At 41.4% G+C, this 72,089-nt stretch overlaps 1 protein-coding gene across 1 annotated transcript; it reads left to right on the forward strand.

Moving 5' to 3' along the window:
- The first annotated feature begins 28,330 nt into the window (after positions 1-28,330).
- On the forward strand, positions 28,331-57,947 carry NAMPT (nicotinamide phosphoribosyltransferase). The gene is made up of 11 exons (XM_063396882.1): positions 28,331-28,488; positions 39,764-39,920; positions 41,206-41,309; positions 44,029-44,157; positions 44,622-44,780; positions 45,120-45,256; positions 47,064-47,289; positions 48,444-48,563; positions 53,757-53,897; positions 54,032-54,166; positions 55,855-57,947. The coding sequence occupies exons 1-11, from the start codon at positions 28,429-28,431 to the stop codon at positions 55,966-55,968; spliced, it is 1,482 nt and encodes a 493-aa protein (XP_063252952.1). The 5' UTR covers positions 28,331-28,428; the 3' UTR covers positions 55,969-57,947.
- The last annotated feature ends 14,142 nt before the right edge of the window (positions 57,948-72,089 follow it).

A 72,089-nucleotide genomic window follows, 5' to 3' on the forward strand; every position in this document is an offset into this window, starting at 1 on the left:
GTGTGGGTCTGTGTATGACTTCAGCTTCAGTCATTAAAAAAATAACACTGTGTCTAGAAGAAAACTTCTCTCAGCTAATCCTGCATTTCAGAGACAGACAAGTTGGGAGTTCTTTTTAAAAGATAAAACACACAGGTGGTCTGCCATTTGCTGTGGGTCCATAAAAGGAGTATTACACAGATAGCAGAAGAGAAATGGATGGCTCTGGCAGATGGCATCATGTACAGGGTTAGCCAAATCCCCTCTCAGGCACCGGAGCCCAGATGGCCAAGCAGAAACACTTTCTGCCACAAACCCTTTGCGTGCCTTTGAGACATCTCTGTGCTGGGAGGGGAAGTATGTCAATTCACAATCTTGCTGTGATAAAACAAAATTTGATGTATTTTGGGAAGTATGTTCATTCATAGGCCCCCCTTGGCCCCAAGGCTTTCCCTCCCTCATCTGAGCCTCTGCCTGGCTGGAGTGCTAATCACAGCTCCTGCCCATTCTAAAAGGTGGTTACCACTAATTTTGAAGCTGGGTTTGCAAAATGAGGCAAAAAGACCCTCTTGACAGGCTTCTGTCCATGTACCTCTGAAATCAGTAAGGTCTGTCTGAGAAGCTGGGAGAGCAAGGACTGGGTGCTTGCAGCTGCTAAAGGAACGCAGCAAGGGTGACTGACACTGGTGGAAGCGCTTTGTAAAGTGCTCAACACTTCCCATTTGTTTTGACACTACTCTTTGGCTTATGTGATTTCAAAAAATCTGCTTTGCTCAAACCCACTGGAGGTCTGCAGCACATGGTTACACAATGGATTTCCACCACTTCTCTCACAAATGACACCACAGGGCATCCCAAGTGCTGAGACCTTGCAGCTGACTCCTGCCCACTCCTTTTCATGCTCAGCCAAATTTGTCAAACACTTGAAGGCACTCTGGAAATCCCAGCTGGGATTGCAGAGGCACTGTGACCTTCCAATTCTGTGTATCCTCTTCCAGGGCACTGTTGTCATGCATGGCACACACACTGACCATGATTAGCCCAACAGTGAAATAAGGCTTGGGTAGGTTCTAGTGAAGGCTACAGACCCCACTCTTGCCACGGAATCCCCAGGCTGCCACTGCCTGGCACATTCAGCAAATGCTCAACAGAGACAGAGGCAGCACATAGGGACTGGATGAGGGGAGGAGGAAGATGAGGAAGAGCCAAAACCAGGAGAAGGCAGTAGGGCAGGACAGGGAGGGAAGAAGTAGGGCTTGACTTAGAGATAAGGAGCAGAAGCATCATATAGTTTTGTTGGGGAATGAATTAGTAATTACCTTTGATCTACCCTTCTCTTTTGCCTTTCCTGATACCTGACACTGCCTTATAACATTCTGTCTTGCTCCAGACTCCTTTACAGACCCCTTCAATACCTTTCACAATATGGTCCCTTGTACAGGCTTTCTTTTTCTCCTTCCTTCCTCCAACCACTGGAGTCAGTGGCTGCTCCCTCGGTGCCTGCTCTGCCCCAGTTGAAGGAGCATGTCATCACTTGAGCTGTGATACTGTCACCATGATACCCACATGTTCTCTTATGATTCCCTAAACTCCTGCAAAAATCTGAAAGTCTTTTTCAGAACAATTCTGCATTTATTGTGAAAGCTCTCAGCTCCAGCACATCCTTCCTCTTCCTCCCTGGAAAACCATTCCTAATATAAATCATTTTCGCTGTGCACACATATATGCCAGGAAACCTCTGCCATCCCTGCTGGGGTTTAGGGGCAGTGATGATGCTCCAGAGCCAGCTTTCCCCTGCCTGTCAGGCCAGCTGGGCATCAGGTGCCCTGCTGCAGCCAGCACAGCTGAGAACGGAGGGGGCAGCCCACCCCACGGCACCCCACCGCTCACACCACCTCCTTTTAAATCAGAGCAGCCTCTCCATGCAACACCTGGGGCTTTAGTCTAAAGCCCAGAGCAAAACAGAGCCAGAACTGAGGCCCGAGCACCAGCTCATGATCAGCAACTAAATCCTCAGAAGATCCCTGGCATGGGCGAGGTGTGGGAGCCTCTGCAGTGCCCAGCAAAGCACAGGCTGGCAAGAGCCTGCGTCCTTGCAGGCTGCTTGCATGCAGCCTCTGATTTGGCAAGTGAAGAGTTTGGCTGTATGGACAAGTTGAATTGTGCCAGGAGGGCTCCAGGCCGGAGAACAGGGGTTTGTTTACTAGCATACATGTAGCTCAACATGTAGCATGTTAAGTATTTTCATCAAACTCTCAGAAACAAGAAACACACAACAATATCTTCAGTAAAGTGCAGTGGATATGGCATGACTTTATTTTTTGCAACTTTATTGCAGGATTGAGTCAAGGTAGTCTAAATGCTCTCCCAAAAACTCAACAAGTAATGTTCCATACCCAGGTTTTACATTCAGGATTTCATTGCTCTGGGATAAGCACCTTCATTCCCATAGAAGAGCATCCTGCATACCCACAGGGCATCATATCATCTGTAAAATACTGCTGCTGCTCCTTCTTCTGCCATCTCTTCCTCTGCACCTTTTCCCATCTATCACACAATCCCAGATCCAACTGGCAGACTCTGGCAGATAGTAACAGATTCTGACTGTCAGACATGCCATGATTATACCTAACTTTAGGCTTTAGATCACTGAAACAGTAGAATGCTGAATGAGAAGTTTGTCTTTGAGAAGGTGTACTTTGAAAGGGCATTTCTCAGAACATGAAGTAAAAGTCAGCTGGATCCCTGGTGATGTGCTGAGCTTGGTATGGGGGGATTTATTGAATATGGGGAGGCACTAAGAAACTCCATGCATCTAAACCCAGTGCCTGTGCTTGAAACTGATCCCTGACAAGGAACTGGGATATATTAAGATTAAATAATTTTTTCCTGTATCATGAGGAGACAAATATTCATTCTCACTTAAAAGTTGTCTATCTACAGTGCAGGAAAAAAATCTAAAATTGTACTACAGCTGGTAAAATCCCTCCTTGCATTATATTTATTCTGCAGTAACAAGCATGTCTTACCCTCTTTGAGCACAGGTCGCTGTGTCTTGCTGTGACGTGGTGGAATGGTGGGAATGCTGCAACCTCTCTCGAAGCGTCTCCTTCAGAAGCTGCTTGGGTAGGCCACAGGAACAAACAATTCAGGTCCATGCACACACACACGCCACAGACATAGCTCAGCAAAAGCAAGGCAGGAAGGGCCTTCTCTTTGAAGAACTCCAGCAAGGGTTTATTACGTTCACCACACCAAAGTGATCAGGGACAAAGACCCAACCATGCGGTGTGCACAGGCCTAGGTAAAGGGGCCAGCGGCCAATGCCCTGAGGGGCATTGTACAGGGGTGGTACAAAGGGCAGCAACCTATAGAGGGGATCTGGGATGGACACTCGGGGTGGGCAGGGTCAGCTGGCCCATGGGGGAGGCCATCTAAGGTAGATTGGCAATAGAGCTGCAAAGCTCCATGGGCCTAGGCAGGGAAAACTCCATGGTAGATCTTTCCAGGGTAAAGCCTGGAGGTTTCCCTGGGGGTTTTAAGGATTCCCACAGTGTCTGAGCAAGGGTGCACATTAAAGAACACTCTTTTACTCTCCTCCACTGCCAGCTGAAACATGCATCATCCTCACCATTTCATCTTGGCTTGGTGAAGGATACCAGGAATGACAATGTGGGAAGGCCTGCGCTGGCTGGGAGCTCTGTGGGCACACGGCCCACGCAGCTGGGGCAGGCTCTAGCCAGCCAGAAGAACACGTGGAGATGGCAGCTCACATCCCACTGTTTCCTAGCTGCTGGCAGAAGCAGTATCAGCCTGCAGACAGATTCTGGGAGAGTCAGGGAACAAGGCTGGAGCTTGCTTTTGTGCAAGGACATGCATTAAGAAGAGATGCCCCATATTATGTTTGAACTACCTAAGTGAGCAGGTGGAGCATGAACCTCAACAGGTTACTGAGAAACCATGAGTTGCCATAGAAGAAAAGTATTATGTGTCTCTAGCTTGATGAATTAAAAAAATATTTAATTTGTTCCTATCTTTGGCACTCAAGGCCCAAAAATTTGTGTATAAACCTGTTGCCATGAGTTTTTCCCGGTTTTGCTGAGCGCTCATATTAAAGGAGAAGTTCGTACCTTCTCACGCTCTTTTAATGTAAACATCAGCTATGTTCTATAAACATAGCCATTGTTTTTACATTCCCTGCCGGGACAAACAAGACTGTGTGACAGTCCCCTTCACCAATGTGATGTGGAGGTGGGAATTCCTTCCTCCAATCCACAGGCCTCATAGTAAAAGTATAAAAGTAGGTTTTGGTAAATAAACCGGGTCTTCTGCCCTGCTGCTGTTGTTGCACCCAGATCTGTGTCTCCAGCCTGTTTTCCTGGTTAGGCCTCCACGGTGATATAAACCTTATGGACTCTTAACCGTGACTGATTTCCCAGGTCACCAGGAGAGGACACAGTACTACTGCTCAGTCTAACCAGCAGCCACAAAACACCATGGAATTCATGTGGTGCCCAGCTGCTTCCATGATCCTGCCTCCTGTCAGGGCAGGTCAGGCCATGCTGAGCTCATGCTGCCCATTCCCACTGACCACAAGCCCACGTCTCAACACCACACTGCCTCCACAGTTTGTGTCACTGCAGCATGGGCTGGCTCTGACTGCTGTTTACTTGGAAGCAGGAAGAAGGGAGGAAGAAGGAACATTTTCAAATGTTACTACATTTGAAAAACAAGAACTTGGTTCCTTCCATGCCATTTCATTGTTCCTGCTCCTGATTTGGTTCCACAGACTTGTCACCCCACAGCAGGCATGGCTGTGTGACAGAAACAAAGTCTCTTCGTTTGCTGTGGGTCCCTGGGCCTTCTGGGACCCATCTCCCACTGGACTGTCTCTAATGCTTTTTCCCACTGTAAGCTTTGAGGCTGTTCCATTTCATCCTGCTTCCTCAGGGAGTTATCCTGCATAAAAATGCTGTGGCTCTTTCCCTGACAGGTCCTTAAGACATAACTCTTTTTCATATAGGTGCAAAGAGGCTGGCAGCATTATGTTCAGATGGAGCCATTTGTCACTTGAGGTTAGCAAGGCCGAACATAATTTAATAGCATGACACAATTCTTGTTCTGTTTTTGCTGGAACACCAAAGCTGTGGGTGAGAACATTTCAGGCCTGAGATCCAGACCTTGTCACTCCTGAGTAATGGTGGGCACAGCTCTGGGGGCATTGGTGGAAGGGAAGACTGACATATGGTGCTAGCCTGACAATTCTGAGGGTAGCTGTTATTTTCTGAAACTTTTGCATTTATTTTATTTTATGCTGATCAGGAAGGCTCTGAGCTGAGAGCAGATGGTAGATTTGCTCAGGGTTATTGCTAGTCAAAACTAAATGGTGCTTCACCCCTTTTCTCACAGACAGTTATTAAACTGGAAATGGATATCATTTATCCATCAGTATTTCACTGGAGTTCAGTTGGGAGTGAAGCCACACTCAGCTGGGCACTATTCACTTACACACAGAGGGAGTTATGGTTCTTTGCTCCTAGAAACCCAAACCTGAAGTGAAAACCCCAGATGCTCTGACCTCAGGCTGTAACCAAACACTTCTCTTACTGTTTCAAAACCCTTTTCTCAGCAATATGGTTTCCTCTTTCTGCCTCTCAAACTTGAGAAGAGTAGATGTGGTATTACAGCAGCTGCTGACCCACTGGCTAGCAGGACAGCCCTTCATGGCATCTCTGAGCTGCTGCAGCTCCACTGTTGGGGTTGCTGGGAGTGGCTGTTTTTCTTCTTTCTGTATCAAAACATGCCCTGCCACATTATCATCCAATTCAGCCCTCCTGCATCAATTTGAGAGCTGTTTATTTGGTAAAACATAGGCTAAACTTGCTGTGAACACTGTCATGGAGATCCATCTCTTGAGCAGCCTTTTCTTCCTTATTGAGGGGAGATTGCACAAGGTAATGTTGATAACAGAAACATTTCGCTGAAGTAATTTTTGACAAATCCACTGTCTTTCTCAAAGTCTGTATTAAAACTACTTATTCTGAACACTATGGTCTAGCAGAGCTCAGAGGATCTCAGCAGCTGTGTGTCCCATGTAGCAGGTCTGGGGCAGACCTGCACAATTCTTGGGGATGGGGCAAAACAGCACTTAGGAAAGACAAAGCGTCTCCAGGAACATGGAGAGCAGAAGAAACAGTGCCCTGGGGCAATACCCGTTTACCTTTGCAAAAGAAATCAATAGATTGTGATCTCCAGAGGCTTTGTAAGGCCCCTTTGCTTTCCCTTTTAGCCTTGAGTGATTGACAAATATATCTATTTTGCTCCAGTGCATAAGAACATGCAAACAGTGAAATCTACTGTACTTAGATGAATTATTAGTAGAAAGTCTAAAGTTAATGTAATGGTTGCCACAGTAATTTACACCTAATTACAACTCATTACAAGGCTGTCTTGCTACAAATGTGACAGAGGCTAGTGATTCCCTTAAAATAATAGAACTGAGTCATAGGTTTGGATAAATAAAAGCTTAACTGCAAACACTGATTTATTATTTAGGATAACGTTACAATTTTTCAGGGGAAGTTGTATGACCTAGAATGAATTGGAAGTGTGTTCAATTTGAATAAATTCTTTCAGTTAGTAATCCAAGAACAGAGATTTCCAAATTCTACAACCAGGACAGTATCTTGAAGTGGCAGGAGCTGTCAGGCTAAGTTCTAAGTATGAAACTCAAGTCTGTCCCACAATTACAAGTATGGCAAAGGTGGGTATCAGGGCTGGGCCTCTGTGCACACTGTGTGCACTGAATTCATGAATTCCTGGGCGGTCCAGGAACATCCCAGTTTGTCATCAGCACAGATGAGGTAGTAAAGCTGGTTTGAGACAGCAGATTGCCTTGAAAGCAGGTCTGAATTCCTCAACATGTCCATAATTAGGTAATTGACACACAGGACTTCTCCAGATGGGAATTTTTGACAGTTCTACATATTCCTCCAGGTAGCTCCTGCTATAGCTCATCTCCTCTGTATATCTAAATGTGTATGTGATGATTAACATTGTGGGTGGATTGTCCCTGGCATTCTCCTGCGATTCTGCTGCTTTGGCAGTTGTGGAAGGGATCAAGTTGTACATAGTTATGACATTTGCGAGTAGTCAGTACAAAGTGTTCCTGCAGATGCAAAAAAATACTCATGTAGGACATTGTTTTGTACACAGTTAAGGTATTTAAACCAGTTTTGTGTTTAGTTGTCACAGACAAAACAGTCCAGAATTAGGAAATTTTACTGAATTTGTTGCCAGGCCAGACAAGCTTCTGATCCCTGATTCGGATATCAAGAGAAAAAGGAACACAAACATCTAGACACTTAACATGAAACTCCATCCTCCCTCCTTCCCAGAGTCAACTTCCTTTAATTTTATTGCAGTCACAATTGTTCCATGAAAACTTGCTGGCGATGGGATGGGTGGTGTGAGAAAGTGGAAGCAGAGCATGTGACGGCTTTTTGCTGCCCATGTAGCTGTTTCTGCTGTGCTGCTCTTTGGCATTCCCGACACTGAGCAATGGTTTCCACCACACTGCACATCATGTTGCACACTTCATTGCTCTCCTCCCCTGTTTCCCTGCCCTGGCACAGCTCACTCATGGGTGTGTTTTTTCACCACATGGTTTCCACGTACTTCAGGGCAGGCTGGAATAATTTTTGGCAGGCAGCAAGGCAGGAGCTCACTCCAGAAAGGCCAACACTGCAAGGGTGACACATGAAGCCTGGTGACACCTGCCCCGTGCAGCAATACAGTGACAAAGATGGATGGTCACACAGGACAGTGGCACAGCTTGCAGCCAAGCACTTGTACTGGCACTTCAGTGGAGACTCTTGTTGGCATAGTGTCTTGAGTTATGTAACCAAAAAAATGGGTATTCTATTTCACCTGTTGAAAGCAGTTGAGGAGATGTTTATCTCTTGTAACTCCAGGGGGAGGGGGATGGACGCCTTCTGATAATAGGCCAGCTGTTAAAACCAGGTGGGGCAGTGTATCTTATCTCTTTCACCACTGTCCACCCTCAGGGGGGATCTCTTCTCTTAATGGGCCATTAAGGCTCACCAGTGACATGACACATTACATCATCCCATTGTGAGATGCTCCACCCAGTGGGGGAGGAGCCTACCGTTCCTACCAAGATAAAAACTGGGACGTAGGACCACCAGGCAGCCTGTTTTCTACTGGATTCCTAGAGGAAAACCAGACCCATCTCACCACCACTGGACCCTTTTTCTACAAGATCATCTCTACTCCAATGGAACCAAATCTATTTCATCAGGAAGATTTATTTGGACTGCTTCCAACACCCTGACTAACAGGGTGTCTGGTCATGTTTCTGACTCTGACAGGGTTTCTAGGGGTTTTTTGTTTGTTGGATGGTTTGTTTGTTTTTGTACTACTACATTTGTATTTTTAACATTCCTAGTAAAGAACTGTTATTCCATTTCCCAAAACTTTGCCTGAAAACCTTTAACTGTAAAATTATAATAATTTGGAGGTAAGGGGGTTTACATTCTCTATTCCAAGGGAAACTCCAGTTTTCCCTGGCAGACACCTGTCTTCTCAAACCAAGACAGATTTTGGCATGGATAGCAGGCTTTACTTTAAACAAACATTCCCTCATTGAGTATCTCTGCAACATTGGCCTGCATGAGAAAAGTATACTTAAATACTTCTATAGCACTTCATCTGAAAGATGTACAGTTCAGCAGCTCAGTACATCCCCAAAAGCATGGACATGAGGGTTAACTGTCTATCAGCAGGAGGCTCACTTCAATTAGAAATTGTAGCAACCACCCTAGAAGTAGAGCCAAATATTATCAGAGATTAGTTTCCTGTTTATGCTGAGAAATGAAGGGGATCTGAAAAGAGGCTGTGTGTCTGTCCATCTCTCAGAGAGCATTGCAAGGGAGGAAACATGCCAGCCTGATGCCTGTTGAGGAACGCTGTTTAGGATGAGTTTCAGTCCTGGTGGTGCCATGCACGTGTGTGTGTATGTGTAACAGGAAATCTGCCCAGATTGCAGAATGGATATCAAAGCCCTGCCCACAGTCAGTCTGATGTAGCTACCACCCTCTTTGAACAGAAATCTGGAACCACTGAAGCTTACATAAAGTGTCTCAAGGAACTCCTCTGTGTAGTTATACTCTGAGCTGGGAAAACAGTCTCCTTGTATCATGTAAGAGCTGTTGAGGCCTGCACCAGTTGTCCATTTTGGGGAAGGATTGAGAGAGGTTTAAGTGGGGCAGCCTGTGAAGGTGAGACATTTGAGTGGATTCCGTCCTTCTTCCTTCTGCTGGCTGACTTGGGAGTTCTCACACCTGATTGTTTTTTGCACCAATGCTGCTGTATATGAAGGTACAATTACTGCTATAATTTAATCACTTCATTGATCTAGATAATTTCTGACAGCTTTTTTTGTACTTATCTAAATTTATAAAGAATGTTGTCAACTCTGATGGCAGTTATAAAGCCCTCAAATACCCTCAGATATTGCTGTCAGAATAAATGCACTGTGAAATCAAACCTTTTTTTTTCAGAATATGCTTTTAAATGAAGAAAACCATGGAAGTCTCTCAGAGAATGCTGTTTGCAGTAGCCAGGCAGGTATTTTTAATACTGATCTCTAATCCTACTTTGAGTAAATTAAAACTGGAAATAAAATTGTATTATTACACAATTGCTGAGGCAGTCAGTTCTGCTGTCAGCAGATGTGATGGCCAAAGATCCCCTTAATCACACACACAGGATGTCTGACTGATACATCTCTGGATAAAAGGATAAATGTCAATGTGAAAGTGAAAGATTGGCAAACATTTCACGTAAAATCTAAGTTATGCAGTGTGCCAGAGGGTTTGAGTCATAGATACACTCTGCTGTAACATTAGATGTTGCAGACTGTGAAAATGTCATCATTAGCACAAGCTGTGCCCCCTTATCAGGCAGAAATAATATACAGAGGTCAGTTAACCTGCCACATACTGCACTCTTTTTTTACTGTTATGGCAGTAGTAGTTCCACTGAATTCCTACATGTAATTTATTTCAGGTACAGATAGGTGTATCAATATATATTTATAAAAAAAAAATCTATAAAATATATTTTACATATATATGGTATATGGATCACACTATTCCAGATACATACAGACTTCTACAATCACATCACAAAGGTTTTTTAGAGGGACTCGCAGATTAGTGATGTTTACCTCACAGTTTAGTGTACCTTTTTTCTCAGATACGTTAAATTAAGATACAGTCTGCCAAATGATGAATGTGTGTTTTCTCAATTTTTTTTAAAGATGCTCAACTTTTAACTGTCCCTCTCAGACACCGGATGAAAGCAGCATTCAGACTTTACTGAATACAGATTTAACTACCAAGTTTTGCTGCACAACTTGTCCTAAGGCCAGGGTAATGGAGATTCCTTGAGGACCTATGAAGATGATCTCTGATAATACATTCTTTGCTGGCAGGTGTTTTGGCACATAATAAATACCTGGAACATATCCAACTATTTTGGGAGTAGTTGTATAAAATCTAATCTGATTCAGAATTCCTGTGCAAATGTTAATGGATAAAATGGCAGAAGTTAATTTTAAATACAGACTGTCTTCTTAATTCCCTGTGCACTCTCTTTCTTCTCTTATTTTCCTTAAACCTTCTTTTGGCTTTGAAGTCCCCAATCACATTTTCATTGCACATCATTATTTATGTAAAACCTGGAAATGGAAGGGTTGTTTAATTTCAGTGTATGCCTGCAGACTAGGCTGAAGTCCATGTGAGTTACTGTATTCTTCCAGAAAGCCTTGGAAGCAGCAAAGGGCAATATGTTAGTGCAACTTGTGAAGGGCTGCAGTTGTCTGTTTAATTAGTCTGAGACTGCATTTTTCCGGAGTGAGTTAAGAAGCTGTGAGCTGTGGACTGCTAGCTGACAACGCTGTCATACCACAGCTTCAAGGGTTCTGAACCTCTGCATTCACAGAGGAAACAAAGCATTTACATGGCTGCATGCAAGGAATACCCTGCTAGAAAAGAACACCTAACACTAGTGCAGATGGAGGCCTTATCTCAATCATCCCCCAAATCTTTAAGAGACTGAGTCTCCAACCTTATGTAAATACTTCTCTGTTTAGTACCTGAGGACTACAAAGGGCCCAGATTGATTGTACTCCTGTTACAAGGCAGGTGCTGAGAAAGGTCTGGTGCAGTTTTACCTATCATCTACTGAGGAGGAGATTCAGGATGATCAAGGAGCTGCTGTATGTGGTCCATTTAGAGAGGCTGAGATTCTACACCCCAGAGAAGGGTCTAAATGATCCATGGCAGAAGAGCAAAAGATAACGGGCACAGGCTGAAATTAAAAAAAGTGTACCAGTCTGAACACTGTTAAAAGTTTCTTCACCATGAAGAAATTCCCAACAATCAATCAGCATTAGAACAGACCGTTCAGAGAAGTTGTGGAGCCTCCATCCTCTCAGGATTTCAAGATCCAATTGGGACACAGGCCTGAGGGACACAATCTGATCCCACAGATAACTCTGAGACCTCCTGAGGTTCCTTCTAACTTGAGTTATTCTATAATTAAAAATTCCTTGGAGTTCTCATTGCTGTTGCAGTTTGTCTCTGTGCCCTGTTCACAGTGGGCCTAGTGACACAGCATGGATTCTGTGTTTAGGTAGGGAACAGTAAGTTCTAATGGCTTTTAGTGGAAGTTATCTCCAGCATACATTGGTCTCATGCTGACTTACAATTGTCTGTGCATGCTAAAACCCATTCATGTGAAGAATTAAGAGGCTCCTATCTTGCCTCATTTTACCTATTTCTTCCAGCCTTTCTCCCTTCTTTCAGCATGCCATTAGAAAGGTTCTGCTGATGACTGCTTGGACTCCTGAGAATGCCAGTGTGGCCTGGCAAGGTTAGTGGAAGACAAAGAAGGGACACTATATCCCAGAAGGTTCTGGAAAAGGAAAAAGGCGGGCATGTGGAAGACAGTACTGTACAGTTTTTTCCCATGTATGGAGAATAAACGCAGTGGCAATAACACTGGCAGTAACAACATGGTGCCATGTGGCATCACCAGTGGCAGGAAATTAAAGTGGATATGTTCAGAGCAAGCTTTTCCCTGCAGAACTGCAATCACAATGTACACAATCAATACAATATATGCAGTATGGTCTTAACCAGAACAACTGATAGGGTGTAGCTGGTTTCTGTGCAGGAGTCTTCTCCAACTGATGTCAAACAAGGGAAACACCTCTTTAACAAATCCAGCACACTCCACTGCCTGTAATTGGTCTACAGCAGGAGCAGTGGTTGGGACAGCTTTGGAAAATGCTTACATTCACAGTGTGTTGCACCCATGCCCCTTCTCCATTCTCCTAGGGTTGAAGCAAATATACAAAGCAAAATAGTCACCAGTGTTAGGCTTCTGAGTAGCCAAGGACTGTGTCATGAGGACTGAGGATGGTGGTGACAGGAAGAAATATGTTTCCTGATTCCATTGGATGGACTTCACCTAGAGCACTGTTCTTGACCTTGGATGGGAACCAAGCCTGAGTCCCAGGTTCCCTCTACCATGACAGGCCTTACCTGAAGGCCAGACTACCTGTGGCACCATGATGAACTCATGATCAAAGCTTTTATCTGGATTATTTTGAGTGAGATCATTTTTGAGGAGTCCTTAGCCATAGACTCAGTATCCTAAATCTTGAACAAACATCCTGCTAACAAGCACACACTTTGAGCACTACCACACTCCTGGGAGCAAAACCCAACCCTCCTCTTTCAGCACAGCCTCACACAAACCATGTCAATTCTAAATCCCACATCTTTCTTCTGTAGGAGGATGAAATCTGGGACTTCTGTCTTTGAGAATAAGGAAAAACAAAGAGTAATCCCCTAAACTTAAACTGGATTAAGAAGACAGGAATAAGGGTAGCAAAAACCCTCTGAAAAAATCATAGACAGTAGCAGCAAAATGCAGTGCCCGTGGTACTGGGCCCTGGCAGCAAACTGGTGAGTGGAGGCTTTGTCTAAGCCATGACACAGGTCAGGGAGAAACACGCAGCGACAAAGGCTCCACAAAAAAATGGTAACTCTTCCAGATGACTATATGGACTTGAAGATTCAAGGGCTAAATAAAATAAAAGACTATAAACTGTTCCAAATCCAGAGCCTTGGACAAAGCTGTTGACCAAAAAAACCCCAGAGGACATTTAAAACATGGTTACAATTTGTATGTCTTGATTTCCCAATTTATTAAATGAAAATCATGTTACCTACTGAATATATTTTATATGCTTCATTCCTTCCATGTTCAAAGGGCTCTATGATCTTAGGAGGGTAGGCAGATATGGAAGTACAAAACATATTCTCTTTGATTACCATCTTATTAATCAAAATTTCTCATATACTTGGAAACTCTGCCTGAATTGAAGTGACTTTTCAAAGCCATACAGCAGTGTTTGACTACATGTGGAAAATAATCTAAGGACCTTTATTCCAATTAAGATGAAGAGATGGGAAATTTTTTCAGAATGCTGAATTAATATTCTTACTTAAAAAAAAACCTAACCAACAAAAAATCAAACCAACAAAACTGTAAGGCTTTGTAAGATAGTAAAAACACACACAAAAAAAACCCCTTACAGAGTAAAAATTCTTCTCATCTCAAATCTCTTTGGACTTCTGATCTGGCTACAACAGAAGATATTAAAATGTAAAATCTCAGTTCTAGGAAAAATAACCTATTAAAAAAAATCTGTGTGAAATACATAAAAAGGCATTTACCAAGGAGTCTATGTAATCAACCTTAATCACAGAAAAGTATGCTTTCAAAACCTAATTACATTGATGGCTTTAGCAAAATCTTCTAACAATTTTGTGATGTCCCACCCTTAAGATTCATAAAAGATCCCAAGATCCATAAATGCTCGTGGTTGACAGGAACAACAGAAGGCAAAGGGTCTGCAAAATCTCACAAAGTTTTATTAGTAAATTACACATTTTGCATGGAAATTGCTGTGTTAGCCCCTGGGCTCTTACATAAGTACACAGCAGTGGGTTTTGCATAATGGCGTAAGATGAAAGGGAAGAGAGAAAGAAAGAGATGAATTAAAGAGGGAGAGAAAGAAAATAAAGAAATGAAGAAAGAGGTCACTAGTACTGGCTCCAGTATTGATGCAGTTGATGGGATGTCCACGGTCCTGGGAGAACTGTCTGGGCTTGGGGGGAGGTACCTTTTTATAGATAATTTCCCCATCCTGAAGACAGATTTCTGCTTTCTATGCAAATTAGTTGTTGTGTACAGCCCATTCTTTCAGACTTTTCTGGAAATGGGTCAGAGGATTTGGGGGTCTTATGTGGTCTTCTTCCTCTCACACCAGTCCATGCCCACTTCTTGATCTTATTCCTTTGCTTACACTGGACTGTGTTGTGCTTATCTCCAGGAACCAGAACGAGGACATTTCTCCCTCAAAGGAGCTGCTACCTTCTCATGGCCTCCTTCTCCAGCCATGTCCTGTTCTTTCTCACAGCATGCTATTATTGCCAACAAGTCTTGGTAATTTACCTGCAATCCTTGCTTGGCTCCATAGCCATCCAGCTATCAGTGTTTGAGACATCCATTTAGTCCCTTATCTTCTGGCCTTCTACAGATTTGTAAATACCAATAATAGTGATGTGCACACTTTTCATTTCGTAGTGCAAGACCTTCTGATAATGACATAAATAATCAGTGATTGATACTGGTAAAGTAAAAATACAGTCAATTGAATAACAGAATATACTTTTCATCTTGTCCACAGGCTAGTCCATAGAAGATAAGATTATACTGCTCCTCCTGATAGTGTTTTTAATAGTTAGAGACCCAGTCCTGGTGAGTTTAATCAGATTAAACACAACAGGCTTGATATTGATTTGATATTCCGTCACAATAATGTAACATGCAGCAGTTTTACTCATTATTTCAAAATCTGATTTTATCCAATGTTTTAAAAGAATTTTATTAATGGTACAGGTCTTTATTGATCTTTGAAGGATTTAATTCTTATTATTTGACTAACCTGGACATGGATCAGAAAAAAAAAGGCATTTTGAAGTTGTGCCAATGAAGTTTCTTGCTTCTGCTGAATCAGAGTTCACACTTGATTATCTATTTTACTTAAACCAGAAGGGAAGAAAATTTCAGCTTAAATTTGCCTGTTTCTCTAATCATTACACCTGTTTTACACTGCAGTAACCACCATTGATTTTGATATGTTTATGTCCATTTTATAACATAACAGAGAATGAAACAAAGCCCATATAATTTGGCTCTTCTTAACTTTCCCTATTCACACAGCTCAGTTGTAAATAATCAGCATGTACGAAGTGGATAAAAGCTTATACTCCAGCATAAAAATTAGGGCATCTTTACTTACATCAATGCCACTCGTTGCCAGGCAGGCATGCAGACTGGAGCAGTAGAAGATTAAAGAGCTTCAGTTGTGCTGCTTCTGCATTAACTGATAGGTGTTGCTCAGAAAATACTAAACGAAGTCTAGGTTTTAACTAGGCACTCATAATTAGGCATAGTAAATCTAAGCAGGAATTCACTGTGTTTTTCTAAATAACTCAATAACTGAAGACCAGAAATTTCACTGAATTCTTCTATACATTAATAAATCACAGCAGTATCTGCAGAAATATTCACAAGAATATTGGTACACCTTGCCTCCTTATGACAAATTTACAGACTCAAGAAGTACACAGGAATATCTATGGAGAGAGGGGGTGCAGCATGTGTTGCTTGTATAGACTTGTCCCACCATCACAAACTCATCTTCTGAACCAGAACTGTTCTGAATTTCTTTCACCTCAAGTCAACAATCAGAGGAAATAGTGACTGCAGAAATTGCTTAAAGGTATTTACATGGCTTGCAGTGCCCTTCAAGGGGGAGACCTGCAGTTGTGATCTGCATTTGCTCCTCTGATGGATCTTTCAATCAGCTCACTTGGAGAGTCACAAGTAAGAGTCATGAAGAGATTCTCTCTGTGCACAGTAAAAGTGGGACAAAGGATTCATGTACCACACTTTAGACACCTTGTTTCACTGTTGGCATAACATTCAGGATCTTCCATGATCTCTGGTTGTGATGGCAGGAGCCATTGTTCCCTGGGTTCTCAACAGCCTGCATTATCTGAGCAAAAATACTGCATCATCTGAGCAAGTGTTTGGGGAATTTTCTGTCTTAACAAGTAGGAAAGAGGGAGTAGCTAGAAACAAAAAAATCTCATGAATACATAGACTTTAAAGAGTTTCTTATCAGAAAGAGAAGCTAAATTAAAACCTTATCTTGTTTGTTTCCAACTCTTTTTTTTGGGCTAGAGCATGCTCAGGCTTCCAGACAACACCAAAGGTATGGATGACCCAACTTTATTTAGTGCTCTGACAGAGCGAGGAGCCCTAAAACCCTGCAACCATTGGCTCCAAAGATTCCAGATTCACCAGATTGGTCAGGCATGATTTGCCCTTAGTGAAGCCATGATGGCTGTCTCAGACCACCTCCTTCTCTTGTATGTGCCTGAACATTGCTTCCATGAGGATCTGCTCCAGGATCTTCCCAAGCACAAAGGTAAGAGTCACTAACCTATAGCTCCCTGGGTCTTGTTTTCTTCTCTTTTTAAAAATCAAGAGCAATGTTCCCCTTCTTCCAGTCACCAGGGAATTGGCCTGACCACCACAGCTTTTCAAACACAATTCCTTCGGCTCATTCTTCACCAACAAGATTTCCTGCGCTGTTGTGCTGAGAGAGGGAGCAAAGAAGAACTGTCTTCTCCTTGGAAGAGGATTGAGGCAAGTGCCTCCTGACAAATCTAGACTTATCCAGTATGATCAGATCACAGGCTACATGCCCTAGGTAGCTGAAGAAGGGTTTAGGGAGCTTCTAAAAGCAGCCTTCCAGTGCCTGAAGAAGGTTGCAGCTGAATATAAGGGTGGAGAGAAATCACTAGGAGGATAACTAAGCACAGGAGCAAATTCTCTAGAGACACTGGAGAACCTATGTTCTTGGAAATTTTCAAGACCTGAGACAACAAAGTCCTGAACAATACTGTCTGAAATCTTCATAGACCTGCTTTGAGCAGCAGGCTAGAGCTCAAGCTAGAGCTCTTTCAAGGGCTGTTCCAACCTGGACTGCACTATGAATTATCACATGGTTTAAGTGTCCTGAGTTCCAGCAGGAAATGGCTGAAAAAGAAATCAATTCAGGATTTGCCTAGACTGCAGCTAACTTTTTTCCCTTCCTGGTGCATGTCCTCTCTTGCCAGCTCAAAATAACATGTTTTTAGAGACCACCATTCTATCCAGGAATATCCTCTGATTCCCAGGTCTGAATCTGGAGTCACACCTCCTCCTGACTGCATCCAGAGCTCTCAGAGTGATATGGATATATGGAATTTCATAGCTGTCCTCCTTGCCCTGTGTCTTGCACACCATATTAAATAATCCCAGCTCTTGTGGAGCTGATATGATTGAAGAGCTGCTGAACGGGGTAAAACAGCCAGAACACCACTGTACCATGGTGTGACTCAACATGTAAATTAGCACACAATTCCTCTCTGGATTTCCTGGTCTAGTGGACCCCCATAAAACCTGCCGTGACTCATAGGAAGGGTACAGAAGGTGACTCCAGCATCATTTGCATAAACAAATATGTCTGACTATTTCTTCCACATATACATTCCCAGTGTTGTCTTCTGGACATTTTCAGTCTTTAGTTTCACTCCCACTCTTCTCCAATGCTCCATGCTACTTAGTTGACCCCCACTGTCCTCTGAATATTTCCCTCTGTGAGGAAAAGTTTTGGCTCTTTAGTATTTCAGCATCAAATAGAACACTGTTACTTTAACTACACACTTGGACATTTTCCCCTCAAATTTTCCAGAGCTGCATTTCCATTCTCTCTGTAAAAAAGACCTTTGAGATTAGCAAATATTGCACAATATTTATCAGTTAGTTGTTATTTAAATCTCAAAAGTCTTCTAAATTTAAATATTTTAATTGGAATAAAATAGCAGATTTTGTGAAAATATGGGTTAGGTGACTGGATAATACATAAATGCTAATAAAGGAACACAGAAATAAATCCTCTTAACAGGAATATGCATTAATTTTCACTACTGTGATCAGTTTATAAAGAGAGAAAACATTACTATGTAAAACATTGAAGGAGGTATCTGTAGAGAAAAAATAAACAGATACGTTCTGATTCCCCAGCAAGAAGAAAGAAACTCCTGCCAGCAGCAGTAAAATAGATGCATTTAACAGAAAGACAAAGAGAATGGAAAATGAAAACATAAGGAAAGCACTGGTTCAATATAGTAAAATTAACAAGGGCTGTGGAAAAGTTCATGTTTTATCTGACACCAAGGATTTGACACAAACTATTAATCTCAGTGAGATCACTAGCCCACAGATTTCCCCAAATATTTCTGGAATGATTATTAGTTGCTACCTGATAAGATAAATGTCAGCTCTTTTTTCCTTGAAGATTATATCATATTCCTCTTTAAGAAGTAATACTGAGATATGACTATTGTTTTGTCCTAATTTCAGTTGGGACAGCTGTTTTGATACAAAAATCATAGCTCTAAAAATTTGCCATCTAAAATCCTACTTCTGTTTCCACTGTCTTTGAGATCTCAGGATCAAATTTACAAAGGGAGAAAATACAAAAGATACCTTGCTAATATCCAGATAAAGGATATTGCTATAAATAATCCTTGCCAAAATCCAGAGAAAGGACAAAATATAAACAACTGTGAATTTCAGGGTTGTGTTCCAATTACTTGGTTCATTTCTTGAGAGCACTGAGGAAGAAATGAGATTACAGGCAGGAACTGAATTCAGAGAGCTTGGCAAATCAGTAGGGGAAAAGAGGAAATGCTGTGTGCAGGGGCCCACACTGTAATTCAGCTCATCACAACTTATCATATTGGCAAACTCTCCAAATGCTACCACAGCAAAAGGGCAAAGCCAGACCCTATAGGGATTTGTTAGGTGGGTACAATCCAAATCAAATAGCTCAGACTGGACCCCACATTGATTCCTGATGCAGCACAAGCTGTCACATACAATGCCTGCCCTCTCTCTCCCTAATAGGCACAGGCAGCTCTTCCTTCTACTCCTCAGCCTCATAATTTAGGATAATGTGGGGTTTTTTTTTTTAATTTATGCATCAGTCTGATCTGTATTGAAATTGAGGCATGAAGTTCATCCCTGTCTCATCCTGCCACAGTAGGCTCCAATCTACAGTTTCCATTTCACGTTTAATTACTAAGCACTAAATAAAAATCAGGGCAAATGTGAGTAAAGTAGAATTTAATAGAAAGAAGACCTAAATCCAAATGTACCATTCATAAAAAACTCTGTATAGCATAGCATGTGCCTATTTGTTTAGCCCAAAGACTCCTTGATGCCTCTCAGTTTGCTTTTGTGGGTGCCCTCAGCCCAAGGGCTCCAGTGCCTGCCTCTCCTCAGCCCACTCCTTTGCTTACATCCAGAGCTCATTTCTAGGCCATGCTCCTTGCACACTAATGGGATTAAGCTCTTCACAAAATGCAGCTGCAGTGTTTCCCGTGTGGCCAGCAGGAGCAGAGAGTTGCCCAGGGTTTGAGCAGAGAATTGCCCAGGGTTTGAGCAGAGAATTGCCCAGGGTTTGAGCAGAGAATTGCCCAGGGTTTGAGCAGAGATTTGCCCAGGGTTTGAGCAGCAGCCCCAGAGCCAAGGGCAGTGCAGGGGCTCCCACCCTGTGCCCCAGCCCTGCTACTGAGGCTGCTGCCAGCCCCTGGCTGTGCTCTGTGGAGAGCATTCAGGGTGGACTGGGGCTGCAGGAAGACCAAGAACAAACCTGTGTCTCATCTACACTGTCAGGATTGCAGAGCAGTGCTCCAGGAGCGTGCCCACTGCTCCAGTGACTCTGCATTTCATGTGAATCAGCCCACAGAGCTCTTGGGAACCACAGTAACCAGCACAGTGCAAATATTGTGCAAGATCACTTTAAAAAAAAAAGCAACTTTTTTTTCCAGAGGTCATTTATGTTTGAGACATCAAAGAGAAAGACCTGCAGCTCTGCAAATGAGTTTACTTAGACACAACTTCATTTTTGCAATTACTCACCAAACATGCCAATTTTAATCCTGCTTAATTCAACAGGCTGCTAACATCCTAAATTTCAGCACCCAAGGCAGTTTTTGCCTGTTATCAGCTTAGGTTAATATTCTAAAGACAAATCTTTTCCCTTCATTTTTACCTTAAGAAGCAACAAAATACAAACCTATAAATTTCCACAAGGATGTCCCTGTTTTTAAAGGTGTTCTCCTAGACAATTATATTCCAACCTCTGCACAGAAGGAGCAAGGAATGGCTCAGTCCAGCAGCAATTTGCATGCACCAGCTCTGAAGGAGCAGAAATGATCCTGCATCTGTGTGCTGGGATTCCTCACCTGCAGCTGGGATGACTCAGCAGAACAGCACCTCATCCTTATGCAGCACCACAGCCCCAGCCACGTTCAAACACCCTTGTTGGTGGAAATGGTCTTGATTTGTCTCTTAGTCAAACTGTAATCTGTGATGAGTTATGAGAATGGACAATCCTTGGGGCTCTGTCCAATCCCTATCAATTTATATTCACTCTTGTCAGGAAGAACAGGAGCAAGGTATTTCCCTGATAAACCTCACAGTTACCTTTCAGAAAGGATGCTGGGGGAAAAAAAATCCCATTACTTTAAACTTATAATGCAAAAAATTTTATAATATTATGATATTTTTCGGCCTGAACACTGTCTGTATAATAGAGCTTGCCATCCATACAATTCTTTTAGTGAGCATAAATAAATTATTCAGTTTCTTTTTCTCCTTCTCTTTAAAGACACCGTGCACAAGATCCTGTGTGTACTGAAGTCAGAAGCAGCTCACTGGAATACCACTGCATTTTGCGGGATCAGGCTGAACTAGAAAGTGTTTAAGCATGTTAACACAAGCCCAGAGGAAAAAAACAGTTCAAGGCTGAAGTTCATGTGAGGACAGTGGCTGATGTCATAAACTGGGAAACTGTAACTCCTCTAACTGATGGGTTGTAGCAAAATGCCCACTGTCTGTCCCTTTACTGCTTTTTATAAATGTCTTGATTTATCTTGGTTTGCTTCAGGTGTTCTCCTGCAAAGCCAGCATGAATATTACAGAAATTGAGCAATCAGTAAATATTTATTTTTTTCCATGCTGTCTACTCATAAAAAATCAAAACAAACCAAAACAAGCAAAACAAACAACAACAACAACAACAAAAAAAAAAACCCAAAAAAACAAAACAAAAAAAAAAAAAAAAAAAACCAACAAAAAAAAAACCACAAAAACAAAAACCTACCCAACCCCCCCCCAAAAAAAAAACAAAAAACCCAACACACAACAAAACCCACAACTCTGGATAATTGGTGTTTCTAGGGAGTTCTGGGGTGGTTTTTTGTTGTTGTTGTTGTTTTAGTTGTTTTTTTTTCTTCACAAAAGGCACAAATCAAATGAAGGAAATAAAACCTTCTGCTTGCTAGAATTAAAATGGAGACCTAAATCATTAGAAAGTCATCTTCTGTATTTCTAAACTGGACAGGTGGCATTTGATCCTCAGTCATAACTGTGGCAGCTTGATTGAACTTTACATGTGCTGCAAAAGTGTTATCAACCTTGTATTTTCACCTGGACACACAACTGTGTATGTGTCTCTCGTGTCTGAATACACACTGTGTATTGTGACATACAAAACAAAAGTCAATCAGTTTAGCTCCAGGTCTCTGATCCCTCCAACACACAAAGCTCAATTATGCCCTGCAGACACTGTGGTTGCTGTTGTAACTGTGTTAGTGCAGGGGCTCTGCTTGGAATCAGCCCACACATCAGGTGATAAATACATAACCAGATCCAGAATATACTCCAGAGCAGTAAACACTGCTTAAATTATAAACATAACTCTAGATAAACAGCAGTAAAATCTTTACACTCTGATAGAACATCACAAATTCTGCATTGGCCAAACACTGCTGAAGAAACAATTTAGAAGTATATCTGAATTCTGAAATAAATGTATTGGAAATATTTCATTCTTTTTCCTATCAAAGCCAGAGACATTTATTATGATGAACTCTATTTGACCAAGCTGATACTCATCACTGCAATGAAGTGGAGTTGGTTTGAGAGGCAGAGAAAATACTTTGTGCTGATTTGATTTGAAGGAAAAGAAACTCAGCTGTTTGAATGTTTGAGAATCTTGGTACAGGTGATTGACTCTGGTATTCCTGTCAGCTCCCTTCCTGCACTGCACCCCACACAGCCATCATTTGACCAGCTGCAGAGGCTTATTTTAGTTGCACATTAATTGTCCCAGGGACACAGTTTAGCTCAGAGGTTACTATTACAAAGTTTATTGGCTCAGGTACAGTGCTGCACAAACAACATTACACAGTGTTTGGTGTCACTTCAGGAAGCAGTTTTGCCATTTTTATATGACCTGGGACATAAAGAACCAGCTTTACTAACTCAAGCCAGCTCCATACAATTGTATATCTGAACCACAGTACAAACCCAAGAAAACCCAGAAATGCAAAACTTGCACCATTAACTTTATAAAGCCGCATTAGATTCAGCAAGCTCCTGCTCAGGGAGCTGTTTCTTGATCCAAGCTGATGCTAGACAGATGCACTCAAATACTCATGAGCAACATTTACTTGTCTCATAGCTCATGAGGAGATCCCAGCACAGAAAAAAGAGACAGCAAGTCCACCTGAGTGGCTCTTGGTAGAAGGTACCTCAGGACACAGCCAAAACTGGTAAACTGTGCTGGATCCACAATGCCAACTCAGAACCAGTAAGGCATATTAGTAATAGTAATTTTCAGGGTATCCTGTGTCATTTCACCCATCTGTGGGACAGCAATTTCAAGCTATCTCAGCTTTACAATACTCTGAGCAATGAAGTGACTGAGCTTCTGTTACTCTTTGAAGAACATGCAAACACCTCAGTAGTGGTTATGCAATGCATACCAAGAAATAACAATTTATATTATGTGATACATTGCCATCACCATAATCTGAAATTCACCTCTTCCAAAAGTCAAGGCAAGAAGTCTCACAGTGTGTCTGGAAGGCTACCAATCCAGGTGCCAGCAGAAACATAGGCACTGGCTTCCAAAGATAAGACCTAGAGGCCAGATGTAGCTCTTAAGAATGTATAAAGAAAAGCTGACTTGCTGTGAGTCACCCTCAGAAGTGTGACAAACATGTGAAGGCCAGAATTGTTTATTCACTTCTATGGAAAATAATCTACTTCTCTGTGATTCCTTGTGATTGGGATACCATTTACAGGACTACTGATGGATATGGTTTAGAAATTAAGAATTAAATTCTTTAGCACATTAAAATCTGCTTGGATAAAATCTGATTTATTCTGGAGTCCCAGCCAGGTATCCAAGGTGAAAGAACACTATGAGAACACAGCAGAGATGTCTCAGAATGGTGTAGGATAGAAAGCTTTAGGAAGGATAAAAGAGTTTAGCCTTGGGGGAAGGGTCTACAGGTTCAACTCTGTTTTCGTTACAGCTTCACAGCAAAGAAGTGTATGCAGCAAGGTGCCAAGTGACAGATACCTGATAAACTCCAGCTGCACCAGCCTGGCCATCAGGCATCAATGGACCTGGTGCAAAAATTGTAAGTTTAAACACCACCACAAGTACCTAAAGCACAAAGAAGCACATTTAAAATTCTGCCCTTTTGCCAGCATATCTGAAAAGAAAAACAACAGCATTAAGAAACAATGTTGACATTCAGTCTGTCAATATGCCTTGGATTTATCATCCAGATAAAGGGAGCACAGGGGATTTGTTCAGGCTCAGAAGTAACAACCAAAACAACCAGAAACACTAGAGAGTTCATGCCCTGTACATAACCATGTGTGTGCAGAAATTCCAGTCACAGCAGTCCTCTATGCAGTGGTCACAGGACTCTCACAGATAGATGAAATAAACATCAAATTTTGCAGCAGTGACTGAAGAAAAGATATAATGTGTCCTAGGGTGTCTTTATGATGCTTGTACCCCCAGTCATCTGTTCTGTTTATGCTGGATATTAAGTTCTGCACCTTTAAGTCTGGTTCCAAAAGTGAAGGGAGAGAGAAGGAGTGTGCAGTTTGTTTGCAGACACTGCCCTTGCTCCTGCACATTCCCTCTCACGGATTGTGCTGACTGCAGCACGGACAGCGGGAGAGAGCTCTGCTTTTAGTTAGGGGTTTTTTAGCTAGCTGAGGCAGAGAAGTTCCCCAGACTGTGGCTTTTCTTTTCCTAGGAACTGATCAGCTATTCTCTGGACTGAAAACACAGAAAAACCGGGAGCTCACACCTGTGGCCCACCAGGGCTCAGGACTGCTGTATTCCAGCGCCGGAGGGACTGATAAGAGACAGAGCAAGCCCAGCTACACCCACCACACAGACCCCCTCTGAATCTGCCACCTCTTCAGAACAGCGAGAGGTTTCATTGTTTAATATTAGTCACTTTTTATTGCTTGTGAATACTTTGCTTGTTAAATAAACAGGTTTTTTCCACTTTTCTCCAAGGAAATCTTTTCCCGAACCAGTAGGGAATGGCCCCTTAAATCCATTTTCTAGAGGAACCCCATTCAGAGGTTTCATCCCAAATCTGCCCTAAACCAGGACACAGTGTAATACCCATCTTAATTTGACTGTCCTTGCATACTTCCTAAGACATCAGCCTGAGGACATGTTTACAGGATAATTTTCCTCCAGATACAAGCAGGCCACATTATGGACTTTATATACATAAAACGTTGTCTGCACAATTCTGCTAGACAGAGTATCATTTATTATCAGGAATCCCCAGGGAACAAAATATGTCCCTGGATTAATATGAATTTATTAACGCTACCATTAGACCTTTGTTTATTGAAAATATCTAAACAAGTACCTCTAAAAATCTCTCACATGCCAAAGGAAAATGTTGGAAGATAACTATTGAAGAACCTCAGCTCTGTCTGCAGGCAAATGGTATCAGAAACAATTTAGCTGAGCTCGCATTTAAATTTTTGGTGTGGTATTTATATTTCTTGGTGTGGTTCTTTCTGGAGGGAGAAGTTGAGCCCCATATACATTACAAATCCTGATTTCAACAAGCCAGTAGAACAGTCCAAAATCAGTTTTACAGATAACAGAGGACAGATACAGCACAGAAATCAAGTATTTGAGTTTTCCAGGATTATTTCTCTTTCAACATTGTAACAGTGCTCCCACCATGCTGCAAGAATTCTATTTAATTTTTTCCAAACTTAAAATATGTTCTCCTCACCAGCCAATAGTGATTTAACATAGTTCTGTTTAGCATTTTCTATTAATACCCTGAAATACCCTAACTTTACAATATTTCATTATAGATATAGCTTAAGATATGTTCATATGAGCTAAATTAAACCATTATTCGAGCTGTGGCACAATATAAGATACCAGAAAGAGCCAGCAGGAGGGGGAACAAGATGCTGACAAAAATTCTGAGTAAATCATCATTAATTATTCTATTGAAGGCTTGAAGATATATCAGCAGAATTCTGTAGTGAGAAATGTCATTAAAAAAAACCCTATAGAATTTTTCTGACTTTTCCAATTTCTTGCTACAATTTAGATAAAAGACTGATCTGATAAAATAACTTTTTCTTTTTACTAATCAGCTTTATATGAAAGCAGAATTTTAAAAAATATATAAATTAAGCTTTGTCCCTTGCAGCAGAGAAATTCCACCATGAAAAAGATAAGGACAAATAACACAGATAAAGGATGTGTTAAGGAGCAAAATCCTGATGTGACACCACATAAAAAAGCTATGTGACAAAACAGAGGAGATTTGCATATAATTTCAAATCATCCCATGATCCCATCCCATCCCACATTGATGGGACATTCCACAAAAGGAATCCTCGGAAGAAACTAAGAAAGAGGTAACTCCAGACAATTTCAGAAAAATACTTTTTTTATTTAAGGGGAAAAAGTAGAGCAGCTTTCTAAACTAGCCAGCACTTTTAGATAAGTTTTCCCAGTGGAAGAGAGCAGATTGAGTTGTCTATGCAGCAACAAACAAGACAGAGATGAAGAAGGGAAGAGCTATAGAGAAACCTTAGAAAGAAAATGGAAAATTCGATTTTTTTTCTCCTATGGGGAAGCTAAGGTAAGAAGATAACTTTGTGTCCATGAGACTGAACAAAAGCAAGTGGAAGAGCTAAGACAAGAATTAGTTGCAAGTTCATGCTAATAGCAATAACAGCAATTACCATTGCTGTTTGCAGATTTTGTTGAAAAGCAGCACTCAGACAAGCTGGCAGAGGGAAGCATACAGGAAACTCCTGCTGTCTGGAGTCTCTTAATGTTTCCTTCTTCACAGACCTTTTCCTGTTCTAGGGAAACCCTTTCCTTCCTGAGAAAACTGAGAGTAGTTTCCCAGAATCACAGAATAGGTCAAGTTGGAAGGGACCACAGTGGGTATCTGGTCCAACCTCTCTGCTCAGGCAGGGTCAGCCTAGAGCACGTGGCACAGGATTTTGACTGCATGGTTCCTGAATATGCCCAGCAAGGGAAACCCCACAGCCTCTCTGGGCAAGGTATATATATATTTATTTATATACAACTGGTGCTTTTCTCTCATGGAATGGCATAAAACAAGAGTATGCAGAGGTCAACAGGGACTCACAAGGGTGATCAAATTAATATGGCTCACAGGGACATTATGGATGCACCAGGATCTATACAGAATGATGTCAGAAATTCAGAAATACCTAGGTCTCATTCCTAACCTTACTCTTTGCTTTTTTTTTTTTTTTTTTTTTTTTTTTTTTTTTTTTTGGACATCCTTATTTCTATCAGAATCTGTCTGGCGAAACCCCGTGTTTCTGACTCATACTGATAAACAGTAGTTATATAGTTTTTAGGTTTGTATAACATCAAACTACCTAAGTTTTAATTCACCAATGATTTTAGAGAAAAGGCTAACTGAGCAGCTATTTTTTAATGCAGTAGGGTAGCATTGTTATGATTATATGGCATATCCATATGCCTGATCAGCAGAGAGCAAGGCAAGCATCTTCCAGCTGTGGGTGAGCCACGGCTGTGACAGGAACTGTATTTGCTGCCTGCCCCAAAAGAGCGTTCTCTCCTCTCAGGGAATAATTCATGGTCACAGAATCCATTAGGATGGAAAAGACCCTTGAGACATCAAGGCCAACCTGTCACTGAACATAACCGTGTCACAGACCATGGCACTGAGTGCCACATCCAGATAATACCAGATAAATACAATCCGGAAACCTCAAGTATTTACTCAAATTAGAATACCAGTTAAAATTATAATAATAAAAGAGAGTTTTTGGAAAGCGAGTGTAACTTTTTGTGTAATTTATGATCAACAGCAACTTTTAAGAAGGCTCGGGAGTATTTTCTGTCAAAAAGTGTCATGCTCCTCCACTGAGGCAGCCGGTGCCGAACGCAGGCAGTGGAGGTGGGTGAGGATCTGGGTGCTCGGGGAGACCGGGAGGTGCTTTCCCATACGGGCATCAGCCCAAGCCCCGGTAAGAGGACCCGTACGGCGCAGCGGCTGCTCCGGAGCTCGGCCCGGCCGGGAGCAGGTGCGGGTGCGGGCGGAGATCCCCCCAGGGCCGCTCCCGGTGCCGGTGCCGCTCCCGCCCTTTCCCGGAGCCGCTCCCGGTGCCGGTGCCGGAGCCGCTCCCGGTGCCGGTGCCGGAGCCGCTCCCGCCCTTTCCCGGAGCCGCTCCCGGTGCCGGTGCCGGAGCCGCTCCCGCCCTTTCCCGGAGCCGCTCCCGGTGCCGGTGCCGGAGCCGCTCCCGCCCTTTCCCGGAGCCGCGGCTGCCAGAACCGAAAGCGGGCCCTCTCCCCGCGCAGGCGCAGGCGCCGCCGCCCCGCCCGCCCCGGGCCCTCCGCCCGCTCCGCCGAGCGCGCGCCGCCGGCCGCCGCCAGAGGGCGCTCGCTGGTCGCGCGGTGACGTCACCGGGCCGGCCCCGCCCAGACCCCAATGAAAGAGAACGTGCGGCGCGGGACGCTCCCCGCCCGCCCCTCCCCCTGCACGACCGGCGGCGGGACCAATCAGAGCCCCCTCGACCCTAGGCCCCGCCCTCCACGCGGTGACGTCACGGCACCGCCCTCGGCGGCAGAGCGGCACAGCCAATCAGCGCCCCCGCGCGCGCCCGCCCGGGCCGCGATCCCGTGTTTCCGCCCCGCCCCCTCTCTCCCGCTCCCCCCGCTCCGAGCGCCGGCGGTGGCGGCGCAGCCGGGTCCTGTCCGTGCGGCGGCGGCGCCTCCCGGGGCTCGGCGACATGGAGTGCGCTGCGGCCGGGGCCGAGTTCAACATCCTCCTCGCCACCGACTCCTACAAGGTGGGCACGGACAGTTGGGCGGGAGAGAGGGGGTCACCTCTGCGGGCACCGGACCTGCCGGGGCGCGCCATCCGCGGGGCACCGAGCCAGGCCGGCCCCGCCGCCACCGGCCCTCTGCCCGCCTGGGAGGGCTGGGAGACCCCTCGGGGCGCCAGTGAGGGTGCCCGGGCGGTACGGGGGGCATGGCGGAGGCCCGGCCGGGGCTGCCCCTTTCGCCCCCGGCAGCCCCGAGCCGCTCCCGGCGGGTGCCCGGGGCCGCGCAGCCGGGGGGCGGCGGCGGGGCCAGAAAAGAAAGTGAAAGCGGGCGGGGTGGGCGCCGCCATCCCGCCGCCGCTGCGCGCGGGGGGCGGCCATGGCGGGCACGCGGGAGGCGGGGGCGCCCGGCCCCGTCCGGCCCCGCCGCCCGCCCCCCGCCCCGGCCGGGGTCGGAGAGGGCGCGCAGGTCGCTGCCGCCGGGCAGGCGCTCCCGCGTCCCTCCCCCTTGGCTCCATTCGCCCGTCGCTGCCTGCGGTGGTGTGCCTGCGGTGATGCAGCGCGCTCCGGGAACCCCCTGGCGCAAAATCCGCGTTTTGTCGCCCTGTGCTTAGCTCCCGGCCACTGCGTGTCACATCGGCTGGGCAGGGTATCGGTTCGGAGGGGACAGTCGCACTGCACGGCTGTCCCTTCGTTTCTCGGAAATAGCGGTGCTGACAGCAGTGGCAAAGTGCAGGCGCCCTGTCCGCGCTCCGGGGCGGTGATTTCCGAGGCAGCCGCTCCTGGCGTGCCTCGCAGCGAGCGTGCCCGGGCCGGGGCCCTGCCCTGCCCTGCGCGGCGGGCGCGTCCCGAGCCTGGGCACAGCCAGCGTGCGACCCCCGCCCCGCCGGACACGCGTGCCCGGCCTCTCCTGGGCTGCGAGAATCACTTATTTCCTTCAGGAGCTGCACTGCAATGTCGGCGAGGTTGTCGGTGGCCTAAACAAAACTACGGCAACAGTCCTGGTTACCGGTGTAAAGCATTTTTTGTGGTTTAGCTCTTTGAACACTGGGCTGCTGGGATGAGTTTCAGGGATGAGGGCACTTCTGGATAGAGGAGTTCAAAAAGCAAAAGCTATGTTGTGACCAGGTCTTGTTACTGAGTAACTACCAAAGTACAGATCTCAGTATGTGCTCAAGTTGCTGACTTGAGGTGATATTATTATTATTACTACTATTATTATTTTCATTATTGATATTATTACTATACATTACATCAAGAAGTAAAGAAAGTTAACAGTTATTGTTGCTGTTTGTAGGAAGGAGTTTTGGAAGATGGGAAGATGCTGATAAATCTTGGAGCAGCTCAGTCAGGGCATCCTGACGCTGCAACTGAGGGCTTGCAAAGCTGCTTCCATTCAGGGTGTAATCTGGCTGCAGTGCTCTTTATGAACTAGGTTTAAATGTTTGTTATCTAACTTATTCAAATATGGAAGACACACTTTTTTCCATGTCTGAGACTAATCACATTAAATACTGCAGGCCTGGGTTTAAACAGTGTCTCCTTTAAATCTAATTTGCACACTGCTTTTTCCAAATTCTCTGGGTGTGCTCAAGAATTGGTGGTAGTGCGGTGCACTGGAGTGACATTAAACCAGTTTGCTTCTGTTTTCTTTGCTGTTTCATAGTATAGATGACTTGGAAACATTCCAGGAGTGGTAGAAATCTTAATGAGGTCAAATAAAGGCCTGAGGTGGTTTTTTTTTGGTTGTGGGGTTGTTTGGTTTTTTTTCCAGTTTAAAACTGAATTTGGATGAGGTTTTCTGTGGCAGCCATGAGCATTTTATGTTATATTTAGAACAGTTACCACCCTCAGTTGCTTTGTTAGGGCTATTCAAATTGTCTGTCTTTCCATATGTTTTTTTACAAATCTTAGGAACTCCAGTGTCTCTGAACAATGCTTAAACAAGGAGCTGCTTTTATCTTGTTAGGTAATATGAGCAAACATCACTTATCTTTTCCCTGGATGATACTGTTGTTTCCTAATCAATGAAACACACTTAGCAAGAGCACTTTCAGTAAAACTGCACTAAAATATCTGGTAGTTTGCAGTGTCAAGCTTTTTACAGGAGTTACCAAACACTCTTACTAGCAATTAAAACAAAAGTGAGAGTTGATAGGGGAATTTTTCTTTCTGTTTTTTTGTTCGTTTGGGTTTTTTTTAAGATAGTTCTGCTGTATCCACAGCTGCAGCATCTGCTTGTGTATGCAGAACTCTCTGTAGAGTTTAGACTGAGAAAAAACATGGGTCAGCTCAGAAGTTTGCATGATGATCCAATTGCAGTAGATGCCAGTCCACACGAGCTAATGTTGGTGACGAAAAATCGCATAGAAATAAGCAGCTGTGAAAGAAAAAATACATGCAGACCATACTGAGTGGTACAACCCTAGCTTAGGCACTTGTCCATCAGAAGAAAGTTGTGGTATCTCAGGGTCATATCTGTCACAACTTGTTAGTTTGAATACTAGCTCCAGTGTCCCAGTTCTCTGTTGCTGCAGTTGGAAATTTGGGGTGAAAAGACAACTCATTAATGGTTTAGTGCCTATAAATTTCAGAAAAAAGTAATTTGGTATGGCAAAGATTTGTCTGATGACAGCCAATACAGCCTCTCCTCCTTCTACACTATTTTCCTGTCTTCATGTGCATGATAGGACATTTCCTCTTAAATAACAGATTATGAAATACTCAGTTTCAAAATCGTAAATGTGTTTTTGAAAAACTGCTGAGTATCATGCTGACTGCTAGTAAAGTGAATATTTCTAGACAAGAGTAGTTCCCAGTAGGTGACTATGCACTGGTTCCAGTACCAAGTGTCCAGTATAGACTGAAGCTTACTCAATTGTACAAGTGCTCCAGGATTTTGAGACTGGGCTTCAAGTTATACATTTTATCTCTAAACCAAATTACAAGATAAATGTTTTTACATCACACAGATTCTTCATCCTGTGTACTTTGTTCCATCTTCTTAAGCTTTTACAAATCCCCCAAAAGTATAATTCCTTCTGTATGCTGGGAATTATATGCCATCCCCTCATAGGCATATGGTATGGTGTGTGTGCAACCTGCTGATAAGTAACAACAGTCTCTTTAATAAAATCTTCTGATCATGAACTTCTCAAGAGATTCATCAGTGCAATGTTATCTGGGGAACGTCTTTGTCTTTATGTGCAGTATAGCAGTGGCGTTTCTATCAGTGAAGTTTTCTGCTAGTGACATGGTATTACTGAAAAGGGGAAGTATTTGAGGTCAAAGTCTTTGTTGATAGAAAGCTGCAAGTGAGTGGGTATCAGCAGGCTCCTTGAACGTCACTGTTTGTGCTGTGTGATGTCTTAGTCTTGTGTTTATAGCAAGGCACAATTTATATAGCTAGCTATATATAGATTATACAATACCCTATAGCAATCCTGCCCCTCTGTGACAGTGGGGGCAAGTGAAGGGCTCCATGCCCCTCAGTGCCTCGTTGATGTGTCATTGACACACCTCCTCTGCATTTGCTTTCTCTTTGATTCCCAGTGCTCTGTTTAGCCTATACTTCTTTATTTCTGCACAGGAAAGAAATATTCCAGGGTGTCTGTAGTCTGAAACTGTATTGAGAGGAGGCAGAGCTGTGTTGTTCAGTGGGAAGGCAGCTGTGACTGGCACGGGCCTGGCCTGGCTTGGATGGACCGTGAGCTGCAAGGGGGAAAGGCTATGGACAGAACCTTGTTTGCTGGAGTAATAATAGCTTATTTTGCTTTTGCCAATAGATCTATTACTGTTGCTTGGCATGTTTCGTAATTAAGCTGATAGCTATAATAAGCTGCCATGCAATTACCTCTTAGGAGGAGCTGACTTGCTATCTAGACTGTAAATGAGATTTGTTTCAGAATTAATTTCTTACTAGATGCTTCAAGGAAACGCAAAATATATGTTTTAACTCTATATGCCTTACATGTTGAATTTTAAGTATTGTCACTTCAAATGACTTCTTTTAATCTGTGTGGATGTAGGAGAGCACTGACTTCTGAAGCACTTCACGTGAGTGTGTGTTTATTCTAGGCTCTGACAGCCTGTATATTCTTTATTTAGAAGGCTAGATGTATGTGAGGAAGAGACATGAGTACTTTTTATCCTACTGATTTTGACTAGTACTTAATGACTGCAAAATATTCTTTACAGCAGCCCATATATATTTTCTTTTCCTTAATTAAAATCTTGTGGTGGGAGTGTGAATGTGTTCTCTTATCTCCTGTAATTCTTCCAGCGGAAAAAGCATCTGAAACTTCTGGCTTGACACTCCTTGTAAGACTCAATCCTCACACTCTCTAGGTTCATTATCTTCCAGGTTTTGATTTGTAGTACCTGGTTCTGTTACAAACCCCAAGATACCATTGCTTGAAAGGAGCACTGCAACTGTACAGTATTCAGACAATTTTTAAATTAGTGGGAAGCAACCCCTCCTAGAAGCATTGCAGCTTTCATTGTTGAAAAGGTAAATGTTTTTTCTTTTCCATTAAGGAGCAGGAAACTTAAAGCAGCATGTGCAGTAGTACAGCTGACTAGTCACAAATGTGTAAACAGTAAACATAAGGCATTTTGTCACCACTTTTGTGATAATCTTGGATGTAAAACTGCTGGTTTTGACTGAGGTAGAGTTAATTTTCTTCTTAGTAGCTGGTATGAGGCTGTTTTGGATTTGTGCTGAAAACAATGCTGATAATTCAGTGGTATTTTTGATTTTGCTGAGCAATGCTTGCACAAATTCAAGGCCTTTTCTGCCCCACACACCATCCCACCAGCGAGGAGGCTGGGGGTGCACAGGGAGCTGGGAGGGGACACCAGGACAGCTGACCCCAGCTGACCCAAGGGATATTCCCTACCACATGACACCGTGCTTAGTGAATAAAGCCTGGGGAAGAAGGAGCAAAGAGGGGAACGTTTGGAGTGGTGGCATTTGCCTTTCCCAGTAACTGCTGTACGGGCTGGAGCCCTGCTTTTCTGGGAATGCCTGAACACCTGCCTGCCCATGGGAAGTGGTGGATGAATTCATCACTGTTCTGCTTTGCTTATGTGCAGAGTTTTGCTTTCCCTATTAAACTGTCGTTATCCCAACCCATGAGTTTTCCACTTTTACCCTTCTGATTCCCTCCCCTATCCCACCGGGAGGAGTGAGTGAGTGGCAGTCGGGGCTTGGTTGCGAGTTGGGGTTAAACCACAATAAAAACCATAAACATCTTTAGTGGTAAAATAATCTACTGCAAAATGTAGCTGATTTTAAGCATTGTATTTGCTCTGAGAAATTCTAGTTCTAGTGCTTACACTTGACCTTGTGTTTTAAATGAATGTGGACCTGGTCAAGTATAGCATCTCTGCTGATAATGTGCAGCTTCCATAAGAATTCAGTTGCTTGCATGTGCTTTCCTTATTTTTCATAATACTGACTGATCTCTTAAATTTTTTTTCTCACCTCTGATCCTCTTATTTTTTAAAATACATATAAAGAAATGGTGGATTGTTACATACAGGTAGAGATATTATAAAAGAAAGGCCTTATAAAATCAGACCTTGCTCTGATGAATTACTAGCTAGTCTGTAAGTTCCCAGAAGAAAGAATCAAAGGAATAAAAAGTCAGTTAACACAACAAACTATTCTAATAACAGAACCGTTTGCACTTGTAATAACAAAGATCTATCCCAGGAGACTCCACAAAGGAAAAATATAAACACCTGAGTAAGGAGAGAATCTTACCCCGTACACACAAAACACCTTTTAACCAATGAATTAAGTGGCAAGAAAACTACTAGCCAGTTAGAGATGGACATGAAGTCTGTGAAAACTGTATAAAAATGAGTTATGTGAATAAAGATTCAGCTTTTCCTGCATGAAGAAACTTGAGTCCCAGCTGCTTTATTGCAACGTTGGATGAACTCAAATACAGAGACATTAGCAGTGGTACAAGGTGATGATTCAGTCATAACCTCCATTAGCTTATCACTCTCATAAGAGCAGATATCTCCCAATATTCTCACTTTGATTCTTAAACATTGTCTCAATCTTTTGCATTCTAATAAGGGGCCTGGAGTCTCCCTAAGGCTTTTTTTCCCCATGTGAATATGAAGCTCATATAATCAAAATAGTAAGATTGTACTTGACTCTTAGATTTATTTTTTTTTAAACTCACTTAAAATTGTCTTGCACTTTACCTGCTGTTGTTGGATGCCCTTTTGCTTGAGTTATTAAAGATTGATTCTTCTGACATTTCCCCCTTGTTTAAATAAACTTATCATTTAACCATACTGGCTTTTGGTTTGGTTTTCATTTCCACTGTTGTGGTGTGCATTCCTTCTGTGATTGCTTTGAATGCTACCAAAGCATCTCTGTTGAATATAGTGAATATACTAGTCACAGTTGGATTGGGTTTTCTCTTGAAGAGAATCAAATGCCTTATAACTGCTGTTAGTTATCTCATCTCAGTGAGGTATATCTGATAGCTCCTAAGTCCTGGTTCACCTCCTTCTTGTTGCTAATAATGTTGTTTTCCATGTAGGTTGTTGGCAAACTTTGCTCTTAGTTGTTCTGTTGGCTAAATCTCCTAAAGGTTTAGGTAAAGCAGTATTTTATACCATGGCCTCTTTCCACAATGTTTGCAAATAATATGTAATATGACAATTCATGGAAGTCTTGGGGTGCTTTGCAGAAGTCTCCCCAGTGTAAATACCAGCAGTACCACTGCACTAAAATTGTCTAACTCAGTAAGATTACTGGGGATTGAGGATCCCCCAAATATCTCTTGCAGATCAAGGCTTGCAGTACAGTGACCAAACCTGTGCCTCAGGTTCTCGTGCAGACCTGCAGTGTCCAGGCCATGCTACTTCTGGCTTACCTGCCACCTGTCCCTCTGATTCTCCATGGTTGTGGCTGTGTGCCACCATGGGCTTGGTGACCAGATTGGTCTGTACCCATTTTGCAGTAAGGAGTTTTCAAAATAGCTCCAGAAAGTTCAAATACTGGTGTCATCTTCTCACATGAGAGTTAAAGACAAGATCCTGCTGGGCAAGTGTTTGGGGGTTTGATTTCTTCACTGAAGACAGGGCTTGTAAGTATCTTCCTGTTGGTTCATGTTGGCATCTAGGGGAGCATCAGGAATTGACACCAATGGAGATTTTGGTCATACCAGACTTCTCGCGTCCCATCTGTTTTTCCCATGTTTTCAAATGGTTGAATTATATAGGCCTAAATAACCTTTTAAAGTAAGTTCGTTGCAATATCTTGTGCAACAAAGTTTGTAGATGATAAGAATTTTTTTTTGTCGTAGATCTTCCTATCTAGCTTTGAAAAATGCAGCATTTACCTCAGTCATCCCTATTTTATGGTGAATACCTGTTAATTCCTTTTTCTTAAAATTTAACTCTTCATGTATGGGATGGGTTTTTTTGATACATGATCTAAATGCATTTCGTGCTTCATGTTTTTTTCCTCAAAAGTCTTGATTTACTTAAACAGATGTAGTCCTTGCGGAGGTATTCTTTGTTCAGAATATACCTTTATTTGCATTAAATTTAATAAGGAGCTATCACAACTGGAATAAAGGCACTCTATTTCAGTCATAGTACATAATCTTGTAGGTAGTAGTTCCAAGGCTATTTGTCATATGTTTAATAGACAAAACCTAAACCACAGCCTTTGAACTAAACATCAAAAGGCCTTTGAAGACACTGGGGAGAGTTGTTTTCTTGTAAGGGTCTCTTAATCCCAGTAGAGGCTTTTGTTTGCTTTTCTGTTTGTTGGTTAGGGGCTTTTTCTTCCTGAAGAGAAAGGGTTTCCTATTGACTTTATAGTCACTCCCACTTACCAAGAGCTGATCTTTACAAGTCCTGCTTCTGTCACCCCCTAACTGAAAGCATAGAGTGATCAATACTGTCTCAATCTCTAAGTCACATAAAATTTAATTTCAAATATTGTGTACAATATTGCCTCTGGTTGTTCTTTCTACTTTCCTTTAGGATACAGAAAGGTGCAAGTCTTCATCTGACTAGAAGAAAAAATCAACAAGAGGCATTTTCTGAAGCATAGTTTTCAGCATCCAAGTGCCTTATAGCATTATGTTGAGTTTTTCCTTGTTGGTTGGTTTTGGTGGCATTCTTTGTGTCTTCTGTGAACTGTTCCCACTCCTAGACCTTGATCTTTTTTCACATTTTTTTACCATCAGGCATTTCACTACATGCCAAACCTCCTGACCACCAGTATAGCAGATGGGTATTTTTTCCCTTGTCACAGAACCCCAGAAATGACAGCCAGTACAATCAGCTGCTGTGACAGTTTGTGGGCAGATATCCCTGATAAGTACAGTGTCCTGTCTGAGGGCTTGGGAGCAAAACAGATGGGCAGATAACTCAGCAGGGGTTGTAGGTCTCATGCTTAACTTCTCAACACCTCTACAACATAAAATCAAAGAATAGTTTGGATTGAAAGAGGCCTTGAAAGACCACCTAGTCCAGCCCCTCTGCAATGAGCAGGGGCATCTTCAGCTAGATCAGTTCCAAGCCCCATCCAACCTGACCTTGGGTGTTTCCAGGGATGGGTCACCTATAACCTCTCTGGGCAACCTACTCCAGTGTTTCACTACCTTCATCATAAAAAAATTACTATATCTAGTCTGAATCTACCCTCCTTTAGTTTTAAGCCATCATTCATTGTCCTATTGCTACAGGCCCTGCTATAAAGTGTGTCCACATCTTTTTTGTAAGCCCCCTTCAAGTAACCAGTGGTTGCTAAGTGTGGTACTTTTAAGATTGTGATTGTGCCTTTAAATATTGAGTAATATTTAAGGGTGTCTCAGCTTTGTAGGTAAAACGAACAGCTTTATGGAGTGTCAAAAGAAGTATCTTTAAAATTACAGCTGTAAGGTTTGCTCAGATGTAAATATTTTAATTGCCAGGGATGTGTATTTTCACTGCTTAAATAGATTTTAATGTGTGAAGAATATAATTGAATATTACACCTGTGACTTGCAAAATTAGTTCCTTATCTCCTAAGTACTTAAAGCAACTAAATGAATAGCATTATATTTCTGTCAAACGTAAAATTTTCATATAGGTTTGAATCCCTAGAAGTAACTATTTTCTGGACACTAGATACTATGTATTTTCAGTTTAGGATCTAATCTTAAGTCAGAAAAGATAGCTAAACCTGTGATGCAATATTTGACAAACTTGAGTGGAATTTTTTTTAAGTTGAAACTGTCAGCAAGGTAGTCAGGAGGAGCTGTGTCCCCAGGTATGCTATGTAAAGGATAAATTTGTTACATTTTAGCCTGATTTCTGTTCTCAAGTTCTGGTTTGCAGCCAGAGCACTGTGTTTTGTGATCCTGCTTCAAAGCAGAGCTACAATAGGAAGTCCATAAAAAAATGTACACAAACACAGTAAGAAAAGGTGACACCAACTCAGTGGGTGCACTGTGCATGCCCCCTAAGCTAATTTGGGCCTGTAACCATTTTGACATATGAGAAACATACAGTGGGAGGAGATGCCTTTGAACTGCCAAAGTCAAGTATATTTTCAAGATGTGAGCTGAAGATCACATGAATTTTCATTACAATGTAGGTGTTGGCTTCAGTAACTTGCCCATAGTTGGTAAGTTGTAGAATTAAAATTTTAAAGGAAACCTGAGTATCCTATCTCGTGCAGATACAGTTTTCATTGTTTGGTTTGAACAGTTGTGGTGAGAACAGCAGTATTGCCTTGGTTTGCTCTCAAGCTCACCACAAGGAATTGAGATACTCATTTGCAGAATTGGTCCTGGGACATCTCCTATGTACACTTGCAGCTGCTGGGCTCTGTGTTGTGCCTTTACTCTGAAATTACATACTGAAAAGTTCAGTCCCAGTTGTAAAACAAAGCAATTTTTTTCATGAAGGTGCTGTAACTTACCTTGGTGGCACCAGTGGACAGGAAGGAGTTGCCACTCTCCATGTCTTTATATAGTGCGTGAGCATTCTAAGGATTTGTTGCAGGATCTTTTTCTTAGAGTGCATTTAATACAATTTCTTGTAAAGGGCTTGTGTATATATATATATATATATGTGTGTGTGTTCATATACACACTAGTTAGAAAGACAGGTCAAATGGAGCCTATTTTTGTCTGCTCCATAGTAAAGAAGAGAGTATGGTGTGTGTGTTTTCTTTTGTACAGGGATTTTGTTTTCCTTTGAATGTGGTGATATCATGCAGAGACTTTTCAGTGAACTGGCAATGTGATGTACTTCTTGGAAGTTCTGCACTGAACTAGGAAAGGGCATGTTATAATTTGTGAAGCGAGACATTTATTAATAGCTAGAACTAAATCTAAAAGCCAGGTTTTGTCTTAGGGTCTAACATTGCTGCTCTTAAGCATTCTGCTTTTTGAGTGGCTGTGGAATTGTGGCAGAATAGGTCTGTGCTCCATTAAATGCCTGTGGTGCCATGCTTTGTTTGAAGTCAGGGCAGAAAACGTGCAATGACAAGCTTGGGGTTTATTTGATTTGCCTTGTAAACCTCATGCAAGCAAAGACAATAGAATGATCTTTAAATTGACCTTTCTTGAGTGTTTCCTTGCAGCATTGGAAACACAAATATAACAGCCTTGTGCTGGTAAAGGAGAAACAAAAAATTCAGTTGAGTAGTTCATTGTCCAAACTGAGTGAAATACTAAGTTAAAATGACATTTGAGAGGAGAAGGAAAACTGTCATTTTAAAATCCTTTAATGTACAGTTTTAGTAATACAGGTAAGGCAGCCTGTGAATATTTTTCTTTAAGAATGTTAGAGATCTATTTAAAAAATCAGGACAAGAAGGGAGAGGCAGTAAAACTATCCCTTTTCCAATTCCTTGTGGAATTAGTAACAGAATTTTTTAAGGTTATTTGCAATAAGTAACAGCAAGAAACCTATAATGAATTCATTCTCTAACCTGTAAATATGGGAGTTTGAAAAAGATTCAGACATGAGTTTCACACCATTTGAGGTTTTTTCTGATGTATGATGTTGCTTTCTCAACAGAGAGAAAGCAACAGAGTTCTCAACAGAGCTGTTCTTTATAGGAACAGCTTTTCCTTATGGAATGTATAGACTTGTTCACAGACTTCTCATCATAATTTAAGAAAACTCTTGTTACCTTCAGCTTTGGGGATGCCTTACCTTGATTTGTATATTCTGTAATTTAAACTTCAAGCCTTAATGTACAAATATTATTTCTCTTGTGCTTTGTAGTGATGTTTTGAGTTCTTACTGATTTTTTTTTATGTAGGTTACACACTACAAGCAATATCCACCTAACACAAGCAAAGTATATTCCTACTTTGAATGTCGTGAAAAGAAGACTGAAAATTCCAAATTAAAGAAAGTGAAATATGGAGAAACAGTTTTTTATGGCTTGCAGTACATTCTGAATAAATATTTAAAAGGTAACTGTCTCAAATTCCAGTAAAACCTTTCCTCTAATGAAATATCTAACTTTTTCTCAAGCTCGCAGTCTTACAGCTGAAGCAATTCCAGGTTGTTCTGGTACACCACAAGTAGTGACATGCATAATACCTTATTTGTGTGATTGTGAAAATCTAGTCCACCCTCATAAATTGGTATTGACTTCTTAATCCAGACACCTCTCTACTATATTTATTTATGCCAATGGTGTATTAAAAGTGACAAGGTGTTCATGTTCCAACTTAAGTGGGCAAATTTGAAATGAATGGAAAGAGACCAAAACTGTGCGTAGAGTCACAAGCAGCTAGAAGATTTTATGGAAAATACATTTTATATTTTGAACATTAATTCAGTTCTGTATTTGCTGATTTGTTTACTGTGTAAATCAATAATGGTTTTAAATTTCATTAAATTTGAATTTTCCTTAAATTTTGGGTGGCCCTCAGCTTAGATCATTGAGTATGGCAGCTACATGTGAAAGTGGTTTTTATACTGATAATTTTAAGAGTAACATCTGAAAATTCCTTGGTGCTGTTTAAGATCTTGTTTTCTTTTTTGCCTTATGTACAAATATCACCTGTTCTGACCCAAGTGCATGTTGCCTTCTGCCAAGCATTAAAGGAAAACTTTAGTTATATGTCTTACATGTCTTTGTCTTGATCCAATAAACATCTCTGCCAATCCCACCAAAGACTGAAAATCCACTATAATCTAAAGACTTCATAGTTTTGTTTCTTTTGTCTTTAGCAACCTGAGGGTTGTTCTCTAAGGTAGATGACTGGCCCTACAGCAGTAGCATGCTTATTCAAATAATGTGGTTGCTCTGCTGGTTCCTATCACAAATGGTCAGTGAAAGGTTGGTTGCAGTGTCTCCATGGGGATTCTCCCTGAAGTGGCACAGCTTAACCCTTGTGCTAGATTTGTCCTTGCTGCATGTGCCAGCTTGTACAATCAACACATTCCTCTGGCAAAGGCACTACTGTTAAACCTCTTGACTGGTTTTTGACCGTCATAAAAGAGTAATAATCTCAACATTTTTCCTGAGTCACCTGCAAATCACAAGTGTATTTTACCCTCATGGTTTCTTGAGCATTCTAATCTGTATAATAAATGAAAGTGAAGTTTGGTTTAAACATTTTGCGTTTGACATTTTCTTCATATCTTTGTTAAAGGCAAAGTAACTTTGCTGTGCCTGAACCTTTTTGTTATTTATCAGTTGAGGAATATTGCAAATTTCTAAGCTTTAATCTGTTTCTGAAACTCCAGGTAAAGTGGTGACCAAAGAGAAAATCAAGGAAGCCAAAGAAGTATATAGGGAGCATTTTCAAGATGATGTCTTCAATGAAAAAGGATGGAACTATATTCTAGAGGTAAAAAAAAAAATTTGCAAAAATAGTTGAAGATCATTGTGAAGGATTTCTGAATGAACTGTAGAATAAATATGCCAGCCTCTCCTTTTAATCTTGATAGTAAAAACTGGATAAATTTAGCTTTTCATGTTTAGTGTACAGGGAGTAGCAGCTGTCAAAGAATAATCATATAATTGTATTTCCTTAGAGAAAAGTAATTTTCATCCTTTCAGATGCCAAATGCAGCTTTGCAGGTAATAAGGATTTGTGGCTGCTGTCAGGCAGCTCCTGTGAGTGGGTCTTGGTGGCAGGTCTCCATCTGTGGTACAGCACTCAGGGGTTGCCTGCATGCACTTCACACTTCTTTCTCTAACTAATTATTACAGTTTTTACTCTAATGCTCTCTACAACTCCTTGGGTGTATAATCAGTTCCAGAAAATACACATTTTGTTCACCTGTTTTGTAAAATCTTTCAGAGATATAAGTGTTGAACTTTAGTATAAAATACAAGGCTTGAGCACCTCTGACACACAAGACCTTTCAAGTTAAGTCTTTTCACAACTATCCTTTTCCCCTTTTGTTTAAAAAAGTGTTAGATTTCAAGTAATTACAGACATCTCTTCCCTGTAAAAACAGCAGATTCAGACTAATAGCATTCATCAGAGCTGTATTAATCTCTGCATGTTAATTAAATGCTAAGTTTCATTGTGGTTCTGGTGAACAAATATTTTTGGCATTTGAAAGCCCTTTTTTAAGTCCTTTGTGCTTATATTTCCCTGGATACCCTAATTGTATGTGTTTTTATGGTGGCATCTGTTTATTAATATATCTGGATGTCATCCTGCAAAAGAAGAGTGAATTTCAGCTAAATGTTGCAAATGGCAGCAAGGTAAATAAGCCCACAGTTTTCTAAGAGATAGTTATGGAGAGCTTTGTACTTGCATCCAGTTCAAATAACTACAAATGTGAATTCAATCCATATTTGTGTTTAAGCTACATTATACATTGTGAACTGCTTTCATCTGTGTTAAAGCTTGATCCCTCCTTGGATAAACGAAATTAATACACTTTTAATGTTGCATGTCTGCCTTCAGTGAGTTGTAATGTGGCTTGACTAAGTCCATTCAACTTTTGGGCTAGTCAAAATAAGCATTCCTACATACCCTCTGTGTACATTTATTCTTTTGTCAGGTTTTCTTATTAAAATTGTGTGTGTGTATATATATATATATATATATATATATATATATAAACAAACATGGTTTTCATGTCTTGATCTCATATGCTGGTGGCTCTCAGCTGGAAGTGTTTGTGTGCCCTTTATGCACAGTCCCTGCTTCTGCTCTCTGAATTGCAGGGTATGTTCACACACTGCCACTGTTCTCCCTGCCTCAGGTGTGGCAGGTGGAGGGTGCAGGGGCTGTGTGAGTGAAGTGCCAGGATGAATTTGGAATGTACCCCTATCAGTTTGTACTGAGAGCAATTGAATGGGTAAATACTGACATGGGGAGAGACAGGAATGGGGTTCCTGGAGAACAATGGGCTGGTGCAAAGACTGCACGTTGGCAGCAATCGATGATGAGTGATAGCAGTATAAGCCCTGAATTGTACAAGGCAAGTCTATCCAAAATTTCTGCAAAGGGCTGTAATACAGATCATATCACTTTTTTCCCATGGACAAAATAAACACCTTTGGCAACTTTAAAAGCAGTTTGGTTTTTTGTTTTGTTTTGGGTTTTTTGCCACTTAACTATATTTTTGCCTTCATTGAATCATTAATAAATTATTTTGAGCCTTTTGAAGGCATTGTTGTCATTCGTTAATCCATATATCTCCAAATCTGACAACTAAACCCTATGTGGTATATAAGCACAATTCTTCAGGTCATTACGTTTTTGAATAAACTTTAAAACTGTAAGGTAGAAGAGATTCTGATGTCTGTTGAATCCTGGAGAATGTCTTGATGCTACTTATGAATCTGTAATTTCTCTGAATTCATGCAATTTCTGTTGCCTTTAACAGGATATCTCATGAGAAGCTTTCTGTCAAAATATATTACCGTTCAAAACATTTTCAGTATTGCCAGTAGAGCTTGCAGAGCTCTTTCAGGAAGTTACAATTACTCTTCTAGAGTTGCTATTTGCAGGTTACTCTTTTTCAAAAGGCATATTTCACACAATGTGTAGTCCTTTGGACATAAAAGAGTGACATTTCAATATGAGATTTCATGTTTATGTATGTAATTGAGATGAAAATATTCTCTAAAATAGTTATTAAATGGATCCTGCTGTAATAAACGAATAAAGCACACACCTATACTAAGCAAAACTAGTGGATTTTTTAAAGATCTGGGTAGTAGCTAAACTTTTTTGAGCTTACTGCATGTGAAAGCTTTGAAGAAAGTGAGTAGTAAATATTTCTTATTTTGTGGGTAGAACTTATATATTTTTATAGAATATGTAAGATTTCCTGGCTCAATTTGCTCAAGGAATACAACTGATAACCATCATTTGTTTTGATAAAGAGACTGCTTTCTAAGTTAAGGGATTTCTGTCCTTTTTTGATAAATATGGATTTTTTCATTTATTTGGACTGGTGGGTTTATCTTTAGAGTTGAAGGAAATCAAGAAGAAAACTTTTACTTACTCATAGCCTGACTTTTATCCATTGCAGTTAAATAAAAAAGCTGTAGGTCCTAATCTTTCCTGTTGTCTAACAATATTACTGTTTCTTACACAGAAATACGATGGCCATCTTCCCATAGAAATAAAGGCTGTTCCTGAGGGCTCTGTAATTCCCAGAGGAAATGTTCTTTTCACTGTAGAAAACACAGATCCAGAGTGCTACTGGCTCACAAATTGGATTGAGGTAAGTTTTGGAAATGTAACATGTTTTTTCTAAGTAAAGACTAATGCACTTAAAGTAAAGGTTGAATCCTGTATTGCTTTAAGGGAAATCTCTGGCAACTTTCATTTTCTGCTTTAATTCTTTTCTTTTCTGTAGTCATCTCACACAGACCTTTTTCCCCCACCTGGCAAGAGATCATAATAATTGTACAGGAAATTCACAGCACTACTTTTATCCATAAAAAAGCAGGATGGGGGAAACTGTGTGTCAGTAGTTTGCTGGTGATAACTCCTGAGAAGGTCAGGTACCTTGCCTACCTTATAAAAGCTAATTACTTAAGCCTAAAGCAAACTGTTGGCAGCATCAGTACTTTCTGAACAGGGAATGAAAGTAAATAGACCTTTTTGTGCCTGATTAAATGCCAAGTGGACATTGTCAAGCTCTAAACAAATATGCACCTAATATTGTGATGGATTTTCTTTTAGACTATTCTTGTGCAGTCATGGTACCCAATCACAGTAGCTACAAACTCTAGAGAGCAGAAAAAGATTTTGGCCAAATATTTGCTGGAGACTTCTGGCAGCTTGGAAGGACTGGAATATAAACTGCATGACTTTGGCTACAGAGGAGTTTCTTCACAAGAGGTAAACCTGCTTGTCTAACTATTTGAAAAGTCTGGTTGTTCCTAACTATGGAGAGTTGTAGCATAGGTCTGTTAACCTCTGTGGCTCTGCTCTGCTCTGAAATTGTGAATGCACAGAGCACTGTGCTTGGACTAAGTGTGGAGGGGGAGGTTTGGGATGGGGTGGGTGTGATGTCTGAACTGTGAGCACTAGACTGGGAGAAGTTTTCTGTCTTCCCAGTGTGAGTGAATGAAGAGAATAATGGTGATGTGGGAATTGAGTCAGAGTCTTGCTGTTACAAACTAGTGCTAGGTGGACTTCTGTATTTAGCATGGAAACTGAAAGTTGCATCTTCTTCAGACTGCAGGAATAGGAGCTTCAGCCCATTTGGTGAACTTTAAAGGAACAGACACTGTAGCAGGAATTGCATTAATTAAAAAGTACTATGGTACAAAAGATCCAGTTCCAGGATACTCTGTTCCAGCTGCTGAACACAGGTAAGATACTAGTCTGAGCCTTTCTAAAAACAGCTTAACAAAATATAATTCTTTTCTTACCAATCTTTGTATCCAGAAGTACACCATACAGTATTAGCCATGACTGATCCAGCTGTTGAAGCTGCAGTTCTGTACTGATGCCTGTATGTTTTAGGGGGACATAAGTAGCATGGTTGTTCTTAGCTATAAATGTGTTTTAAATGTCTTCTTACTAGTCTGTTTAGAATAAGCTTGAAGGATAATAGTCTGTAGATATTGAGGATTCACATTTATGCACTTCAAATTTAGTTTTAAATAAAAAATTGTGATTGACAAACTGTGAGTTGCAGTTCATGTCCTCCCTCCAGAAGAGGCAGTTGCTCTCTTCCCATCAGTATAGCTAGAAATGCTAAATCCTTGTTATATCACTAAGAATGGTGAATGAGTTTTTAAAATTAAGGAAACTGAGTTCAGACATGAGAAAGAGCTCTTGCTTTTTTTCAAACCCATGTCCTGTACAAGGTTGGGAGTGAATGTAAATCCTTGACTTTCAGTTACATGTCTACACACTGAAATGAGCATATAAAACAAGGCTGGTTGTGTGTTTCATATGGAGCACAAAACCCAGTTAAATATTTAATATTGATTTTAAGTAGTTAATATTCATTTAGGATTGCAAGACAGATAATGGCAAGGCTTGCATGACCAGCCCTTGCAGAGTAGTGGTCATCTTTAAAAGAGCACTGCTTCATTGAACTTTCTGTACCATTGCTGTAGTGCTGTTCTAGAACTCCTGCTTGACCAATAGATGTGACAGGTTTTGTCTGAAGTTTCTGATGACCCAAACTACTATAAATTTTTTTGTAATGAAAGCAAAAAGGAAAAAAAGGAGGCAAGATCAAGTGTCTTTTGCACAGCATATTGAAGTGGTGGCATTAGAGCAGAGAGCTTAAACTGCCCTACCTAAAGTTTGTGCCACCAAATGCAGACTGCAGTCACCCTTTCCAAGTTAATACACAAAAAGGGTTTCATACAAGAGACCCAAATTTTTACAGAATTGTGCTGTTCCACAACCTCCAATACAAAGGTGGTGTTGTGAGCATGGTGCTTGCTCCTGGCATCTCAGCAGGGCTCTTCTGAGACTGCACCAACCTCTTTGAAATAAAGTTTGTTTGTCTCCCTGCTACCATGATCTGGGACTTGTCCACACAGCAGATAATGCTGGAATTTTAAGGTAAAAATGCAATGGCCATTGGCACTTATGCTGTGAATGAGAGCATTTTTAGGTCTTTGTACACAAGTTACTAAAGTCACTTTTGTCAGCTGGTCTGAGCAGCTACTGCAGATCAATGGCATTCAGTAACCTCAGTAAATTCAGTAACTTACTACTATTCTCAGCAACTCTGGTTTATGTGCTTGCCTGTGGCCTTGTACCAAGACTAATGTTCTGAGGTTCCTCTGGAAGGATGTTTGTATAAGTGAGAATATTCATTTTATATTGTTATTAAAAAAGAAAATTAATTCTGTTTTCTTCATTAGATTTTTTTCTAATATATGATGAGGTACTTTGTTCTCAACTCTCTGTTTTGTAGAATGAAGTTGTCAGAGCAGTTGTTCTGTTCTTGCATCTGTAGTTCCCTGTCTGAATTAAGTCTGTTTATTTAGTGTATAGTGTATTTATAATCATGCAACACAGAGATGATGAGCACGTAATTTCTGCTGTCATGTCAATCATACTGCTTATCATTGTCTTGAACTGTTGCTGGTGGGAAATACAGAATGACATGTAAATGCAATTCTAATATGAATTTTTCAATTGACTTTGCAGTACCATAACAGCTTGGGGGAAAGATCATGAAAAAGATGCTTTTGAACACATAGTAACACAGTTTTCTTCAGTGCCTGTATCTGTGGTTAGTGACAGCTACGACATTTACAATGCTTGTGAAAAAATATGGGGTGATGACCTAAGGCATATAATTGAAGCACGAAGTCCAGAGGCACCACTTATTATTAGACCAGATTCTGGGAATCCCCTTGACACTGTTCTGAAGGTAATCCTTTCTTGAAGCTGTTTGTATACAAGATTGGGAGTGCAGTTGTTTGTTTGTAATGACTGGGTAGCAAACATATAATGCTCTAACTTGGTATGCATTGTATGTATTTGATCCTGGCTAATTTGGACCTATGAAAAATGTAAATGTTTACTTCACCCTCAGTATAGATATGGAAACTCTTTTGCAGTCCAAATAGTTTCATATTTTGCATCTATCCTATTCTTTTGTATGGTTCTTGAAGCTTTTACCAGTTACCAGTTTTGCTGGTGTAATGATGTTGGAATGCTTTTATAAAGAGAAACTTTTGTCACTTAACAAATGCAGTGGGAAACAACTTGAGTGCTAGTAAATGCCAGGCTAATAACAATTCTTACTACTAAGTTTAGGTATCTTGGCATCCTGTGTTAATGTAATTCATTATCTTGTGCTACAAATGTGCTTCCTCTCTTTTATAAGATGTGTATTTAAATCAGTGGCACTTAGTCCATATTGAAAAATGCTTCTTGTCTCATTGCTCTTTAGAAAGCATAATGATTGTTGCAGTTTCAAAATAAAAACTGTTGATACCTCTGAAACTGAGTAAGTGTCAGCACTGTCCAAGAAAGTAGGGGAAATGTTAGTTACATTGATACTCTATCAAATTAGATCTATACAAATTTAACACCTTTTTTTTCCTGTTGGATAAGTGGCATATCACAGATAGGAACTCTGAATGACCTTTATCAGAGCTGATAGGAAAAACTCCTAGCTGAAATGTTTCATTTTAAATATTTGTGGCTTACAAAACCATAAAAAACTGAAAGCCTCATCCACCATCTTAAGGGAGGTCAAAAGAAGAGCAGGATCTTCAGCTGACACTTTTAATAACAAAAAGTCACAGCAAGCAAAGGGAGAAAGGATGGTTCTAATCAGCTCTTGGGTGCAAGTTCTCAAAGACCATATTTTCTGTGACTGCATTAAGGGCTTCCACCACAATGGCTGGCATGCTTTTTTTTGTGTGTGGATAGATTTAGAGCATGATTATGTGGGTATATTTATGGATTTATTTTAATTTTCTAGGGAAAGCATGACTCTAATGTGGAAATTGTTTCTTTATTGGAATGACGGGTTCTTATTTTCATTTTGAACTGTCGTCTTTCCCTTTTCAATAGGTCTTGGAGATCTTGGGGAAGAAGTTTCCCATTACAGAGAATTCAAAAGGCTATAAGTTGTTGCCACCGTATCTCAGAGTTATTCAAGGGGATGGTGTGGATATCAACACGTTGCAAGAGGTAGGAGATCCTGTTCATGTGTCAGGGTGGCTCTGGCAAGGTTGATATTTAATCTGGACTCTGTTACAGTAGTCAGATGTTGCAGCAGAGACTGCTGACCCCACCCCTGCCCTTCATTCCAGACACTGGCAGAGATATCATAATGCATGAAACAAATCCATTAGAACTCCACAGGAAATTATTAAGATGCATAAAAAACCCTAAAAGGCATTTTCTAATCCCCCTGTTGTAACCCCTCTCTTTCCACTGTCTCTCCTTTTGTTTGCTTTCATCATGCTTGTCAAGTCTAATTGAGATCAAAATCTGGCAGTGTTTGGTCCTTTCATTGATGTCTAAGGCACACTGCATGATCACTGTGCTGCAGCAATACCAGTAATTAACTGGTTTCCCTCATTAGTTGTGTACCATCTGAAGTCTGCTTGTCCTCACATATTGAAGGTGTAGTTTTGAAGGAGACTTTTTAAAACCTAGAGTAAGGAAAGCAAGTTCCTTGGCTGAGCAGCTAGTGGAATAAGGATTAGTTGAAAAGCCAGAAAATATGCATAGAAGATTAGGCTATAGTCTGAGTCAAAACTGTAATTTTTCCAAGACATAAATTGATTATTTAGTAGATGCTGCAATGCTTGAAGTAAGTGATAAATTCACCACTACTGATGAGAGGTAGATGCTAAGTAACACAATATGGTTATAGAGGTATAGACTGCAGTAATTACAGATGATGAAGGGCATGTAAGAGGAAGAGGACTTGACTTTGTCTGGTTTGTCCTGAGTCTTTCATCTTCAGCTGTATTAGAGTTCAACACCAGAAATAAGTTGAATAAAGTTAAGATTAATTTTACTTGAATTTGATGCCACTTTGCCTTAGCATTCTAGACTGGCACATCCTTAGATTCTTCTCAACAAAGCTAACGTCTGATGCTTCACAAAATAATGAGCAAGGGAGGTATCAGTTTTGGGTTTTAGTTGGTCTGAAGCTATCTGCATATCTAACATGGGCACATAATGTGAATCTCAATGACAGAACTCAGATTTGTCACTCAGATGCCCAGAGAGCAGTTAATACTGAGGCTGTAATCTGATAGATTAACTGTAGTGCAGTCATGCTCTGCAGGTTTTCCCCCCTCCAATGACCTTTAAAGTAAATTCTATTTTAGTTTTTTGTCCCGTGTGGCTTTTTGAGAATATGCAACTATGCTCATGTGCTAGACAGAACACAAGCATGAGAGGTTAATAGCTGGAAAGAAAATTTTATCATTAGATAGCAGGGGAAGACACTGTTAAAGAAAACAAAACCCACACAGAAGAAAAACATTTCTTCTTGTTCTGAACAACAATCTAACATGACTGATGCCTGTGTTAAGCAGGTATGTTATGGTTGAGATTTTCGTGAGTCGTGAGAGGACAGAAACTGGACTATTCTTTCTTGTAAGGAATTCTGGTTGCTTCTTCTAAGTTATACTGGACAAAATTCAAGGATGTCTTATAGTATCAATTAAAATATTAAAGCAAGTATTTAAAAATCTTTGCACTAGAGTGAGAAATGCTCTTCTCTCCAAGTTTTAAATAGAGCAGTAAAACAATTGCAGCAGCTAGTTGGAGAGGATGAGGCAGAATGAGCAGTTTTTGCTCAGGTGATCTGCCTGTTGATATATCTTTATGAAGCTGTAATAGATTGAGACATCTGCCTGTAACATGTACTAGAGGAGAGGAGAAGATCCAGTTCCCCAGGACATTCAGAGCAGACAGATCACTGCTGCCCAGTGGCACCTTCTCATTTCTTCCTGACTCTTACCTTGCTGTGCCTCATGTCAGCTTTGGTCATTGAACCACTACTTGTTAAAATTATTTAGACCATTATTTAGACATGTAACAGTAAACTAACTCAGCCAAAAGGGATCAGTTTTGTGGTCTATTAAATTGTATCCTAAAAATACTTGCCAACACTATGCAGAAGAAAACAAACTTGTTTGAGCCTGGGAGAAGCGGGCAAGAGGAAAAGTGACATTTCTCATTTGGCAGCAGCAAATTATGTTGGAGCAAAATGACCATGATTCTGCAACCTAATTTTAGTTTTATTTAAATATCATTAATCTCTTCATCCTTTCATGTCAGCAAACCCCAGGTTTTACCATGCTGACTTTAAGAAGATTGAATAATAGCATAACATTAAAAAAAAAAAAACCAGAAAACCTAAAACAACAACAAAACCCAAAATAAAACAACCCACCAAAACCAAACTAACGCTGAAGTATAATTCATTCTTTTCCGAAAGGAGTTTACATGAGAAAATACAAATGTGTCACTGTGGCCATCTTTTTTCCCCCCTCTTGTAGCCTGTGAGAGATTTTTTTTCCAAGTATTCCATATCAGCTTTCAATTCTAGACATGAGTTATTGTTACAGATCAGCTGAAGGGTAATGGGTACAGTAGGAAAATCTAGAATGAGTAATGATCAATAGTCTCATTTAGCTATCCAAAGTAGCTGAAACAACAATATAGAAAACAACTCAGAGTATAAACTGGATTTTAAAATTCTTTGTTTTAATAGGGGATGCTGGTAGAACAGGTAAGGAAACTTTTTTGACTTTCTTTGCATTTTCACTTTTAAAAATCATTCCAATCTGCTAACTCCACAATATACTACACTTTCAAAGGATTTTCTTTGAACATTCAATTTCCAGATGTCTTTAAATTTTTATACAAAACAAATGCTCTAATCTGGAGTCACAGTTCATGTATTAATCATGCTCATAATGGTCAGAGGAAGCCGGTCAAAACCTTGATACCTGAATTGTTCTCCCTGTATAGGTTTGAAAGTGTGAAACAAAAAATTCTTCTGTATTGTTTTCCCTTGGGGGAGGCTTCAGTTGTTTCAGATCTCCCCCTTTTCTTCTTCCCTCTTGCTGCTGCTGCTGTTTGCCATCTCTCCTCCACACCTATGGAAGTAACAGGGTCTGGGCCTTTGCTGTGGGTCACTGGCGCAGTCAGAGCTGCCTTTCAGCTTGGTCTGGATTTCCCTTCCCCTCCTCACCAGACAAAGATCAGTCTGGCTAGAAGCCAGTTCTTCACCCAGGGTAAGGGAGGAGTTGTGCTGTAGCATGAGATGAACAAACTATCTGTAAATGAGAGTAGGAACACGAGCTGAGAGGAGTTCCCTTTGTTCTCACCCAGGCAGGAGGGTTAAGCAGCCCTGGCCCAGCTCTGTACCTGCAGTAACACCTGTTAACCTGCAGGTATCAATGACCATGAAGCCTCAGCACTATGTGCCTTGCTGTAGGATGTTGTTTATACCAGTGTTGTATCTTGCAGGCGTTAGGTGAGTTCAGTGTCAGCCCTGGCCTTGGCACAGTGAGGTGAGCAGAGCACATTGGCTCAGGCTGGGCCAGCAGTTCACACAGCTTCAGGCTGGACAGAATCAGAGACAAGGTGGAGTTTGCCAATATTTGCCCCTTAAAAGACAGCACAAATAAACAGAGTCCATATCCAGGCCCAATAAAATCTCATTTCTTATGGCACCACTAGGCATTGTTCTCAAGTAGGTGTGCAGAATACCAGTTCTTACCCTTCCTTTTTCAGCTTCAGTCTTAAAAGAGAATTTAATTAATTTCAGTCATTTATCTTCCCTGAGTACCTCTTCTAACTGCTTCCAGGAGAGTCTAATCACCTGAAAATAAGTATTCCTCTTGGTCACTGAGAGGGTATGATGTCTACTGCTAAAATCCACAGGATTGTCATGTGTTTGAGAGGGCATTTGTTTAGGATACAAAGCTTTCCGAGGGTTCTCCTAAGTGGAAGTCATGGCGGTAGAGCTTGAGATTCTTTTTGCTCAGCTTGCCAAATGAGGCTGAGTAAGTTGGTGCCATTGGAATGATGGAAACTCACTGTTAAGATTTCTCCTGGGGAAATCTCTGACAGAGGGAAGTGGGAAGGTGTTCTGAGCAAGCCCTCAGAAGGCTGTGACTGCTGTCCACGTGTCCTGGTGACTGGCTTCTGTCAGGCATTCAGGCTGAGAGTCTCTGTGAAGACAGCCTGCATGTGATTAAGTGCATAAACAAAATACAGGTGTGCTCTTTTGTTTACACCACCACTTTGTCACAGTTTGAAATTTTGAATTCTGTTTTTCATTTTCCCCCCCTTATGAACCTTAGCTATCCCTTAAAAAAGCAGTTTGACATCAGTAGCTCCTGAAACAGTTCAGTGTTACTCTGTCATTTCTTCTTGATGCAAGACACTAAGATTGTCCTAAATCCTAAAGATTGTCAGATTTCTGACTGTGCTGGCTTTTGAAACTCTGTACTGTTCCTCATAGATTGCTTCTCACCTTCCTATTTTTCTGAATGGATGGTATTTTGCTATCTCACCCACTCTGGTTTTCTCACCTGCTTCTGATAGTAAAGTGTTAGAAGAAGAGTATTTGAACTCCTGTTCTGGGGCTATAACCATAATTTCAGGCAGTCATAAGAGTAACAGGTCAGGGAAACAAATCTTGGCCCTTTATGAGCATGACTAAATGAGCACCCATTACTCCAGGCTAGAGGATGTCACATTTGTCTGGGTAGAATGAGGGTGGAGGGAAATGATTCAGTAACTTTTACCTTGACTGTTGCTAGCAGTGCAGTTCACATTGATCTGTACCTGCAGGAGAAGGTGGCAAAGCAAACTCTTTGAGCAGTTTTATGTATTTTCATTTCCCATCTTCGAACTTGCTGATCTTATTCTGGACAATGTGATTTTCAAGAGAACTGTTCAAGTCATTGGTCAGAGAGGGTAATAACTTTCTGGAGTTGAGCAGGATGACTGCATTGTTTCAGGATACAGGCTCTGCTTCCAGGTCTTCCCATAACTCTGAGAAATTGGAAGGCTCTGAAATACTCCCATGAAGTCTTTTATCTTCTTTAGAGGTCTGTTTCTCTGGGCATTGCATTACTGTGCCACCTGAGTTCAGGGAGTATATGTGATGGCATGATAATTGTGTTTTACAGCAAAAGCTTTCCAGTTCCATGCTGGGACTGTAAGTAAAAATGCAAACAGTGTGCCAAGTATTGACCAAATTATTACATACATCTCCTGGAAACTGAATGTTAGTTGGCTTAATTGTCTGTAAAAGCATCTTGTTTAAGTAGTATAATATTTTTATGGGAAAATGGCATGGCCTAAAAGTATGCTCCATCATCATTTTCTTTTTCTTATTAGATTGTGGAGGGAATGAAGAAGAATAAATGGAGTATTGAGAACATTGCCTTTGGATCTGGTGGAGCTTTGTTGCAGAAACTAACCAGAGACCTCTTAAACTGTTCCTTCAAATGTAGTTACGTGGTGACCAATGGCCTTGGGGTATGTCTGTACAACTCTGACCACTCTGCTTCCAGCAGAGGCCTCCTCCTGTTTGACATTTCCTGTTACATGACCACCATCTGCATTAGGTCCCACAAAGCCCTTTCCTCCTAAAAAAATCCTCTTCATTTTAGGTGAATGTCTTCAAAGATCCTGTAGCCGATCCCAACAAAAGGTCAAAGAAAGGACGGCTGTCGTTGCATAGGACACCTGCTGGAGAGTATGTGACACTTGAGGAAGGCAAGGGAGACCTTGAAGAGTATGGACAGGTATGAATTTTCAAAATCTACTGCATCATTCTTCATGCAAAAATAGACCGAGAAAAAGCAGGTTATAACTTCGTTTCAGAATTTATTTCTGATCTGTCATTTTGGTCAACTCCCATCTTATTACCTCAGTACCAAATTCAGTAACAGCAGAATGTTAGAGAGACAGTAGAACATTCAGGGTTTACAATTACAGATCTTTCTCTTTTGTTTATCTTCAGAAACATGGGGAGATTACTGCTTTTCCCCAAAACTGAAGTCTCAGTGTTGCAGAATATATACTGGGCAGGTAGTTTTGTTTGGCCTATATTGCACAATTTGAGTAGTGACTCAAGCTGGAGGCGGAACAGGGACAGCTGTAACTAAAATATGTTTCTACTTCCCCACTGAGATTTTTTTTAATAGTTCCTTCAGGAGTTAATGCTCTGTACACAGAGTAGTTCCACAGTTTTTAAAAGTGTAAGTTAAATTCAGGAATTCAGTTTCCCTGTGGATTCTTTAAAATTGCAAAATAGAATGCTATTTCCATGAAATAAGCACAAACTTTATGCAAATCTCAGGCTTTCAGTTTGATATGTCTTATGTTTCAGCATCCAACAATGAATCATTAAATTGCATGTTGAGTCTCTTCCCAAGTTAAGAGGAGTGAAAATAAGTTGTCAAATTGCAGTTCTGCTTTTGGAAGTAGAAAGATTTGTGGTATACAAAGGCTGGTTTTGTACTACTAGGCAGAGGGCACTACTAGGCACCCTGTTTGACATAACAGTAAGCATAAAACTTAGATATCTGAGAAATTAGAAGATGAAAAAAACTTGAGTTACACACACTGTCCTGCTCTGGACACAAAGATCTTATATAAATTGCAAACATTTTTCTATGCACATATTCATGTACATATGTTAATGATGAGCATTCATAAATATTAAGAGGGAAGGACCTAATGGTGAGAAATCTCTTCAACACAAACTACAAGACTTTGGCTGTGAAGTTAGGCAATATGTTGTCCCTTCACTTTTGTCAGGTGAAATTATTCATTAAAATTTTTTAGATCCCAGGAAATTAGAGAGGGTCATTGGTGTGGCACCAGTTCTGGGGTTCCCTGGAGAGGACAGGGAGATGTGCCCTTGTCTGGGCCCATTTCTCTAAAGCCACAGGTCCTTGCAGCAGGTCACTGAGCAGGGACTGCTCAGTGCTGCTACTGTGCTGACTTTTGTTGCCAGCTGTGCTTATTGCCCTTCCAGTGCGCTGTGTGCAAGCCCTTCCTGATACACTGTTTTACAAAATACATGAATAAAGGACACAGTGAAGAAAGATAGTTAATTTTTTTTTCTAGAGGAGAAGAATTACTTCATTTAAGACTCCAGAACTGAATTGTATTAGACTGGTTGCATGTCACCATTCTTACAAACTGCTCTAGCAAGGTGCATTTCACGTCTATTTGGCTCTGGCCAGGTGTAGATACCACACTGAAGGGACAAATCAGCACAAAGCTGCTGTCTGTGCACAGGATGACCCAAGCCCTTTCTTCTGTGTAACCATTAGAGAAAGGTGTCAGGAGGAGCTGTAAAGATTTAGTATCTTGACAGTCTAAAGCTCCAGCCTTACCAGACTGGATTTGTGTGCTTGCTTTGGAGTTTGTGTAACCCGTGTTTGCCTAATCATTCTTGCTAAAGCAGTGTTGTTTCTTGCAGGACCTGCTTCACACTGTATTTAAGAATGGAAAGGTAACGAAGTCGTATTCGTTTGATGAAGTGAGACAAAATGCCAGGCTGAAGAACAGTGAATTACAAACAGTGTCCCACTAAGTTCCATTCCATGTCTGTGTATGTGTGTGTAACTAGTTCGTACTGCATAGCTACTGGTTTATTGTACAGATTTGTGTGTTTGTGTTTTATGACATTGTAGCCAAATTATTTGTTGGTTTATGGACATACTGCCCTATCTTTTGCCAGTCTTTAGAAGATGAAATCAGGAAATGGTACTTACATTGTGAAACATATTTAATGCTAAAGTGTGCTTTTTAGGGCCCTTTGCCAGTAGTGATTCAATCTGGTATTGATCTTTTCACAAATGAGACAGAGCTAAGAAACTTTTTTATATATAACAGAATATCACAAAATGGATTTACATAAAATTATCATGATTGCTTTATGTTTATATTTAACTTGTATTTTTGTACAAACAAGATTGTGTAAAATATATTTAAAGTTTCAATAATTAAGTCTTTCCAACTTTTCATGATTTTTATGAGCACAGACTTTCAAGAAAATATTTAGTGGGGGGGAATCCATTGCCTTTTGTCCATTAATCAGCAAATAAAACATGGCCTTAAAAGTTTGTTGTGACATTGTTCCATTTGACAACTAAATCAGGACTCGTATCTTCTTAAGATCCCATAGAGTTGCTGACCTCACCATTTCTTGTAGTTGTCTGTATTAGTAAATCTGCATTAAACAAAATTACTGTTCTTACTAGAAGGTTTAGGTTTTACAGACCTTGCTGGCACAGTAAGGTATGTAAGTGAAATGCCAAATTTGAAAGGATCCTCTACTGCAACTTAACTTGCCAAGTCTATCCCACTTGGTATATGCACCTCAGTATTTTAAGAGTAAGGTTTTTAAGAGATCTCCTCTTCCACTATAGAATATATGTGTAAAATACTGAAATATGGAAGCGGTGTATTTTAAAGTAATTACACTTCTGGGTTTATTTTTCATATACTGTAAGTGACATGAATTTAAAGCAAAATACTGGACTGGGTAGTGCACTTTTTTACTTTTTTGTATTTTTTTCATTGATTTGCCTTTTGTCAGACTGGATGTTAAATTGTAAAAATGTTTAACTATTTTTGTTAACAACTTTAATAAAACTATGCTAGCCAAACTCCTACATGAATGGCAGACCTGTTTCCCCTTCTCGCCCCATCTGTTTGGGGTGAGGAGGGGCTTTTATTTTGCAGAGGGTAACTGTAAAAAAATGTGTTTGAGAGATACTTTTGAACTGTCTGCACTTGATTGTATTTGCTCTCTGCATATGCTTGATATGAGTATCTGCTGGAAAATGAAACTGTTGAGGATTTTATTTGAGAAGCTATGTAGTAACCTCTGAAATATTTGATAGTACTGTAGGTTGGCTCTCACTGGAAAAGTACCTCCCTTACTTAAAAATGAAAGACAACAGCAAAAGCAAACAGTTCCTGTTCTGCTGGCGATCAGCTATCAGCCAATTGCTTAATATACTGATGTAATTAATGCTTCTAATTAGTAGATGATGTTACTGGAAAATGTTAAAGCCTAAAATAATTTAAGCCTACAAAATTTTTTAAAACGTGCTTTTAAAGGAAGATTGAAAAGCCATACTTCATTGTTCTTACTCTCTCACCAAAAAGGGCCACATCAAAGCATCCATAATATTTCTAGGGTTTGTGGTTAAGATGTTTATGCCCAGTCTCAATAGTTCTTGTTAATAAAAACCTGTTTTTCACTTGTAGTGTATGTAATTATACATTTAAGTGATGTATTGTTTCAGAAATAGTGTTTTAGTAAAACTCTAAATGCTGACCTTTCACACTGAGGAACTGCCTTCCCTTAGCTATTAATTATATTGTTTGGTTTTGGCCAAGAAAGATTTTGAATCTGGACTTAGGATCAGTAGCAGGTAAATAGTACAGAGCCTATTTCACTCTTCCACATGTGTACTAGGGAATTTTATGATGTATGGTTTAAAAAAAAAATAAAGTAAATGCTGCTTTCATTCTGTACCAATAAAAATTTTGATAACTATTGACTACCCATAACTGATATTTTTGTACTTGGGAACTGAGGATATACTGTGGAAGCACTGTTTTCATGTGTACCATGAAATACATTATAATTGTTCAGCATTGTCTAAAACTTTTCAGCTTGTTAATTGGAAACTCAAAGCAAATTCTCTACTTTGTGTTTGTCACTTTTAGAAAGTTGTAATGTCACTCATTTTATTAAATGTCAATGACTTTAAAGGGAAAAAAAAAAAAACAAAAGAAAAACACCTGGTGCTATTCAGACCTGAACACTTGTCTCTTTGCGTTTGGCAGTTTGACATTCTGGGCATCAAGGAGTTGACAGAAATTACTGCAGTGCTTGAACCATACAATATCCTAATTCTTCCACATGAAAGCAAACAGAATGTTTGCTTTAAAATACTAGATTTGTAGTCATTGATATATTTTAATTATCCCCATTTCATAATATAATACAGTATTTGTATTTAAAAATAGGAATTGGGAATTTTGTGTTTAATACTCTGGTTTGTAACCATATTTAGCATAACAAATGGATTTTGTAAGACTATTTTTTTTCTTCAGCTGCATGATTATAAAAAAAAGATACTTTTTTGGTACTTTGAAAGATCTGAGGAGAGAACAGAAGAGTATTTAACTGTTTGGTTTGTCAAAATCAAAACAAAGCTTAAACAGTTCTTTTCTTATAGGTTTTTACATTCCTTCTTGTTTAGTGAAGAATAAGTATTCCTCACTTAAATCCTCTGTTAAAGTAATTTTAATGTACTTGGCATCAAATACCAATATGTAATACACATGGAAATAAAGTTTAGTTCTGGCAGTGAAAATCAGAGCCATCTGACTGTGTCTTGAAGTTCTGGTGTTGGGCATCAGATGTCATCCTGTGATCTTTGTTGCCAAACACATGCCAGAGCAGGGCTCTGCTGTCACTGCTTTCCTTTAAGGAGAGCTGCTCAGCTGCCTTGCAGACAGTTTGGGGTTCAATAAATTTTCAGCCAGCTCAGTTCTAGAGAACAGAAAGCAAATTGGGCTCTTTTGTTCTTTTTTGGGGGGGATGTGTGTGTGGTTTGGGGGGGATTTGGTTTGGGTTTTAGGGTCCTTTTTCCTTTTCCTGTACATCTATGGTTCAGCATTTTGTCTGTCTCTGCTTAAAAGTAAAGCACATATTTTCGAGTTTTATATAAGAAGTTATCCTCTATATTTGACATAAGCCTTTCCCAAATAAAGTTTCACTATTTAAACTTTATAGTCACTAGAAGGCTTGTTTAAAGGCATATTAACCATCAGTTGCATCCTGCAGTTTGCTGCAGTACTGTGACAAATAGCCAGCTCTTTAGCAGAGAGTCCTTTGGACAGGGTTTGTGTAACTGGAAGAAGTTAAAGTGTAACTCCTGCATGACTTTAGGCTGCAGCAGGTCCCGTACCAGCACCAGTGCATCAGTCTGCGTGGGTAAGGCACCTCCTGGAGTGCTTTCACTGTTTGTTGCTGGTCCCTTCAGCTCTAGCTGTAATGTGTAAAGAGGCCCTTGTAGCCCACAACAGTGCTTGAGTTTAAGGGTTCTGTTACATGATTTACAGCTCCTCTGCTCCCTTGCCATGCTGTTAAAAACCCATGAGCTGCAGCACTCCAGATTTTCTCACTCTGACCAGGCTTTGTGCAGGCTGTGTCACTCACCAGCCATGTGTGGTGGTGGCTCCCAGGTCATCTGCAGGAAATCAGCAGGGAAATTCTAGGCCTAGGCCTCTGCAGAAGGCAAGGGATTCACAAGAGCTTTATTTCTGTCCTCCAATCCTACTCTGACAATGAAAATCATAACTGTGCTGAGCTGCTTGAGGCAGGGACTGTGGGGGTGCGTTTGTGCAATGGTAATTGCATCTCTGCCTGGAAATGTTGGGGTTTCTCTGAGAGCCCCATCAGCGTCCTGTAGGTGCACATCTCCATCAGATTTGTAAACATCTGAGTGAGAGATCATCCTCTTAAATCTGATGGGTAGGGGCTCCATGTGAAGAACTGCATGCCTTCTAAATAACCAGGTGATCAGAAATAAGGAAATAATGAGATTAAAGATGGTTTGTAAAGTCATGCTTACTAAAATCATTGCTAACCATGAATGTTATGTTCTTGGGTAGAAGGTTTCCTGTTTTACTAGCAGCACAGCTGATCTTGGTAATGATTTTAAAACACTCTTCACAGAAAGAAGTTTGGTTTTAATTAATCAAAAGGAATGAAAAGCATTTAGCAATAGAATATTTCCAAAAAGTATTTGACTGTGGCACCATTTTTTTCTTGGAAAGTACCCTGGTGTCTGGTGTAATACAATCAAGAGCAATGCAGAAAATATGGGAGTGAAGTCAGCAGGATTATTCTCAAGTTACATATTTTGTTCCATGTAATTTCCTTACTAATCTTTGCATGAGTACTCCTAACTGCTTTCTGAACAGGATTTCTAGAATTTTCAAGTTAGGGTGAGGTTTCCTGGCATCAATGGCAGTCTTCTCTCCTGCTTCTGGCTGGAGCAGAGGTCTTTGAAGGACAAATAAGAAGCCCTCATGCCTCTAGCAAGGTTTTTATTTCCCTCTTACACAACTCAGTTCAAGGGCAAATTTATTGTTTGTTTACCATTGAGAAAAATGAAAAAAATCAGTAAATTTGGGTTGTATAACTCCTTTCCCCCCCCCAGTTTAGTTTATATAGAAATCAATCCAAGATATTTCACAGAATCACTAAATAAATTTACACGAGCATACTCTAATTCTTAATATATGTATTTATGCTTCATTGATTACTTGTGAGATCTGAGGATCTGATTCTTGGTAGTTGATCCAATGCTCATGTCAAGCAAACATACTGCATACAGCCAGGGAATTATAAATTGCTGAAAATGAATTTCAGAATTTTCATCTAATTACAGTATTTAGGAAATTCATGTGGGTAGGTAAAAGATGCATAGAAGGTTCTGAGGGCTGGACATTTTTATTTCTTTGTCATTAATTTTGGTTATTAAGGTAGTTATTTAAAGCTTCCACATCAGCTCTTCTATACAAAAGGAGATGAGGAAACTCACTTTATAATGTCTGAGTACTCATATCACCAAAATATTAATAAAAGTAATACATGTGTCAAACTGCATGGACTCTGAACCTTATCTCTTGTAAGGTAAAGGGAAGAACTTCAGCCTCAAGCTTAATTCCCTTTCCTGCAAACAGCAGAAGAAATAAGCTGTTTTCCTCAACCTTTGGGATGGGCTTTCCTCAGCTTCCTGGTAAAGAGCAAGGCTGGGGTGCTCTTCCCTTTGAAGGAAGTTTTCCCTATTCCAAAAGATGCCACCCTATTTTAAGCATGAGGAATTGCAGCTCGTTGTTGGATGTGTCAGAAGGATGACATACCACAGCAATTTAAGAGGATAATCTCTGGGTGAAATGGCTTTGGGTAGAGATATGTCTGTAAGTCACAGAAAGGTCAGAGCATGACAGCTAATCTCCCTCTGGTGGGGGTGCCTCCTGCCATTTCTGTCTCAGCCGAGCAGGTTCAAGTCCATCCTGTAATCTGCTGTGAAAACATTGAGTCTGTTCAACCAAAACAAAGTGTTGCCAGGCCCCTGTGATTACAAAGCAGTGGTCTGTTAATGTGCCCTAGTTTAACCTTAAGCCATTTTTCAAGCCTTGTATCTTGTAGCTACTTGTTAAACCTAATGCCAGTGACAAACTTCCTAAAGCTCCTGTTCTTCCCCCACACTGTGGGTTTAGCGGCCTCACCTCCAGCACTGCTGCTTGAAGACCATTATTTGTTTTTATTGCTACTGTAAATCTCCAGAAGATAAAAAAAATTATTTCACCTCTGTACAAGGTTTTGCAATTGTTGCACCTTCAGATAAAAGCAAATACATTCATGCATTAAAATCAGAGAAAAGTCACCCTTTGTTACCTTTCGTGTCCAAGTTGTGACCATGAAAATGTTAATAGACAAGAATCTGGCAAAAATAAGGATGTGTTCTCTTGAAAACCGGTTTCCACATAAAATCCCTATACTGAAACATACATTTAGAACCTTTATAGTCATTAGTGACTAGCAAGATAAAATTCTTGATTTTATGGAGACCACAGTCCTGGATCTTGTGTCTGCTGGGAAAGGCCAACACTATGTGAAATAACCTCCCATCCTGAGCACCAAAGGTGGGTTTGCTGAGCCCAATGTAGCTCCAGCTGTGCTTATGGCTGTGCAGACTATTCCCATGGCTGTTTTGTTGTAAGAGAGCACACATGGTTAATCCCTGGTCTGTCTTTCACAGCCCATGGTGGATTAGGCAAGACCTGGGAAAAGTTTCAGTAGTTTCTTCTCTTACAACAGAGTCCTGCCCAAAGGCATTTTGAGACAAGAACCCATATGGTTATTGAATATGTGATGTGCTGTAAACCTGCATGAGAGGAGGGAGTGACTTTGGGGGTTGTGGTGTGATTGCAAATAATAATTCTTTCCCAGGTCAGTTGATTAGACACAAGTGCTGTCACTGGCATGATTGTTATATCATCACAGCAAAGACAAGGCAATTGAGCTGCAAGTCAGATAAGGCCTTTGCTTCTTTTCCTAATGACTTCTTCTATCCACTACTATGTTAAAACACATGAAATTTGGAAAGCACTCTTACCATCAATCACCCTTGTGTAATTTTCCTACAACAGCGTAAATCTCTGTGTCACTCTCTGTTCTTGCCTGACATTTGAATTGCCAGGGTTTGGTTTTGTTTGGTTTTAGTGCTTCTGCATTTTGTACTGACATTTTTTTATTAAGCTATTTTTTATAACACCAGAGTTTTCTGTTTAAGAGGTAGTAGATGAATCATAACATCACTTTGTGTGAGGTTAGGATTATTTTCTCCTGTGCACATTGGTTTATGCCAAACTTCATCTCCTATTATAATTTGCATTCACAGTGTTTCATAAAAGTCCTTTTGCAATTCTTCATAATCAGCTCCCACCTTTATTACCATGCATAACTCAGCATCTCCAGCAAGCTGTCACCTCCTTACCCATCCTTCTCTACATTGTTTAACATGTTGAGCAGCAGGAGCTCCAGCACAGATAGCCAAGTGGAGTTTCACTCTGAGAAAGTTGAGTCATTTCCTATTATTTTCTTTGATCAATGTTGTGTACATGTCACAAAACTTCTTAGTTTCCCTAAAAACTTCATCATAAATCTTGCTGAATGCCTTTTTGAAATTAAAGTAGGTTGTATCCACACACCTGTTGACTCCTTCAAAGGACTTCAAAGAAGGTAACTTTCTCTTGCATTTATCAATCACAATCTCCCTCAGGAGCTTAAATTTGTTCTTTCTACTGTAATTTCTCCCTTAGTCTTTCTGTGCCTTTGTCCACAAGATCAAAAGTCTTTTGAAAAATTGGAAAATCCAACTCCAGACCAACTCAGGGAATTTGTGAAACAGATTCTTGTTCTGCTGTCTTTGTCCTTTTGCAGTATATGCTTGGTGGTGAAGGGCACAAGATTCTGCAGTGGAGTACATTGGGATAAAGAAAGCAGTGAGCCATTGGGACAAATCTGTTCTTCAGGACTGAATTAAAGAGAGACAATTACCAAGGAACAGACCAACTTAGGGGAGGCTTCACCTGGTGATGCCTCCCAGGGACTTGCATGAACAGGAAAACTGGACATAATGACAGAGACAACACCACCAAACCCTGTGCACTAGAGGCCAAGATCATCTAATTGGCACAGTGCTCATCCTTGGACTCGAAAAAAATTCTGTTCAGCAAGGGACTCAGGATTAAACCAGATTCCAGAATACTTTTGAGTGAAGAGCCATTTGTTTTAAAACCACAGGCACAGATCTGTAGACGTGTCTTATGTCCCAAAACTATAGATATATAAACCTGGTCACCTCTATACTTCAAACAAGGATGTTTTGGAACCAGTAGTTTCGATGTAGGTGTCTCTGTCATGTTTGTTGAGCATCAAGTGAGCACTACCAGTTGATATTTGATATAATACTGGTTGTATAGGGATCATATATGTACATATGTGCAGTTTCTACACACAAAGATGTAAGTCTGTCTATATATGAATAGACAGATGTGTATAGATAGATGTGTATCTATTCTAACTATAGAAGGAAATATCCATAAACACTAAGGACATTCTATTAGTGATTGTTCATGGGCTATGATCTTTCATAAACCCTGTGTACCTGGATCATGCTTGCTCTGTTTCTTTCTGATAACTTCATTTTATACATAAAAGGGTTGTGTAAGCAGCCTTTTCAGCCACCACCTGACTGGCAGCTTGTGCTGAAATGATCATCTATGGTTACTCCTAAACCTGTCTCTAAATTGCTTCTTGCCAAGACGATGCATGTCTGTCTCTGGCATTGTGTAAGTTGCTATTTAGCTACCTGCCAGTGGATGTCATGGGACTGTGATCAGGCAAGTCAAGTTTGCATAACAATAACCTGTCTTTGTCCCTCTTTATTACCCCACAAATTAACATATCTCCCACAGATTTTGTCAATGAAATGTTTATGTCATTGTCTAGATCACCAATGAGCAAAGGAATTGTGGCAAAAAGATCCCAGACCTGTGGCATCACTGCTAAATGTGGCCTTGCTCACTGATGACCTGCAATGATCAATATTTTGAGATCAAAGAAAGAACCACTTTTTAATCCACATAGTTAATTACCCTGCAGCTATATATTATTTGAGTTTTTAAAACTAAATTCAGTGTTGTACTAATGCCTTGGAGGAATTAACATTGCATCATGATTAAGCTTTTTATTCAACAGACCTGGAAAAAAATAACAAAAGAGAAAACAATAGCCCCATTTCATTCCCTTTTTACTACCAGCTAGCAAAATGCTCTGAATTGAAATGTTAAGGACAATCTCTTTCTCCACTTGGATCTCCTTGTCCCCTTAGCTTTGAGCAGGACCTGCTGCTGGCCAAATCCTGGTTTTGACTGCAGTACCTAATGATGAACAATAATGTATTTAGGTAAAGAATGTGCTGGCAATATTTGGCTGGAGAAAACACATTCCCAGAGGAGAAGAGGGGTCTGTGCATTAGCTGGGTAAAGTCCCAGGAGAAGCAGGGACCATCACCCTGGGGACAGCCCAGACCTGTCTGGTCAGCCATCCCTGGACACTGAACTGCTCCAGCCAGGACCTGACAACCCATGGTGGCTCCACAAACCTCTCTGGGAGAGGAGGCTGTGCAGGTTTGGAGCAGCTCAAATGCAATGTGTGCTGTATTTAGGGGTTACCATCAGAATAATGCACTATATTACACCTCCCAGGCCCTGCCCTGATTGCCTCCCTGGTCCCCCCAGCCCTGCTGACTTGCTCAGAGTCAGGAGTGTTCATTTTCTGCAGAAATACTCAGACACCAACTGCAGCCTCCACGAGCAGTTCCCTGTGGCCTGTGAGATCCCCCTGGGATAACAGAGAGCTCTGCCTGGGGTGGTGTCCACCTGTGCAGGACAGACACAAAGCAAAACAAAGTTGTGCAGACCAAAGCAGTCTGTAGGAGCCGGCTCTGAGAATGTCAGATCCCTTTCTCTACATCTAAGCCAGAGGGATGAACTGTGCTTTGTGTTTATCCTGTTAAGCTTTCCTGTATAGCTTTCACTGGTGACCTATCAGCTTCTAAAATCTTGACTATAACTTACTGAAATACACTTTGCCTTTCCAATCACACCTGTCCAAGTGGGAGTGGGAGGAAGGAAATGAACTGGAGCTGGCTGAGCACACTTTGGGCACGCTGCTCCTCTGAAGATGCCAAAGTAGAGTCAGCAGCATGGCCAGGCTGTCCTGGGCCCTGCTGCAAGTCCTTTCCATCAGCTGTTGCCACCTAGATGCTGCTCTCAGGAGGGGCCTCTGTGTCCCTCAGCCCAGCAGCCCCTGGGGTGATTCAGGTAGGTCCAGAAGGTTGGTTCAGACTCCAGAAGGTTGGTTCAGACTCCAATAGGGCAGCACACCCCTGGGTGATGGGCAGGTGTGGCAGAACCCGTGGCCCATGGGAGATACTCTGTACTCCAGCCTCATTCATTGGCACTTCCTTCCAGATAAGATCCTCTCCAGTGGGCTCAGTGTCAGCTTGGTGCTGCTCAGAAATCGGCAGCAGCAACACTTGGAAGGAAAAATAATTTCAAAACTGGAAGAATCCGGGATTCCCTGATGTCTTTCTCTGCTGGATAAATAACACACCACGCAGCCACAGTGTTTGTAAGTAGACTCTCCTCTGTATTTTTAGCAACTGATCTATGAGATCATTTTGCTATTTTCAGTTGTTTGTGACTTGGGACTTTTCTGCTAGGAACATTGTGAGTGGGAAAGAGCACATACCTTCAGCTTCCAGTGAGGGCCTGAGCAGACCCTGTGTACCCAGTAAATGATACTCATTTTCTGAACAATTTACCTCCCTGGAGCATCATCATTCCAGGACATCTGTTGCTCTTTGAGAAATGCCCTCTAGCGTTCTTCCAAGATTCAGGAGAATAAGCACATACCCAGGAAAAGTCCAGTCACCAGTGAGCTGACCAATATCTTCCATACAAGCAGGCAGTCGGCCTGTAAGCCCAGATGGCATTTCCCATGCCCCATTCACAAGCAAACAGCATCTTGCTTAAAGCAGGAAATACAATTCCTGCGTGTGCCTTTTGGAGCCTCGGTGGATTCAGTGCAAGGGCTCTCCCAGCACATTTCCATTTCCTGCAGTCCTGCACCATTCCCAGTGTCCACAGTGCTGGCTACCAGGGCCTGTGTCTGCCAGCTGGGCACCATGAGCAGGCCTGACCTTCCAAAGGGACAGCTTGATCATCTCCCTCTGCCTGCCCCTCTCCTGCCTGCCCTGTGGCATTACAGTGTGCCTTTGCAGCATCTCTTATCTCAGAGCACAGAGACCCTGACCCTGGGTGCTGCTGTTCATTCATCGAATCAGGATGCGATAATTAATTGACTGAGGGATAAGGCACAGATTTAACTGTACGTCAAGGCTGCAGGATTCCCTCAACACCGCCCACACTGTGCTAAAACTCAGGATTCCTGCACTGATGTCAGAATTTTAACATGTATTAAACAGAGACAGCCTCTTGCCACCAGGGCCAGGCTTAGAAGAGGAGATTTACTGGGACTGCCTGTGCCTGGCAGCAGAGCAGAGGTTGGAATGTGGGGCTGCTGGCCACAGCTCCACACCCTCCTGCCTGGCACCTTAGACACAGCCTTAGCCCCTTGCTCCACCTCACAGATTTGTTTCACACTGTAGATGTGATTTCTTGGCAGAAGTCTGAGTTCTCATTACCTCCCTTTTCTGCCCTGTTGGCAAGGTATGGACATGCACCAGCCCTCCTCATGGGATAAATAATCTCCCACTGCCAACGGGCCTTATAAAAAGCAGCTTATTCTCATTCCCCAACAAACCTGCACCACATCAAACACCCTCCACCAGTCCCTGCAGCAGTGGCCACCTGGTCACTGGCAGCACCACTGTCCCCCTGCTCAGTGTCCCCATAGCCAGGCCACTGTCTCATAGCAGGACATGGGGGCTTGGCTCACACCCCAGTCCTGGTGACCTTCAGACCTTGGCAGAGCAGCAGGGTTTCCAGCCAGGATGAAATTCTGCCTCTGGAAACCCAAGGGTAAACCTGGGGCCAGGAAAGCTAAATTTCGTTTAGCAGACCCCCAAGTTCAAGTTGATTTCTGTGTGTTGAGAGTTTTGGCAGGGCTGCCACAGGTGATGTCTGAACAACAACCAAAACCCTGCATGGAGCCACAGGACACTGGAGCTACTCACGAGCAGCCTGAAGGCCACCTCTGGCTTTGCTGGGCAAGAGAAACAACTGGCTCAGCCTTGGGAGTTTGGTGTTTCTGAGATTCTTGTTCACCAGCTCAGCCACAGAAGTTTTAAGCTATTTTATTACATTGTCTGTAGTGCTTATGAAAGTACAAAATGGCACTTTTTGTACAAAAGGGAGACTGCAGACTGTTTATCTATTTTTATTTCCTCTTGGGTTAGAAGAGAAAAGTGAAAGAAAACATGAACTTGCTTTCTCCAAGTAAACAAACTGACCTTTGAGTGTTATAAAAAGCCTTTATACAATACTTCGGTCAAAGAGGACTGGAATTTCTTCTGTGAAACATATTTTTCCTTCAAAAATGCCAGTTTGCTAAAACCAGAGCAGTTTGCAGACAGGCTTGGTTTAGGTGAATCTGCCCATTTGATAGCTACTTAGAAAATTTTTGGACTGCTGAAATGCTGAATTTATCAGCATAACACTTCAAATATGAAGTTAATCTACAGGTGGAATTAAAAAGTAATTTTAAAAACTAAAAAAAAAAAGTACAATTTAAATAAAAATGAAGTATTTTTGCATTATGTAAACCAAAGGTGTTTAAACTGACCTATTCCAAAACACATTGTGATCATCAGGTTCACAACAGCTTTGAAATATGGCCTTCAGGAGAATGGGAAGTTCACTCCCTCCCAGGTAAAGCTGCTCTGGAAAGCTTCAGGCAAGTATAGACCAGGCTGTGGGTTGAAGTTTCATGTGCTCTAAAGAAAACCGGGGAACCTTGTGCAATGGCATCTCTGCCCCCTTTGGCAGGTTTCTTTTCAGCTTTCAGTACAGCACATGTTCAAAGCAACAGGTGAAACATTTCTGCCTTTTCCCCTCATCACCAAAGGCAGTGCAAAACATTTAATAAAGAAAAAACATTGAGCTAAAGGCACACATAGGTCTTGCCAAGCAATACTAACACTAACTAATCTTAAAAGGCTTATTACTGTTTGGGTGTTGATTTTTACACCCCTTTCATCCCCACCCCCAAAAGGAAAAAAAGAAAAAAAGAAAAAGAGGTATACTGAGCTGGAACTACTGTGAGGCATGTTTAGAGCAAGATAAAGGTCTGAGAAATACACATATCATTGTCCAGGATACACACTGGGAATAACTGGTGGGCATGGAAAACCAAAGGAAATAATTAAAAGTGGAATGTAAACTGGTTTTTTTCCATTTTAGGGGTTTGGGGGTGGGGTTTTTTTGGCCCTGCTTTCTGCATCAGAGAAAGCACATAAAACCAACTACATTTATTCTAATTTTGGAATGAAGTGGGGGGTTTATGTTCAAAATAGAAATGGAAGCTTTTATTCTGCAATAATACTGTCCAGAGCCTGTTCTGGCAAGGTACGACTGCAGCTCTTGTCTGGATGAAGTGATGCTGCTTCTTAAGCCCCATGACACACCAAAGTCATCAAACTAAGGTTCATTACAGAGATCTTTTAGTGTGGCTTAGGGCCAAAAAAGCAACAATGATACTTATATTTGCACTGTTTTTTAATCCACTGGGGTTACAGCCAAGCAGGTTGTGTGCAGCTGTGCCATTCTTTCTCTGCTCCCAGCACAGAAAAAAAATCAGCACACTGATTTTCTCTGATCAGAAAATCAGTGTGCTGGTTTGTGGTGGCCTGTCTTTATTCTTCATTTTTTTTATTAATGTATCCTGCTGCAAGTCCTCCTGAGAGCTGCTGCTGTTGAGTTTTATCATCCCAGGGCTAAATCAACATTTTAATACCAGGCAGGGTATTTGCCCTTGCTCAGGTTCTCAGCTGGATCAAGAGATACATTATTTGAAACACAGTAGACAAAACTTTTCCTTCTTTTGGTTGATCATCCTGGCAGATTAGCATGAGGCTCCCCCATCTGGAATTAATGTCTACTCTTCAAAACGTCACCCTTTTTTTTTGTTTTGGTTTGGTTTTTGGTTTTGTTTCTGTTTTTTTCTCTTTGCTGCTTAGCCTAATGGTTTCCCGAATAGCCATGAATAAAGTAACGTGGGTTTTTGAATTTCACAGAACTATGTGATTAACAGTCAAAAAACAAAAGCATTAAGACTAAATATTTCTAATAAATATGATTGAAAGAGAAAGAAGTCTGAAGGCATTTCTGCATCTGAAACAGATGATTCAAGGGTTGTAAAACATTCATTGCCATAAAAGATATAAGTGCCTGGAGCTTTTGGAGTAAATCAAGTACAAGCTCAAAGATCATCAGTCAGGGATGCCTTTAATAAATATTTAATTAATCAATCATTAGATTGTGCAATTCCTAGTTCCCCTCCTAGTAGGCATTTTACTTGTTAATTAGTTTATCTGTGGACTGAGCTCACAGCACAGCCCAGTGTCCTCCTCCTATCCCTGTCCATCTTTCTGAACTCCTCTGTTGTTAGATGGAATTGGTTTATTTTGAGGACCATCTTTACTGTAACTATTTATTTAGTATATTTGTTTTGACTATCAAACTAGCATTAAAAACATTGGTTTTAATCCAGCCCCAGGGTAACAGCTTTGGGCTGAGCTGCTTTAGAGTTTAGACACAAGAAACCAGTACTGGGCTTGCTGAGGGCACTCAGCTGCAGCCCAGTGGCATGTGTCACACCTAGCTTTGCCTCTTGACCATAGTGCTACCTGCTTTTTTTGCATTTTCTCTCAATAGGACCACAAGGTCTTGTACACAGAAATGATTTGTAACTTCTGCTAATGATAAAAGAAATAAGTTAGAAACCCACATAGGAACACACTAGTTAGGATCTAGAACTGCATCTTGCCAAAAGAGAGAGCTGACATCTCCTGGAGTGAAAGACTGCATTTGTCCTCCTCAAAGGACAAGAAAATATGAGCAGGTCCCCAGCACTGTGGACAGATGGACACTTATGTCCATCCTGCACCTCTTCAAAGGTGCAAAGCCTTCATGCCCAGTGGTGGGTTCACTCTCAGGCTGGTGCTGCTTCCTGGAGGCTGGGATCTGCTGGAGTAATCCCATGGACATGGGAGCACATTTTGTGTTTTGACAGAAGGGTGACAATCGAATGCCTGCACGGCTGTGCTCAGTAGTGTGCTGGAGTGAGGTTGCTGGTCAAACTTGTCACTGTGAGATGGGACTGTGAGCTTTGGGAGAAGCCAACATTAATCAATCTCAGCATTCTCAGCACCAGCCTCTGCTACACGAAAAGCCATCTGATTCTGTGAGCACTTTCCCCACATCCCATTATGGTCGTAGCAAGTTTCTTAGCTGCCTCCTCACTCCTGTGCTGGAGCACTTCTTGTTGGGAGGGTAGAGGGTAGTGTCTCCCTCCCTCTGAGTTCCCAGGCTGAGTAGCTGCTCCCCAGCTGGCAGGGACACTGCCACCCCCATTGTCACCACAAGGCTCCCTGAAGGGAATGTGGCAGCACGAATGACTGTACAGCGAGTGCACAGGACATCACACACATCACCATGTCATTTGTCACCACTGCTGCAGTGTGACTGCTGACCTCTCCCTGATTGTACTTCTTTCTAATGAGAGTAGCTGGACTTTGAAGCTCCAGAGGAGTGATTTCAGGCAGGGGAAGGTCGATGCATGGCTCAGTCTTGCTGAGCAACTTCCTGTGCTAAGGCTAAGCTGCATTTTCTGGTGGCTGGGGAGAAATGTGTGGATGAGTCTGTGCTCCAGAAGACACATATCCTCCAACCCAGGCAGCCCCTGGCTGCTAGGACCTACCCTGACTCTGTGGGAATGCAAACAAATTTTCCATGACTTGCCTGAGTGGTGGGATGCACATGTTGGGCACGGTCACAGGGAGGAATTTCAGGGGGCTCCCAGTGCTGGCAGGGAACTACCAGGACAAATACCACTGGAAAACCAGCCAGCACAACCTGGCCACTGACCATCAGTCTGCTGAGGCCACTGTGGCATGTATGGGCTTAAATGTGTGGGTGCAGGTATGGCTGGGTGGGGTTCAAGCAAAGAAGAAGGAGATATGTAGACAAGAGGAACAAATATGGTTTATTTGCAAGGAAGAAAACTACTTTCAAAACCAAACCAGAAAACCCTGGAGGAGTTGGGGCTCTGCTGCTCCATCATCCTTTTCTTCTGTGAGGAAGGCAGGGACCTGAAAAGCAGCTGACAAACAAACCCAGGGAGTGTGAGTCCAAGGCACGTGGCAGCCACTTTTGGCACCGTCTCAGCCCCAAGGCTTTGTTCTCCTGGGACTGAAAACCCTTAGGGTGGCTGTCCCTGACCCTGGTCTCACATAAATCACTGTAAATCAGACACAGATCAGACACAGAGTGACATTAGTACCATCGGTACCTCATTGCTCAGTC

This window comes from Prinia subflava, chromosome 4 (assembly GCF_021018805.1).
Source record: "Prinia subflava isolate CZ2003 ecotype Zambia chromosome 4, Cam_Psub_1.2, whole genome shotgun sequence".
NCBI lineage: Eukaryota > Metazoa > Chordata > Aves > Passeriformes > Cisticolidae > Prinia > Prinia subflava.

Bases quoted from the DNA above. Each gene is read 5' to 3' on its own strand.
- NAMPT (XM_063396882.1), top strand. From the start codon at position 28,429: ATGGAGTGCGCTGCGGCCGGGGCCGAGTTCAACATCCTCCTCGCCACC. The intron at 28,489-39,763 runs GTGGGCACGGAC...TTTTTTATGTAG, and splicing joins TCGCCACCGACTCCTACAAG to GTTACACACTACAAGCAATA. The intron at 48,564-53,756 runs GTAGGAGATCCT...TTTTCTTATTAG, and splicing joins ATATCAACACGTTGCAAGAG to ATTGTGGAGGGAATGAAGAA.